Here is a 60948-nt window from a genome sequence, read left to right on the forward strand (position 1 = left end):
TTAGAAGTGTAATTTCAGTTTTTACCTTGTTTCTGGACTCAACTTGGACTGAAAAATTCTCCATGTTTTAGACCGAACCAGTTTGTGGACAAAACATCAAAGTTATAGATATATGAGTTAGCTATCTACCTGCAAAATTTCAGATCGATTGGAGTACTGTAGCTTGTGAAATGACCGAAATACCCTTGACTGCTCTTAGGCCCTGTTTCACGGACAGTTTTCCATTTTTCTCTGAGATGTCATTTTTGTCCATGAAAATGTATGATTTCACTTTGGAGGTCTTCATAAGAAATGTTGGTATATGTCTTGGCTTCGAAACGCCTTAAGATTTGTTTCAATCCGATAAGTGTAGCTTCAATTGTGATTAAAATGCCGAAAGGTGATAGGAACTTGATGATTTTAGAATTCCCTTTGCTTGACATGATATTTGTGATCTAGGGCTTGGACTTGAGCAAGGCAATAAGTTATGATGGATGAGATTCATGAGCTGTGGTTGGTGAGTGATTACACAACTATTTTCAAAGTTACTTTTTGAACTAATTCTTGCATTGGTTACTCGATTGCATATCATTTGTGTTTGTGTGTGTGCCATGACGTGATTTGGCTCCAATGAGTTCTTGGGAAATCTTGTGCTTGGAACCAACGTCTCCACCACTATTTATTTGGAGCAAATGGCTCCCTTGTACTGTTTGACTGTTACTGGATCTGTTTGAGCATTGGAGTTTTAAGTACGAGGATTTCACTGGCTCACAAGAGCAATAAATGTACATTTGATCATTGATTCATAATCTCATTTAAATGCATTATTGTGGAACTGGTTGATTACTGATTTTACTGGACACTCCTTGAGCTTCTAGCTTACCCCAAAATAATTTTCTCCCCACAGGGCTCGAGGCAAAGGAAGCACTTGTATTAAGTTCTTCGGGTAATTGGATGGATTATCTCATGTGCAGTTTGAATTTAGATTCATCTTATGTAACAGTTGGGCTTATATGAATGTTGGGAATTGAATCGGATATATGTGTACGTTCCACGCTTGGGAACTAGTATTCGCTTCGCTTGATATGTAAATTCATGGAGAATTTGATGCATTATTTGAGATGTGTATTGTAATTTATTTGAGGACTGTAGTGAGTCCCGGCGAGAGTTGGGCAGGCGGTCCGCCGAACCCTTTGGTTCGCCTTAGGGAGAGGTGGAACTGTCACAAGTGCACTTCGATGGTAGTGTATAAGCTGAAATTTTGACAAAATCATGTCTAAAATAAGAGGAAAAGTGATGGTTTCTTCTAGCATGCTTTCTAGTTGCATTTGTTCCACTTTAAACTCGAGGTTGGTTGTCTTTTTAGCTATTTTGTTGCTGAAAATTCCAGCCATGAATTAGAATGAGAAACTCCTTGGTTACTTATGTCCCTTAGGTCCAAATGTTCTCTTTTCACTGCAAGACTATATTTGCATCTTTGCACTAGTAGTTACTTGAGTTTTCTTTGGTTCACCTAAATTTTGGATAGTTGAACCATAATACTTTATCTTGGTTGTTCTTAGGGTTTGTTGGTGATCAAGGGCATAACCCGGGGGCGAACTTTTGATGTTATTTTGCTTGAACTGGTGAGTGTACCACTCGCATGACTAGTTGTTTAACCGATTTACTTGTGATTGAAATTTATGATTTGAATGACTGTGGCTTTAGTTTATCCTAGATGGGATGAGTTCATTCTTTATCACACTCATTTTCCCTTGATTGTTTGACTGGTTTACTGTGCAATTGAAATCTGTTACTTGTGCATGAATTGATGTCGTTTGGAGTCTAATATCCAATGACCTTACTGTAAAATTTGAGCTCAAATCTCATTGGTAGTTAATCGAATCGAGCCAACAAAGGTTTGGTCGAGATAGATTGACGAACCATAAGGAAACTATTATTGATTCACTGAATACTGAAACTTTCTGATATTTGGTATACTCGAGTATTACCACCACTATTTTTGTTTGGTGTTCGGGCCCGGTAAGGGATATGTTTGACGGACGGAAACTAATGTAAAGTGGAGATCTATGGGTATTATTTTTGCTTCTTTAAACGTTGACAGAGTGCCAACGAGTTTGGATCAAGTTAATGCAACGGGAAATTGGCTCTTGAGAGTCACTTGTATCCTTTTACTTGAACTGCTCTATATAAGTTGTGGTGTTTAGTTATTCCTCTATTTGATGCACATATTTGATAGAATAAGTTCTGACTATATGATTTGTGACTGCGTGACCTTTTGATACCTCATTGGACGAAAACTCATCTTGTGACATTTGTTTTCCTTACAGGGGGCGAAGATTTGGGAGCGTGATTTTTGGGAAAAAAGTTGAGTTAGTTATAGTTTTGTTTTGTTTTAAGCTCCTCTGTATTAGTAAACCTCACATGTATTTGTATAAGTTTGAATACTCTAGTTTGTACTTTAAGTTTGGAATGTTAGTGACTCCATTGTATATAGTTCTGAGTTGATGAGTGGAAGTTAAATTGCGCAATTTAGTACTTAATGTGAATTTTGGTTTAGCAGTCCTGACGAAAGTTGGGCAGGCAGTTCGCTAACCTTTGGGGTACGCCCTAAGGGAAGGTGGGACTGTCACAATAAAAGCATTCCATATGTATCTGTGAGGCTTTCATAATCTTGCTCTTTCTTTAGACTACTTCTTTTTTGTCAAATGCTACATTGACTAATTTATAGATAACAATTTCCCTATCTTTATAGCCTTTGTTCTTTAAGTAGTCAAAATTAGATGGCCACCTATAATTGCTGAAGTTCTCTACTAAATGTATCATGTCACATCCTAACTCTTGTTTTACAATTTTAGAGTCATATCCAGATTTTATTTATCCTATGTTCATTTCTAATGAGAGCATTTGATATGAACAATGTTCTTGTTAATTGGTTTTAGTTGGTTCTGTTCAAACTTCAAACTACTATTGATTTTTTAGCAAATAAGAAGTTCAAGTTACTTGAAGATGAGTTCTTTCGGATGGGTTTCAAGTTTGAAGTTATAATTAATTCAAATTCATAAGATTCGATGTGAAAGTTTATACCCAAAAATAATAGCCTTGACGATTATGAGAGCTATAGTTTACATTCATAATAAGCGCATGTTTATTCATAATAAGCGCATGTTTATCGATTCAAGAGCAATTCAAGATGTGCCAATCAAATTTAACATATATACAATCATTAACACAGATATACAATCCTCAGGGTTAAGTACAAAAGTTCAGAATCCAACCAACTACTAATACTATCACTATTACACAATAAAAGTTCTAGTCAAAAGTTTAATCTTCCTCTAATCATTCGTCCTTGCTCTCAAACCCTGCAAGGAAAACAAATGTAACGGAATAGAGAGGTGAGCTAAAACTCAGTGAGGTTCCTATACACATAACCAAGCAATTAAAACAAGGACAATGGTCATTTAATAACAATCAATTGAGAAAACATTCACAATATAAAAGCAATGAGAACATACTCATTAAAAGGATACATGCTCACGTGAAGCCATTCGTTCATTCATTCGCCAACCATTTTCCTTATTCCTCAAATATTAGAAAACATTTGCAAGCGAAACTCCTCCAATGTTCTTGACATTCATTTATTGATTGCATTTCTTGCCACTAGCCAATTCACTGGCCAGTTCTCTGCCAGCCTTCGTGATCATATTCGAGTATACCAAACATTATTCCAGGGTCACCAGTCGCCCGACCGAGTCCATTTCTGGATCGAGTCGACTGGCAACGAAGGGTAAGGGTCTAGTTTAGCCAAAAGGCTTACATCCATGAACAAGTAGCATTCAATCATTGAAAATTCACTTTTGCTTGGGTCGAGTGCGATAAAGTACATACTCGTCCATCAAAAATTCATTGAGCAATCATTGGAAAGCATTTAACATTCAAACAATCACTCACAGATATTCACACAGTCACTTATTGCACAAACATGCAAGGAACACTCACTCTAAATAAGTCACGTTTTGTCAAAATTCAGTTTAGGGCTGGCACCTTGGCCATTCTCGAAATCTATATTCAAATATTGTCCACAAAGAGCCAATCATATACGAGTGCAAGCTGCATAACTTATATTTTGATATCAAAGGAAAAAGGCATGAAAAGTATAGTAAGTCATATAGGCAAAGTGCACGCATAATTTGTAAAAGAAACTGATAAAAAATGGTTAAGTTCAAAGCAATATTTGCAACTAAAAATCATGTTTTGAATACTTGTTTAGAATGTTAGAAATCAGGTTTAGAACACTGGAGAAGTACATGGTAAGTCGGACCAAGGAAACGGAAAACAAGAGAAAGGCAACGTTGATCACAACTAAAGCTACACTTATTGGATTGAGGCAAATTTTAGGAGTTTCGAAGCTAAGACATAGATCTATCTTTTCTATGAAGACATCGACACCCAGTTCTGGCATTTTCACTGTCAAAATTTGACATCTCAGAGAAAATAGAAAGCTGTCGGTTAAACAGGGCATTTGGGCAGTTAGGGGTATTTTAGTCATTTCATAAGCTACAGTGATCAGATTGAACTGAAATTTTTTGGGTAGAAAGCTAACTCACATCCCTACAACTTTAATGTTTTGAGTAAGAACTGATTTAGCCTTTAGCATGGACGAATATGCAGTTTCAATTGGTTCCAAAAACAGGGCAGAATCACTACCAAATGCTGAAAATTCAACTTTTACTCTAAAAAGTCACAACCAAGGCATTAATCACTTCACCAAATCCATATCCTAGCTCAATACATCACTTACTAGATAAACAACAATAATCAAAGCTGAATAAATGCAAACCCTAGCTAAACATTCCACAACACCATCAAAAATAAACAATCAACCATAGCAAGCTAAGATTAAAAGCTTCTAAACCAAACTTAGCAAGATTAAACAAAAGAAAAGGAAGTTGAAGCCTTATACCTTCCAAAACTACTTGAAAAGTGAAGAACCAAGCAACCACAAGCTTTTTCTTCCAAAAACTCTTCACCAAAGTTTCTCCTCCTACTTAAAAATCAGCTTTTATGGATTGATTTGCAAGGTTGAGGTAAAAACTCAAAGATCAAGCAAGGTTGTTGTGGTAGAAATGGAGTTTTCTCTCCTCTCTTCCCCTCTCTTATTTTCAGCCAACAAGAAGAAAGAATGACCGGAAATTGAGCCAAAAGGAAAGATAAGAAGGTAGGAAATTTGCTTGGTCAAAGTTTACTAAATTTTCAACAAGTGTCACACTATGATTTAAGGTCAAATTTTTTCTTTTCTCTCTTTTCTTTAGTCCAAAATTTTGGCTGCTATAAGGAGATATTTAGGGCTGATTTTGCTCAATTAATAACAAGGAGATTAAGGTAATAAAGCAGTATTCAAGTGGTGTACTCAATCGGTAGCAAATGGTGCATGTCGGTTCAAGCATATTTTCCTTAACTCTTGCATACTTGCGTTTTAACTTGTGATTCACTACCTTATTATTCTCACCTCTAATCACCCACTTTCTCTTACCTATTACTCACTCTTAACCACCAAATTTAGTACACACACCTCCACAATTAATCACACTACTAAAATACACAAAAACCCTATTTTACCCTAACTATAAAACTAAGGGTAAAACTCTTAATTCTATTATTTATTACAACTATTGAGGGAGTAAATGAGTAACAAAGATATTATAAAGTAATTTATTCAAAATAAAAGAAAATTTTAAGAAAAATATAGGTGAATTTCTAAGTCCTCATAAGCCAAGGAAAGAAGGTGAGATGAAAAGCTTAACAGATTAGGTTTTGCTTTTTTGTCCTTTTTGGAGTTTATTTTGTAACTTTTGTTAGATGTATTATTGTTATTATGTTATATAATATAAATTTTATATTACATATATTGTTAAAAAATATTATATTATATATATTATAAAATGAATTTGAAATAGATTTCCAATTTCGATTTCCTATTTCAAATTCCAATTCAAAATCAGAATTCCCGATTTCTAAAACTATATTACTGAATTTGACCTGATTTTGACTAATTCGAAATCGGATATCCCGATTTTCATTTTGAATTACCGAATTCAAAATTTCGAATTTAATTCGAATTCGGTTGGTAAATCAAAATTTTTTGATTTTGCAGACTCCTAATTTGTCCAAATAAATGGCTGACCAATAAAATCCACTGCTGATAACGTACAATTGAACATGGTCGTGTTGAACTCCTCAATATTTCGCATATATGCCATGGAACCAGCAACTCATTCCTCCGCAGTAGAAACGACTTTTAAGTCTCCAGCCGCCAACCAAGGCTTTTCCATATCTCTACTCAAAAGCTCCATGGCCTCCCAAAGAAGTCTCCTACCTATCCTAATCTGAATATAGTCACTCCCACAAAAAAAAGCACTTCCGTCCATTTCTCTAACAGTCATTTTCCAAATGGTTAGCCTTTCCACAATACCCACAAACTGGGTGGGATATTGATGTCTGATTTCCTTTCGGAGCTTCTCCAGACTGTCTTTCTCCTGATTGTGCTCCTCCTTGAGGGCTTCTATTGACTGAGTTCCTCTTGATTGTCCTGGGTCTATGGCGGGAATCTCTCTCCACCCACTCCTCTCCCAAACTTATGTGGTGAGGCATCCCTTATTAGCTTTTTAGAACTATTTGCCATATCTCTTTTTTGTGCTTGAAAGGTTCTAAGCTAAGACTTTGCATTTTCAACCCGTTGGGCTATATCTAGTGTCTCAACGAAGGTGTTTATTTGGAGGGCAGTTAAGGTTTCTTGAATTTATAAGTTCAGTCCTTGAATGAATTGCCATTTTCTTTTTTGTTCAGTAGCAACCAATTCTGGGGCAAACTTTGATAATTTAGTAAATTGAGTCTCATACTCAGTGACACTCATTACCTCCTGACGAAATCATAGGAATTCATCCTCTTGCTTCTCCTAAATGAGAGGGGGAATGAACTTCTCATTAAACTCCCGAGTAAAGTTCGCCTAGGTCTAAGGGACTTGCTCCTTCTCCCACTTAATTCTTATAACATTCCACCAAGAGCGAACCGCTCCCTCAAATTGAAACACAACAAATGTCACTTGTCTTTCCTCCCAGTACCTTAAGGTGGCAAAAATATTTATCATATTTTTAAGCCAATTCTCAACCATTTTAGGGTCAGGACCTCCTAAAAACTTAGGTGGAGAAAATTTCTGATAATGGTCTAAGGGTTTATCCCCCCCACAATATCTCACAATCCCTAAGCTATTGTACAAGTCCAGTCTTCGGTTCTCAATCCTATTGGGTCGCTAATCTTTCTATAAGATCTATCATACGGTTTAAAATTATGACTATCTAATTTCCTTCATTAGCCCCTGTTTCACGGGCTGAAGCAGTCGAGGCTTCTTGCTCCTCTCTTTGTTATGGGTATTATCTAGGCCTATCTCATCATCGTCGCTCTCAAGACTCCATATCGATTCACAATAGTTCTATGCATGAATAAATAATGACTAGTTATGCACACAAATAATATTACTTACTATATTATTAAATGCACATTTATTTTTGTATTATATCACAATTAGTGCCAAATATATCACAACAATGCTAAATATAACCATTCAAATTGTTATAAACAAAACCAATCACAATACATAACAAATTTAGGTACAATTTCGAAAGGAACCAAACAAGTCAAACATAACAAACACACATGATATCATAACAAAATAAAATATATGAGAGTTCCTTCCCAACCATCCCGACTAGCAGTACAAAAATTTTAACCCAATATAAGGCTACTCAACCATAACCGAGCCAATGGATCCTATCTCTTCAGTTGGTTCCGCCCCATTTTCAGCTCTACGGATTTTTGCTCCTGTGACTTCTTGGTCTAAGTTCAGCTCTCCTCGCTAGTTTCCTCAACAACTTCCTCAATCATAACTTCACATTCAGTCAAAATCCCTTCAATTCTATCCCGAACCTAACTTAGGATCCTAGTGAGGCGGTCGTTGGTTTCCTGCAGCTATTCACGCAAAGCATTAGTTCATTCTTACTCTCTTGTCATTTCGGACTCCAATTCTCTGATTCTATCATTTTGCGTTCTCATATTTCCCTCATCTCCTAAATTCTTGCGTGAGTCACCTCATTTGCCCTTGCTAACCTCTACCTCTCATCCACTATAGCAAGCACCACTCGATTTGGATACAAATAGGTCCTCTAACCATCACATCGACTGGTCATCCTATGCCCTGGGACATATAACCGAAATGGTGCACTAGCACCTCTTGAAACGAGACGATCCGTCGAGGACTCGAAGGCACCCTATGTTCTACATTTCCTTCCATTCCCTACAATCACAAGCTAAATTAGGCTCATAATTAGATTTTCCCCTAGAATCTTATATTTTCCCTTGTCAAACTTTTAAGCTACGATACTCATATAATTCCTTAATGTCCTAGATCTTTTCAAACCTAGACTTTGATATGACCCCATCTCACCCTAAGATGTAACCTAGGGTTTAGCAAATCGCCTGCATAACTCTTACCAGGACTCACTTCACATTCCTCTAAACATATCATTACCACAAAAGAGTCATATAATCCTAGTTGCAACTCAAAAGGACTTGAAGTACTAGTTATAAACATAGATCATAACTACAAATATAATCTATTATAATTTCAAAATGTCGAGACTGAATTCCACTATTCGTCACCTCCTTTACCCACTGTCCCTGTAACAAAAACAACTAATGGATGAACTTATGCCCAGTGAGATCCCAAGCAAGTAATAGTACAATAAACAAGTACTTGCCAACCAAAGTATCAATTTATAATAGGGTTAATCACATTTTATCCCCTTAAAGAATACCCCATTTTTCAGTTTACCCTCTAACCTTTAATTTTGCTCACTTAACCGCCTTTAGGACAAAATTGCCCTTGCATTATTTTGACTTTTCATTTACTTTGTTTTCCTTTCTTTTATTTCTTTTTCTCTTTATTCTTTATTTAATTCTTCCCTTTTCTCACAAAAATCTTCACCTTAATGATTGAAATTAAAAAAGAGGAATTGAAAAGATCTATCTTCTCCTTAAATGATTAAAAAAATATTCAAATCACTTTTCTAAAATACAATTTTTTAGCCTTTCAAGTCTTTTAATTTTGGGTTTTCCTCTTTCCTTTCTAGTTTCTCATTTTATTCTCAAGAAAATATCATAAGATCAAATTGTTTTCCTTTCTTTTATTTCTTTTTCTCTTTCTTCTCTCTTTCGTCCTTCCCAATACAAATTTCATTTCAACGAAATTTTTTTTTTTTGAGTTTGTAATTGCATATTTCTGGGTGAAGGTTTAAAAGGCATCAAAAACAATTTTTAATTTTTGATATGATGCCACGTGTCACAAATTTCAATTGATGATTATTAATCAGGTAACAATTTCATCTTAAGATATTTTTTTAGGAATAAAATGAGAAACTAAAAAGGAAAGAGGAAAACCCAAAATTAAAAGAATTGAAAGGCTAAAAAAATTGTATTTTAGGAAAGTGATTTGAATATTTTTTTAATCATTTAAGGAGAAGATAGATCTCTGCAATTCCTCTTTTTAAATTTCAATCATTAAGGTGAAAATTTTTGTGGGAAAGAGGAAGAATTAATTAAAGAAGAAAGAGAAAAAAAATAAAAGAAAGGAAAACAAGGTAAATGAAAAGTCAAAATAATACAAGGGCAATTTTGTTCTAAAGGGGGTTAAGTGAGCAAAATTAAAGGTTAGGGGGTAAACTAAGAAATGAGGTATTCTTTAAGAGGATAAAATGTGATTAACCCTTTATAATAACATAAGCAAATTTCACAAGTCTCATTAACAACTTTGAAGTAAAATAGCACAATTCATTAAAAGGATACGAACTCACTATGGAAGCCAATTCACTATCACCGTACGATCCACTATCAATCGTCCAATGATTTATTTCATTCAATAAGCAATTCAATCACTACTAGCTACAAGGCAATACTCGAGTATATCATGATTTCTCACACCGGAAAGCTCAGAAATCTCCTATGGGTCAATCGGACTACGGCACCCACGGCTGCCAGCCTATTTGACCAAGCCCATTACAGGCTTGAATAGGCTGTCTGGTGATCGATTTTAGGGCCCAGTTCGGCTGATGCGGTAAAGTATGCACCTGGTCTACAATACATGCACAAGTAATATAACTTTTGGAACATTAACTTTTCAATTCCACTTGAAACAAGGGCGATAAAGTACACTCCTTCTAGCAGTATCACTTTTATGCATTCAACTGATTCAAAATAAGTCATTCAAACCATCTATTTTAATTCCAACAATCATAAACCAATCAAGTATACACCAAATGTCAATTAAAATCATTCAATCAAAGATAACAATAGGAACACTCACCGATTGAGGTTCAATTCATACGTTGTCGTCAACTCCTAAAATCCAACATAAGTATTTGTATTTATTAAATTATATCAAATTTTTTATTCTAAGATACTAAGTCGTGTATTTTCTATACTAATCTAATTAACATGTTTAATCTTCAAAAATTATGGTTTTGAGTTATAATTTAGTGCTTAGTATTTTGTTAAACATTATATATTCATGAAATAACCCCGACTTTGCTTAAAATTTATGTTTAGTGTTTATAATTTCCAAATAGCTTAGGTTTCTAGCTTTGATTATGTGTTACCTTATTTTCTTTAACTTTAAAATTCATCATCTTTAGTTTTCTTCTTAATTTTAGTACAATAAATTTTAAGGATCTAAATTCACCTAAGTTTAATAAAACTTCCGCTCGCTTTTATCATTTAAGTTTTCACAATTTATTTGCCCTAAATCGAATATATTTAATATGTATATCATAACAAAAGAAATATGTTATATGTGCAATAAAATTCCTTTTCCCCTTGTTTTCAAAACTTAACATGCAACCAAGAGACCATAAGCTTCAAATTCTCCCCAAAATCTCACAACGCCTTGCTTAATCCACTATACACTTCATGCATGTCAAGATAATTGAAATTAATAGCATAGGAAATGAATTCTTAGTAAGTTTCAACAAATTTTGGAATGAAATAGGAGGAATTAAAGTTCATCCTTCACGGTTCAACCAGAAATTTTTCCAGCTTTGACGTTTCTTCCAAAAATCATTCTTTTTTTGCTTTTAACTCAACAAATATCACATGCATGGTATCTGAAGTAAGTTTTTAACCAAAACCAACAAACTTTTTGGAGGTAAAGCTGAAAATTCTCAACTTCATTCCATCCGCCCACATGCAACATCAAAAATAGAAATTTCAGCAAGGTTTTCTTCATAATTCAAACGTATCCTACTTTGATTCAGGTCAAATACTGCATGCATGTTAGGATAAGGAAGTTAGGAAGCATGTAAAGTGCATTTAGACATAATCCTACAAAATTTTGAGGGAAAAGAACCAAAAGGTTGCAGCTTTACTCTATCGGGTTTCATGCAGCACCTTGAACAGAAATTTTCCAGCTTTGATGAGCTTTTCCTCAATCAAACTCCTCTTTTCTTGGTGCTAATTTAAGTTAAGACACCATTAACCTAAAGTAGAGGGAAAATGAAGGAAAAATTAGCAGTTTTTACCTCTTGTTCCTCACGGTTTCTAGGCTAAAAATATTTCTGTTTTCCTCCCCGATTCCGTAATGAGTTATGGTTTACTTGTTTCTTGGTTAAGGCTCAAGGTTGAAGAAAAAAAAAAGAAGAGAGGCTGCAAGTTCTCTGGTGCTTTTCTTTCTCTCTTTTCTCTCTGCCACTTTGAAGAATGAAACACTTGGTTCTTTTAGATTTGAAGAAATGAAGCACTTAGTTCTTTTAAGTTTGAAGGAATGAAGCATGTAAGGGACAAGTGTGACGACGCTTGTCATTCATGCTTTTTTTTATCATGCTATTACCACAATAACTTCTTTGTTCTAACTAGCACTAATGTCTTATAGTGTAGGTGATACAATTTCATAAGGTGTACCTTTTTAGTCGTTTGTTAAAGGGAACCATTGGACGTATAAGTCAATCATTAACAAAAGGGAAAATACAACGTCACTAAATTTTAAATAGGACACAAAATTTTCACATTAATATTTTCATTCTCTCACATTTTAATAATTTAGTTTTGCACTAATATTTTTTCCCTTATCATGTGTGATGAGCGAGATATTTTTCTTTATTTAAAAACTTGTAATTATGGGAATAAAATTTAACAACACTTATATCGACAACTATATACTAATTTTTACTATTATGTTAGGGATATAAATTTTTAAACATTATTTGTCTTGAATGGTACAAAATATTATAGTTGGCTAATGGTTTTAGGGACAAATAGACAAATTAAGAGAAAAATTATATTAGAACAGGAAATGTAAAATGGCCATTCCTTCAGGGGATTTAGTGTAATTAACCCTTAGGGGTCTTAGTGTCTTTTTGATGTTTTCGCTACGCCATGTTAGAATTGACTAATAATTTAGGGGATAAAGTGAGAAAAAAAATAGCATTAAGAGATAAAGTGCAAAATTGGTTAAACCTTAGGAGGAGTTTCTCTGATTAACCCAAAAGTATAAGTGATAATACAAATAGTACAATTGTCCCACCCTTAACCTGCATGTACCAAGCACAAGATATTTGCCGTACACTCAAGATTAACTTGAGAAATACAAGGCTACATATATATATATATATATATATATATTTGAACCCTACAAAATTACTAAATAACAATGAAATTACTTATAGTGTGGATATTGTTTGAGACTAGGAATAATATAAATATCCAATTGAGCCCGCACACTTAAAACAACCTATGAAAGTATTTAGTATTCAAGAATAGTCAACTACATAATTATTAAATCTAACACCAAAGATCTCTTTCCTTGAACTAAATATTCTCGTATAACTCATCTTCTAGTTCCTCAACATAAACTAGTCCTTGAGATCTACAAGCAAATATAAGAAAATGGATTGAGTGATGAACATTCAGCAAGTAGTACCTACACCCCTACTAGATCATGCAGTTATATTATAATATATTTTCATAGTATTTGTACACTCATCACATGCATAGTTATTCAAAATCATACCAAAAACTTGTTACATATAATATCCGTGTGTGGCAACGTAAACATATTGTTCATGGCATAATACAATCATATCTTGAAAGATAAAACATTTCATATCAACTCATAAACCGGTGCATACAATATCCAGTATCTCAGTGCTCATCTTAGATATTGAACCATTCTATGAGAGTGATTAAGAGGTTTCATGATTATCACTTGGTTTGCATAACATAACATGAGTTAATCAATTGTGCACAATAGTTACTATGACTATTCATGAATGCACTTAGAAGTTGATACACGAAGTAGATCCATGGGGCTGATCCAAGGATTCGATCCACAGATTCATTTTAGCAAAGAACAAAAGAAGAAAAGAAAAAAGAAGTAGATCAAGTGATCTAGTCCGGGGACCCTTATTAAAACCATGCAAGTTGCACAACAACTCAAACAAGATTTTTGACTCCTTTTTCTAATCAAATTTTGGCTAAAATACACAGAATATTGGAGATTTCAAGAAACGACTTTTGAATATTTCAATGAGCAAATTGCACCACTTGAAATAAAGTTGCTAGGAGCAATTTTACCTATAAATAAATAGGGTCTCTTGTAAACATATTTTGTAAATTTGGAGCCTAAAGAACACTATCCAAAATGTAGTTTTTCACTAGAACTCCTAGTTTATTAGAATAATATAAATCAGTGTATTTTTATCCAACTTTGTATATAGCTAAATATGAATAAAGATTGAGGAGCAAAGATGGAGAGATTTGGAACTCATGTGATAAGGGTTACTTTTCTCTTGTCACTTTATTTCCTATATTGAATTTTATATTTAGTTATAATACAAGTTTAGTTGTTCTTTTCATTTGCTTTATGTTTTGCTAGTCTAACACCTAGGGATGGATAAACTATCTATGACTGTTATGTAATATTTTCATGGTTACTTGTGTTAGGGTTTTCTTACTTCACTATAAATTTTAAAACTTTATTACCCTATTTTTACAAGTGCACGGTCCATTTATTGAGTAAAAGGGTAATAGGTGTGAACCCATAGGGACTTAGGATGTGGCAATCACTTGAGTTTAATCACTTGTTGTATTATCTAGACAATAAAAGTTTAAGAATGTTAGATAGGAGGTACAAGTTAAATAAGGTAAGAAACAAGTTAAATAAATCAGCCTTCACCTATTTTTATAAAGAAAAGGTAAGAAACAAGTTAAATAAGCTCAACGAAGTTATCGTATGATGTAAGGATCGAAGACAACCAAGTAGAAGAGATAAACAATGTAAAGATCACAAACGTAACAATAAGTAAATAAAAAGGAAAGAATTGCAAACCAATTAACTACCCAACTCATCTTGAACTTGTAGATTAATTCAAACAAACTTCTTCAAGTTGATGAATTACAATCACTCTTGTATACAAAGGAAGGTTCACCTCCTCCTTGCCCCGAACTCCACTTGGTCAAACTAGGAAGTTTTACTATCCCTCAGGACAACTCTCACAGAGCTACACTCATGAAGTATTCACTCACAAATGAAAAGCTTACAATGAATCTCACACCACTAAGACTACAAATCTTCCTTGGAGAGTGTTTTCTCACTAAAACTACTCTAGATCTTTTGTATCTTCAGTGTGCAAAAGTTGTTTCAAGTATCTGACCAAACACAATTTATATAGGACCAAGAAAGTGCCTTATTAATGCTTCAAACGGATAGAAAGTAGCTGAAGAGTCAACTAGCCGTTGGAGTATCGGACGTCCGGTATTCCTGTTTTTTGCATCCGACAGCAGGTAGTGAGTTTGAGAAATTTTCTTCAATTCTATCGGACGTCCATTGCAAGCTCTTTGTGCGTCCGACAGTAAACAAGGAGATTTGAGAAATCATCTTGTTTCTATCGGACGTTTGGTGGAGACCTATTCATCATCCGATAGTTTCATCGACTTGAAGGATCCTATCGGACATCCAATGCTTGCGTCCGAAAGAGGTCAGTGAGTTAGGTGGAATGTCTTCATTCTTTCGGACGTCCGGTGATGGAGTTCTTCATGCGTTCGAAGTTGCGTAATGAGTATCGGACGTCCGATTCTGACTTCTCAAGCGTCCGATAGCTTTCAGCAGCCTTTGTCCCTTTCAATTACACATGATATTTGAATCTGATTTGCTTCATAACTGAAAGTATTTCTTGAAGAGATATTAGTATTATCCATTATTTTATAAACATCAAAAGTTAGGGACCAAGATCAACATTCTTCCCCTTTTTGATGATGACAAAACAATGGATGGAAGAAAGAAAAAGATTGAGCAAATGAGCATAAGCTCCCCCTTACTCATTGCATCCAAACTTATAATTTCAGAATAACTCCCCCTTACACATAGCATCCATTTCTCCCCTTTTTTACCATCATAAGATGAGAGTAAAAAAAACTTGTACCGAAATCCATCAATAATAACAGAGAATCTAATATTTCAAACAAAAAATAGAGAATTGATACCAGAATTCAACAATCACCAACATACCAACATATCACAGAGAGTTTAACAAATCAAATTATCATTAGATCAGAATTGTTCTTTTCTCTCCTTTTTTGACATCATACAAAATCAGTAATATTCAAAAATATCAAGAAAAACTCAGTTCAAAGCATCAGGAACATCAAAAGAGAATTACAAAAAAAATATTATGAACAAAAATCTCATTAATCTTACCAATATCTCTTACTTGTTAGAGTTAGTATCATGTCTAAGTATCCACATGTATTTCATGCCATTTCTCATGTTTTTCTTAACATAACAGTTGCTATTCATGTGACCGAATTGACAACAAAAGCTGCACATAGTTGATGGATCATTCAAATGAACAAATTTAACAAAACTGACTTGACATCTCCTATGGAGGGTAAAATCATTTGCATGATAATTTAACTTGTTCTGATGAGTGTTAAAGTGAGACTTTTTATCATTCCTTTGAAAGTAATTCTGTTTCTGATGTTGAAGCCACTGGCCAAGATCATTCATTCTTCTTTTCAAACAATTTTGTTTATTTTTGAGTATGTCACAGAAATTTGTTTTTCTTTCGAGTTTAGCATGCAAATCTAATTCAATCCTTTTCAGATTATCATTTTCATTTTTCAAGTGTTTGTTTTGTCGATAAAGATTTGCATTGTCTTGAATTAGAAAGCTGATCTTCTGTTTTAGTTCATTGTTTCTGACATAGGATTCTTTCAAACTGTTGCACATTTTTTCTAAAAACGAATTAACATCATCATCAGATTCACTGTCACTATCAGTTAGAGAGTTACAAGTAGTTACCTCTTCATCACCAATGGCCATGAAGGCCACTTGGACAGATTCCTCTTCTTTTTCGACTTCACTTTCTGAATTGCAATCATTGCAGGTGATTTGAAAATTGTTGAATCTTGGTTTTCGTTCAACTCTGCTCTCCTTCTTCCTTTTTGTTGGACACTCATTTGCATAATGTTCAGGTTGGCCGCATTCAAAACACTTATCAGTTTGCTTTTTGTTAAATTCTAGTTTTCCTTTACTTCTCAAGTTATTGGACTGATTCTGGAAGGAATTGCTTGAGCCACCTTTTTTGAATCTCCTCTTGTTGAGTATTCTTTTGAAGCCTCTTGTGATGAGTGCAATGTCACTGTCATCACCTTCCATGTCTTCTCCATCCATAGAGGCTGTATTCTCTTCATCTTGTGAAGCTTTCAAAGCAATACTCCTCCTCATCTTTGTGTCTTCTTCTTCCTGCACCTTGGATTTTAGTTTCAGCTCATAAGAGATTAGAGAGTTGATAAGAGATTCAATAGATAGGGTATTCAGATCTTTAGCTTCCTCTATGGCAGTTACCTTGCTCTCCCAATCCTTTGATAAGGCATTCAGAATTTTTTTATTTTTCTCAACTAAAGAGTAGTTTTTCTCAGGCACTTCTAGATCCTTGATAAGATCATTGAATCTGCAGTACATCTTGTCAATGTTTTCATGAGGTTCCATCATAAAGGATTCATACTTTGTGACCAGGATGGACTTCTTTTGCTCTCTCACATTCTCGCTTCCTTCATGAATTTCTCTAAGTTTATCCGATATTTCTTTCGCAGATCTACAGTCTTTGACTCTAATGGACTCATTTGAATCTAGAGCACTATATAATACATTCATAGCCTTGGCATTTAGAGTAGGATGAGTTCTATCTTCAACAGTCAACTCACTTCTTGTTTTCGGTCTCGGCCTATGGGTATCATCATCAATAATAGAGACATCATATGGACCCTCATTAACAATAATAGAGGTACCACAATTTATATAGGACCAAGAAAGTGCCTCATTAATGCTTCCAACGGATAGAAAGTAGTTGCAGAGTCAACTAGCCGTTGGAATATCGGACGTCTGATACTCCTGTTTTTTGTGTCCGACAGCAGGCAGTGAGTTTGAGAAATTTTCTTCAATTCTATCGGACGTCCGGTGCAAGCTCTTTGTGCGTCCGACAACAAACAAGGAGATTTGAGAAATCATCTTGTTTCTATCGGACGTTCGGTGGAGACCTATTCAGCGTCCGATGGTTTCGTCGACTTGAAGGATCCTATTGGACGTCCAATGCTTGCGTCCGAAAGAGGTCAATGAGTTAGGTGGAATGTCTTCATTCTTTCGGACGTCTAGTGATGGAGTTCTTCATGCGTTCGAAGTTGCGCAAGGAGTATCGGATGTTCGATCCTGACTTCTCAAGCGTCCGACAGCTTTCAGCAGCCTTTGTCCCTTTCAATTACACTTGATTTTTGAATCTGATTTGCTTCATAATTGAAAGTATTTCTTGAAAAGATATTAGTATTATCCATTGTTTTGTAAACATCAAAAGTTAGGGACCAAGATCAACATATGAATTCAACCAACCATTAGTCACTATTTTCGTGAAAATAAGACTAGTGTTCAATAACTTATACCTATTTGAAGATAATTTTCAATGCTCAACAATTATCAAATCATTCATAGTTAATGACCAAACAACTATGAAGCATAAGTACAAGTTCTCAAACTAACACATCATGAAAAACTATAATCATTCCCTAACTACTTCATATCAAAACTACAACAAATTCACCTTCATCCTAGGAGGTAAAAAAGTTTAGGTAGACATTATATTAAGAACATCTAAATATAAAACAAACTTGTAACCAAGCATGACAAATAAGAACAAGAGACAAAACTTAGGAAGAAGAATTCTTATTTAATGTCTTGAAGGTTGATCCTTGAATTCCTTCACAAGTTGATCACTCCAATGTGCTTGGCACAAGAGTGCTCTCAATTTCCTCTCAAAACTCTTAAACTAACAAAGAAACTCACAATATGAAACTAAAACTAAAACTACTTTGTAGCTCTACTTCTGTGCTATTTCATCTACTTCATCATTCTACAATATGCTCAAATCAATGAGATACAAGGGGGTATTTATGGATATTTTGAAGGGAAAATGTGCTTATAATGTTGATATAAAATTGTTCTTCACTTCTCCAAGTCTATTTTGTACAGCTATAGCCAAAATTTGCTCTGGAAATGGCTGGAAATGAGATGGAAATAACACGCAAGTTGCAAACAGTTGAAATCTGTCATTTTAAAGGAAAGCTGGGGTAGAAATGTGGGGTAGGTCCGCATTTCCTGCTCCCCGTTTCTTCTTTGTGCAGGTCTGGCACATTTTGACAGCTTTTGAAGCTTCCTCTGTTTTTACACTAATTTTAACCACAAATTTTTCTATCATGAAGGCTGAGTTTGCTCTTGCTAAAAACATTAAAGTTGAAACTCTTTAAGTTAGATTTCCAATAGATCAAGAATCATGTCACTCGGATATCTGTAGACTAACAAATAATCAAAAAACCCTTGACTGGTTGGATCCCCTTTTTCAACTTTTGCATTTCCAATATTGAGCTTTTTAACCATGAAAACACATGAATTGGATCTTGATGCCTTATAAAAATGTAGAGCTGTGTCTGTGACGACCCCACCTCCCCCTAGGGCGTACTCCAGGGTTTAGCGGACCGCCTGCCCACCTCTCACCATGACTCACTCACTTATTTCAAATAAAATAGGTTACAACCTCAAGAGTAAAAGAAATAACAGTTCCCAAACTTGGAACGTACATGTACATTCTTTTCTATTCCAAACATTCGTACAATCCCAATTCTAACAAAAGATACGAATCCCAGATACATTCAACCCTAACCGAGCACTAGCGCGAGTACAATCGCAAAAATTTAAAAAAAAAGTAGACTATGCTAGCCTGTACTAGTCTCACGCCCTCGCTCGTACCCCTTGTAAGGAAAACAAATTTAATGGAATAGGGTGAGTTAAAGCTTAGTGAGGTTCCAAATAGCAAGTTGACCATTATTTAAAAGTGCACGTATCAAAGTAGAAAAGTAGCGAGCATAACAAGTTCATAAAAGTGAGCAATAACACTTCAAGTAGAAAATCTCAAAATGAGCGAGTGTAAAATTCTTTTTCTAAAAGAAATGATAACACTATGAATAACAATCAAAGTATAAGGATATAGATGGCTCTCAGGAGTCAAATTCCTATTGCTTCACTAGAGTTTGATCAAGTATTAGTTGACGCTCTGTCAACTTTCAAGTAAAGTAACCAATTCAGTAGTGTTTCGCTTAATACCAATCCGTCCACCATTCAACCCCCATATCGGGCCCAAACACCAACTAAACACTGGTGGTAATACTCGAGCATACCGATTAGTCGAGGAGGTATCACTCCACTCGACAAAACAAGAGACCCATGGTTTGTTATCTAATCGACCAAACCCTTGCCGGCTCGACTCGATTAACTAGCCAGTGGGGTTTGGGTTCCCAAGTAGTCAACATAGTCGATGACCAATCGACTTAGTCAAGAGAAAAAGTACAGAGACGGGAATGAGAGGTACCTCCCACTCGTATCGAGTGTGGTATATATTGCCGCTCAGTACTTACAAGTCAAGCACAAGTACAAATACAAGTACAGGTCAATGCAGATCAAGTCACTTGTACAAGCATGAATGAAATATCAAGTGTTTAGTTGAGTTAGGTCAAGTGCGATAAAGTACACACTTGCCCGACCAACTAAGTAAATCTTATCCGATCACGTTGGTAAAGATTTTAAATCAAGTATCAAGTTCAATCATGTATTTTGAAGCACTCACCAAAGGTCTAGTGCTTTTCAAAATCACGTTCAGGTCCAACTCCTTGGTTGGATTCCAAATCTGTGATAAAATATCATTTAAGAATGTAAAACTCTCTAGAGTTCGAAACATAGGAGTTTCGCTTCAAGAAAATCAAATAAATAAAACTCAATTAAGTAGTATTCATTTTGCTTATCATACCGTAGAAAACTCATGCTCGCTCTTTTAGTTTTGGTATGGAAGAGGTTAAAACGTTTAAGTTCGTGAAGTGGCTAAAGGACGAGGAAAACATATTGCGAATGGTCGCTACTTTCATTTTTCCAAGGGTACGAGTTTCGGCCAAATTTTAGCTTATATACCTCTACGAAAGAAGACTCGAATACCATAGACAATCCAAGTTCCATTCAATCTCAAATCTTCGCTCAAGTCATGAGTACACACGCTTAACCCTCGAGTGAAAATTTGGGCGGCATGCCCTTTGTAGTTAGTTATTTTTCAGCAATTTATGGCTTCATTATTTTCCTCAACTCAGCCCAAATTCACACATAAACAATTTTAACACAATAGCCCTTCAACTAGGCTCAATGTCATCCAAACACAAGGCAATTCTAGCAATGTAACCATCAAAATCAAAGTTGGAAACCAGTTGTAAAGACGAATGGCTAAGTAACAGGTTCGACATCTTCTGGTGTTTTGGTCACAACGGATGGTACGCTTATCGGATTGGGGTAAATTTTATGGAGTTTTGAAGATAATACAGTGACCTACATTTCCTATTAAGATATCAACACCCAGTTTGTGCATTTTCAAGGTCAAAATGTGAAATCTCAGAGAGAACAGAAAGCTGCCTGTGAAATAGGGCATTTGGGCAGTCAGGGGTATTTTAGTCATTTCATAAGTTACAGTGCTCTGATTGAGCTGAAATTTTTCAGGTAGATAGCTAACTCCATTCCCTACAACTTTCATGTTTTGAGTAAGACCTGATTCAGCCTTTATCAAGGACGAACATGCAGGTCAGTTTGGTTCTAAAACAGGGCAGAAACACTACTCCAAGTCCCTATCCAAGCTCATCAACATCATATACTAGATAAACAACATTAATCAAAACTGAAAATTATGAACCCTAGCTGAAAATTATAAGCTAATAAGCAAGACCATGAAATCTTCCATAAAATCCATCACAATCAAGCCATGTGTTGCTTAAAGTGCAAAATAAGAAAGAAAAAAGAGAGGTTTCTAGTATAATACCTCAAAACCCCCAAAACAAGTTGTGATACAAGAACTTTCTTCCTCCCAAAAGTTTCACCAAGCTCACCTCCAAGCTTTCCCAAAGATTGATTGGAGTGGATTATATTTCAACGATTTGAGTATAATTTAACTCTTCACTTGTGCACTCGCAGTAGTGGAAATTTAAGTATAATTTAAAAATTTGCAAGAATCAAAAGTTTACAAAATGGAAACTTTTCGTTTTTAAAAAGTTTCCTAATTTAGAAAGTTTTCCTTTTTCGTTGTTATATGATGACTAAAATATGAGGCCGAAACATAAATGTTACAACTCTAATTCTTCGGACCTACTACACAATTTTTTTTCATCTACTTAGAAGACTTAACAGGCCAAATAAGTATTTTGTTCCAAAGTATAATTTTCTGTTTATAATTGGCTCCAAATTGACCAATGGTGGCCTAATAGATATTTAGCCTAAATTATCCCTTATTTAATTTTAGTCTTGAAAGAAAAACCAACCCATAAATATTCGGCCCAAATCTTTTAAGTTGGCAATCCATTTGGAAAAACCCAATAACTAATTTAACCAGTTTAGCTTAAAACAATTTGATTTGTTTGACTTGGAAATAACCCATCCCATTTGCAAAATGGGTCTTTTTTCCCCCAAATAAAAAAGCCAACTTTCAAAACTCTAGACTACAAACCCTAATCGCCAACCTCCTCCATTTTCTTCACCATTGTCATCATCTTCATACCCGACAGCACTTTTGGCTTCTCAACCTGAGGCAGCAATAGCAATGATATGAACTTTCCTATAATTTCAATGGTCAAAACTTATACAAACATAAACTACAAAAATTAAACAAAATAACAAACTTGGAATTCACTAAACCTAAGAAAAAGAACATAATTTCGCCTGACTTGAACGTCTAATTGATCACCAAAAATTACTTCTTCCCTTTAACACTCTCTGACACTCTATTTTTTGATAGAAGATGGAAAAGGGAAAAAAATGTAAAGTGTCATTCATAAATTTGGTTATTTGGTAAATAACCATCTTGAGTAGCTACTTTCTTGGTAACTACGCTCTTCTATTTCAGTCACTACTTTCCATTTCCTAATTCACTCTCGATAAAAACTCGTTATCTGGGGATAATGGGGTTAATACATTATCCACTTCTAAGCCTAAGGTTTTCCTTTTAACTATAATTTAATCTCTCCGTGTTTACTACCTTGTTTTTATTTCTACTAATTATGAATAGTGAAAAAAATAAAAAATAAAAAATTATAGGTATTACAACAATACTGTGAGCACTTAGTCCTTTATCTAAATATTTGCCTTATTTATGGAAAGAAATTGTTAAGGATTCTGTCAATTAACATAAAGGACTAATTGCTAGGTATGCATCCAAGAAAGATTGACTTGACTTTAAACTAACTATTTATGTTCGAACATGATATGGGGCTCAAGTCCTAGTTTGATGCAATCTATAATTTAATGTTGCATTTGATTCAATTTTGTTATATTTATTTCCCTAAAATTTGGCTCCAAAGCTCGACTTGTCTCTTTAATTTTCAAATTATGATAGGATATTTTTTTTATTTATGTCTCTTAAATTAATTTTATATGATACTACAATTAACAAATGAGAAGGATTTATATTTCGTATTTAGAAACAATATATTATAAACACACTCACAGATAAAATTAATTAACATATGTGTATATCTTTAAATTCCTAGCCTAATTTGTGAGTTGTTGAATTAAATAACTTGGTTGTCAAAGTTAAAGCTAGGGAAAGAAGGCAAGCCTGTGCACCGGACGGATGATTTAAAATAAAAGGCAAGACTTATTTGGACTAGAATTTTTGTTGAAATTTTTTTTTTAAGTTTTGAGGAAATATTACCTTTGTACATTTTTAAATGAGAACCTAGATGGAGAAACAATGGTGTTTGTAGCAGTGTAAGTTACCCAATTGAAAAAAATTTTAAAAAGGACAAACTAGGAGAGTGGTTGGTTGCACATGATAGTTGGATATAGATACAAAAAGAGGCAGAATTTCAAACAGAATATAGAAAGAAAAAAATGATAAAGTAAAAAAATAATGAATTAATAGAAAATAAAATGATAAAATATACCAAATTGTGAGAAGGACATAAAGGTGCAAATGAAAAAAGAAGGTTTGGAATGACATACATGAAGAAAAATAGCAAAAATCGTTATGGTAACAAATAATAATGTTGAAAAAGAGTAAACAGATGTTTTGAAGAAGATAATGAGTAAAGTGTGATAATAATGGCTATTATTTGGAAAAATAATTTTATTAATGGAAATTATTAGCATGCTTGAGAATCAAATTATCAAAAGATCATCTACTTGTAGAAAAAAATTGATTGTTTCGATATGGTTTCAATGACAAAAAAATTATTAGCCAAAAATATTAGTGGAAATCATAATTACCACTAATGTAAACCACAAGCACATTTAAACACACAAAGGGACAAAAAAAATATTTCGTCAATACCTTTAAGAGCTACACAATAAGGTAGGAAAAAAATGATAACAAGAAGTTAAAGAACTTGAAATAAACAATAGTAATGTGTATAACGGGTGGAAGAAAATTTATTTCACTAATAAGCATTGAAGTTGACTTCACCAATTGTAATATTTAGTTACAATGAAATTGTCAAAATACCAAAATTTTAAGGCATCAAACAGCTACCAAATAACAAAATTGAAGGGTTAATGCAGTACATTTGCCAGCCTACTTTCAATTAATTACTTTTTATCACACATGGATGGGGAGAGGGATGGGTTGGGTGGTTTGGAGGAGGGAGTGTATGCACTTAGTCTTTTACCTAAGTATTTGCCTTATTTATATGAAGAAAATCAAATAAAGGCTAGGGGTTCCTTTGGTTAATGGATGGAATCAAATGCCAATGCTCATCCAAAATAAGTATGACTAGACTCTGATACCAACTATTTCTGTTCAGACTTGAAATCAGTCTCAAGTTCTAGTTTGATGGAATTCAAACTTTTCTTATGTGGAATGTGCGTGGAGTGTTGCACCGCGACTCTCGGCATTACCTAGCTAGTTTGTGTCAAGTACCATGTTCGTTTGTCCATTCTAATTGAGCTCATTACTGATGCATCGCAAATCAAGGAGGTGTGTCGATTGCTTAAGTTCGCACAAGCTCGTTCATTTGTGAGGCCCCGAAATTTTACTTGTGTTTATAGCTCTTATTTGAACTTACTTGTCTTAAATTCTTGATTGCTTTTATGGTTGAATCATGATTTTTCTCTTATTGTGTTATTTAACTTGGTGCATGTTTAATTTGGTGCATGTTAAGTTTCATAGTGCATTACACTAGTGTGATCGACTAGTGAGGTGCTTATCATAAATTGGGAGGATTAGAGGGAGTTTTGCGTAAAAGAAATTATATGACAAGAGGTGTTAAGAGTTAATTAAAGGGGCATTAGATACGTTAGTGATTAGAGACAAAAAGATAGACAATACATCTTTTCTTGACATTTGTCAATTAACCAACCAAGCTTGACCAACCAATTTTGACCAAGACCAAGCCTTTTTCTTACTTATCTTGACCAAGCCTTCTTGTCTTCATCATTTTCATCTTGTTGCACACATGATAGACAAAATTTTGAGAGAGGAAAGGGAGAGAAAACACAAAAAATCCAGCTTTGATCTCTTGCTTGAATCATGAAGAATCCAAAGAAAAACCCTAATCCACTCCATAAAACCTTGAATAAATCTTGGAATGAAGCTATTGGAGAAGTTTTGGAGGAAGAAAGCCTTGCAACCTTCTTGATTTGTTTGCTATCCTTGGGTTTGGAGGTAAAGAAGTGAACTTTGCTGGAAATCTTCCCTTATTATTGAGTTTAATTGATATATGATGTTATAGAAGTTAAAGGAAGGACTTGTATGGTGGATTTCATGATTTTCAGGTTATGTTGAGAAATTTTCTGTTTTTGTTTTGTGCGGAAAAGGGAGGTAAAAATTGCTATAAAACCTTTCATTTCGCCAATACTTTTGGGTATTCTAGTTTTATGTTAAATTTAAGCCAAAAGGTAGGAGTTTTGTGGAAGAAAATTCACTTTTCTAAGTTATAGGTTGCTGAAATTTTGATTTAGGGGCATGTGATGGATAGTTTTCATTGGCAGCCTTGTAATTGGAACTTTAATGGATTTCTTTGGTAAGAATACATGCTATATAACTCATGACATGTTGGATATGATATATTGTGTAATTGCCATTGAAATACGGTTGAAAGTTGGAAGTTTTGTTGGAAAGACTCGGGGAAATGTATTGAAATTTCTGCTAGAGTTGGCCAATTAGGAGAGAGGAAATTGTCCAGATTTTCACCATGATTTGTGGCTGATAAGTCTTACTTTGTTACTCAATATACTTTATAATACATTAATCTAAAGATGTATGTTGGAATTGAGTGAAAAATAAAGGGTTTGTAAGGGGGAAAACTTTTGTTTCCTCAAACTCTACTTTTGCTGGAAATTTTCGCAGGAAGCCCTGCGCATCTTTGAGAAATTAGCTATAACTTCGTATAGGAAAGTTAGAATTGAGTTCCATTTGTTGCGTTTGAAACTAGACTCATAGAGCTTTCAACAGTATAAAATTCAAGGTTTGGTTCAACTCCTATAAATACCAGAAAATCTGCAAAGTTTCTTAAAAACCATGACTGTTATGTTTTTACACATGAGACAGCAGTGTGTCTGAACTGAAATTTGGCTAACCTATGAACTGAATTTCATGAAGATGTCTTTTAAAGCCTGTTAATGCTTTGAATTTATTTTCTAATGGTGTAAGTTTTACAATTTTATAACCTACGAAACTCAAGTTATAATTTTTCAAAGAATGTCACCAAAGCTGGGAATTTTGTCAAATGAATTGAGTGGGACTTGGAAAACTCTGGGGAAACTTTTCTAGGTTTTAAACCTAACTTTCTTTGGTTAAATCTTGTACATTTTGATTTGAAATACTTGGTGATATGTTAATTAACCTTAGCATGCATGAAATATTTCACTTGATTTGAACTTGATTTAAACAAGAAATCGTGGCCCTTTTAGTCTTCTAATATTAGGGTTAAACTTGTAGTTTCTATGGTTGCTAAGTGAAGCATCGAATCTCATATTTTCTCATTATCTTGGCTTTAAGTTAGTAGACTCTTGACGGATTACATGATCACATGACTTGAGAATGTTCTAGAGGAAGAACCAGGGCGACCAATTGATGAGTGTTCCTTGTGTGTTTGTACAATAAGTGACTATTTGTGAGAGATTGTTTAAATGGTAAATGCTTTCCAATCATTGTTAAATGGATTTTCAATAGATGAGTGTGTACTTTATCGCACTCGACCTAAGTGAATGTGAGATTTTCAATGATCAAATTGATTGAATGTTACTTGTACATGAATGTAAGCCTTTGGCTGAACTGGGCCCTTGCCCTTTGTTGCCAGTCAACTCGAGCCAGAAGCAGACTCGGTCGGGTGGCTGGTGACCCTAGGACAATGTTTTGATATATTCGAGTATGACCACGAAATCTGGTGGAGAGTTAGCTAGTGAATGAAATGCAATGAATGAAATGACTGACTGAATGAAATGATCACTGTCGGAGTTTTATTTCAAATGTTTTCACATGTTGGAGGTATAAGGGAGAAATGGTCGGAGACTGAACGACTGAATGAATGAATGGCTCTAAGTGAGCACATATCTTTCCAATGATTGAATGTTTATTTTTTGAATGACTGTATATTACTGTGAAAGTGTGCAAATTGTTAAATGTAATACTTCCATGGTTTCTCTACCTAATTGTTTGTTTGGGAACCTCACTAGATTTTTAGCTCATTCCTTTAGTTTTGTTTTCCTTACAGGAGTGGAGACCGGAGCAAGTAAGCATGAACTAGTGTGTATATCTTCATGTACTTGTATTTTTATAGATGGAATGTATTTGGGGATCTTTGGCAATGTACCCTCATGTTACACTTTTAGGTTGTAAATTAAGTTGGAATTCTTGAATGGGTATATTTTGGATCTTTGGCAACTATTGTTTTGACCTGTATACGTGCAGTCAAATGAGTATATTTTGGATTTAAACTTGCACTTATATTGAAAACCCGTCATATCTAACTAGTATAACGTCACAATTCAATATTATTAAAAATATATAAATAAATGTACCAGTATCGCTATTTGGCTACTTTCAGGAATCATTCATGTAACAATTCCTTCCTATCGGCTTCTGGGTCAACAAATCAAAAGTACTACTAGTATTTTTTAAATGAATAAAAAACAAATTAGCAAAATAATGAGTGAAAAAAAAAAGAAATAAAAAAAGGAAAGATAAAAAATAAAGAAAAGATAAAATAAATGGATTTCTAAAAAAAAGTAACAGATTTCTAAAATAGTTTCACGTTGAAGTTCAACATGAATATTCTTTTCCTCGTTTCTTTGTTATGTATTACTGTAAAATTAGTCATCTGATCTCCGTGAAAACATCAAGACCATCTCTTAAACTATCAAAAATTGGCAGACATACAAAGGGAGCAATAAATATCGAGACCCTCTCTTTAAACCCTCAAATCTGATAGACAAATAGGGAGAAGTCTCTTTTCTTGTCCCTTTTTTTTTTGGGTCAGCATGGATAATTTTTTTTCTTTTACCAATGCTATCTGCAATCAAAAGGTAAAATTTTCCTTAACTGCTATCTACAGTATCATCAATATGCAATTAAATTGTCGAGTTGTGCCTAAGCAATCTGATATTGGTGAACACGATTAAACTTTGGGCTCAATTATCTTAATCACAAGGTTTTGTTACAGCATAAAGGTTTGCTTTGCAAAACCCCTTCAAATTAACTGTGACTTAGTTTAGTTTACTTATGGCTTGGGCTATAGCGATTAATTTGCTATGATAACTTCGTGAAATAAGTGATAATTTACCAAATTATAAGCCTTTTGTTCCAGTGTCCATAAGCTAATTTTAGATGATTTGATGTTTCGCTATTATAGACAGATTTCTACTTTTGTAAATTCAAATCAATGTAGCAGATATTGATCGTTATTGTTCTTGGTTCGTGTTTTACTATTGGCTTTTCTTGCTAATTGCTTGATCTACTATAGCATGATCAATTTACGAACGGGGAGGAGCATCAACCTTCTAGTTATGCAGTAGAAGAAATCAACAAGATTTAATACATAGTAACAAGTGACATGCATATGATAAAACATAAAACTTATTGATTCATCTTGGGCCTTCTTGTTCTGTGAGTACTCTGTGGTTCACACTTTTGAACTTACCGTTGGCGATCAGCAGCATGAGTCATGGGGAAAATAAGTATAGTCAATAAGAGAAGTTTAGTTTTGAACCAATATACATCAAGGGAGGAATTTTGTTGTTATGCTTTGAGAAACGAGTAAATTATATGCATTTGAATATGTTATTTTTGTGTGTATTTGAGGCAAAGACGAACAAGTATTTCTTTTTTTTCTTATTTTTTAGATTGGAAGTTTATGTAAGCAAGGTAGTTTACAAGATACTGATGATATATATTCCCTTGCATTGGAACCTAGCAAGCGTGTTGGAATATACTCTGATTGTTTTATAAATGGAATAAATTTTCTCAACAAAAAAAGGCATGACGCTCATCGAGTGACTCAAAACAGTGTCGTGTGTGTAGAAGGATCTCATAAAGATAAGGATATTATTTTCCGCAACGGATCCTCTGTACCACAACCCTGTCTCACACCCTATCCCACCCCTCATAAACTTGCCAAGTGTCCTTTTATTAACCCAATCCTGAAACAACCCAACTCGAACCATGTTTAATTATTTAACCGATTAATCGGGTTGAGAAACTTAATCACACAAAACCAAAATCCATTAAACTAAAAACCCAAAAAACAAAATTAAAGATTAAACAAGGCACAAAAAAAAACCCCCCACAAGGCCACGATTCTGGTTTCCCATCAGATTTCACTCCTCCTCAAAAGCTTCCGTCAGATATCACTCATCAGCTCATCAGAGATCACTCACAATTCAAATGCCTGGTGGCATGATTTCGGCTGATGATCATATGCTATGTCCTTCGTCACGAAGTCGAAGGAAATCTGATGGTGGAATCGTGCGCCGTGTGAAAGCACAAAAATCACCGTTCTTAACCGAGACTCAGGTTGTGCTCCATCTCGGAACCTTGTGGGGTTAGGAGTAAAGCATCCCAAGGTTAGCGCATCTCTAATAGCGTGGAGAAACATTGGGAACCCCAATTTCGTGGTCATTCTCCGGAGCCCTTTCTTCAGGTTATGAGTGATCAATGGGCAATTGGACGAAGCTCCCCACCTGTTCGATCAAATGCCTAGGCGTCATGAATCATTTTTTTCGTAGGTTTTTCTTGCCTTTGTTTTCCCGCAGTTTTCTTTGCCCATTATTCTGTCATTCGGATTTATTGTGACTCCTTTCTGAAATCTGTTCTCAAATTATAGCTGTCATAGCCTTTAACTCTGATGGTTGGTTGATATTCACTTATATAACGATGTGCAGCAGATTAGTGAATTGAGTTGAATGATGAAGTTGATGATGTGGTCTACTTAGCTGATCTCTGTGTTGTTTCTATAATTCTTACATGTAGTTAAGTGCGATCTGCTATGCCAAAGAGGTTTTAGAGGAAAACGGGACATGATTGTTTTGGTGAGGACATGCTTTAGCCAAGGGAAACTGATATACCAGCTTTGTTTCTAGTCTTTGTTGTACTTCCCCTGGTTACATATATCGTGAGGGGAAAATGGAGCGAGTCAACAAAAAAAAAAAGAGAGGGTTAGTTTGCTTACTCAACAGGCAGCTGAAGAAAGTTAAGGTCTGAATTATAGGAGCAATTCTATTATCATTTAAACAGATAGAGCAAAAATATTAAATAGGAGTAATGCATCTGTTTGAAACATTTCAGCAAAGATTTTGTTTGCCAGTTCTTAAGCTGCTTGATTGATGAATCTAAATGGTGTATTCTGGGCCTAGTCATTCATGAAAGTTTATGGATAAATTTTTTTCTTTTATTTTACAGATGCTATTTCGGTATGAAGATTTTGTGAAGTCCTTTCACTATGAAGTTTTCAACATGTCTCCAAGAGGTCTTATAAATTGTGGAAACAGGTATTTCTTCAAAATTTTTCCTGCTTTTCTTGTGCTTTTACATATCAATAGCTCTAGAAAAATTTTATATATATAGGAAATGTACAGACTCTTAATGCAATAATGTACTGAAACAAATTTCATAGGATTTTTTATTATTTGTCAAGTATATTCAAGATTTCTTTCATTTTACTGTGCAGTTGTTATGCCAATGCTGTATTGCAGTGTCTGACCTGCACAAAGCCTCTCATTCTGTTTCTGCTTCAGAGATTGCATTCTAGAGCTTGTTACGATTGGTTTGATTTACAATGTCTTGCTTTTGCATTCTAGAGACTTCCGAAGTAAATTCTGCTTCAGAGATTGCATTCTAGGGGTTCATGTTATTTCGATCCACTACTATTACTGAATAAGGGGTTGGCATGCTTCCCTTCAATGTTCGCGTGTTTAAAGCATATATTGTTGCAGTATCTTTGAGAGAGACTAGAGCTATGCAGACTCAAGTTAATTGTGTGTGAGATCGTTAGCCTTTTGCTTTGATTGTAAGATGATAAGTGAAATCCCAAATATCTGGGAAGGTGTTGTGGATATTCCCCTTGTCTGATTAAGTGCAGCTAAGATGTTATTTCATGTCAAAGTTGAAAATTATTGGCTTTGGTCTCCATGGATTGCTTTTGTGGCTTTAAAACATAACGTTGTGCTCAAACCTCAGAAAGAGGAAAACAAAAAATGGAATGTGTATAAAAATCTATGATCCCTCTTCTACAAGGGAACAGAAAGAAAAGAGTGGATAGATTCCGAGGTGTATAAATGTATAACTTCACACCATCCAAGATTTTTGCCCTGATCATTCATGTTTAGCAACTTGTTGATCACTATCATCATTATTTCCCAGTTCTTGTGCCTACAAAAAACAAATGCTAAGTTAGCAAATGTATTGAATTATAAGTGTAACTTATCAAACTAATATATGCAGAAAACTCTTCACAGTGCATACAGTGCATTATTCCTGATCCCATATACATATACCAACCCTAAATACATCAAATTTGGATGATCTGATTATGAAAAGCAGGAAAAGGTTATTGTCAGCTGTGATTAAAATATCACTATCATTGAGTTCACTATCACAAAAATATTCATCCTTCATTGAGCTTCAACGTGCAAAAAGTGCATTATTCCTGATCCCATATAGATATACCGTATGCACAGAAAAAGGTTATTGTCAACAGTTTTTTCGTTCGGTAGATCAACTTGCACCAGATTATCAAAGTCATCTTTTACAGAATTGTTCACTCCACTTGACTTTTCTACATGTAAAATATAAAAACACCCCTACATTTCATTTTAATCATAGTTTGATAGCAAGGGAGTGATAGTGAACTCAATGAAGGATGAATATTTTTGTCTAGCTCAAATAATAAAAAATGTCAATGGAAATGCCAATAATAACTCCTAATTTCATATCCAGAATAATAACTCCTGATTATGAATGATGAATATAAGATTAAGTAATTAATCAAGATTTTTTCTTACTTGGACAAAACTCATTGACGCTGCTGGTGTGCTATTGAACTTGAAGACATCAAATCATAGCCTTGGTAGAAGTTAGGGTCCAACGTCTGCCCAAAAAATAAGAAATAGAAGACATCCTTCATTATAAAAATAGCTATATACTTGTAAAAGTATAATACTATAAAAATTAATATAAATAAGAAACAACACAAATTAAAAGCATAATATTTGCTTACTTGCAATAATTGTGTCATGTTTTTAGGATTTCGCCTATTGTAAATGTCTTCTATTGGAATTCCAAATTCCTGATATAATTAAAGAGAGACGACCACAAATTAAAAATTTCATTGAAAAAATATATCGTTAATGTAATTTAGTCATCTAAAGAATAAATTATTCAAATAAAAATTTAAAATAAATGACATATCTACTATGCTATACAAGACAAAAATGACGAATAACTATACCTGCTGGGGTGGTAATTCTCGAACAAAACCTTGAATTGTAGCAGAATCCATACTTGAATGAACAACATTATTTCCAAATTCCTACAATCATTTTTATCCAAATTATAAATAAAGATCCTAATACTATTTCTATACTCATCATTCATCAGACAACTAAGGGACCCAAAAAAAAAAGTAATAGTCAAACAATCAAAAACCATTGTTCACATAAACTAAATAAATTGTCTAACCTGTAATTTTTTCGATGAAGACTTCTCTTTCACCTTGTACTTGCGTTTCTTAGTAGCCATTTCCAGTGCACTTCTTGGCCTCTTGCTCGACTTGTAGGTGACTTTTTCTTTCACTTTGATGCCTTTTATTTTATTATAGGCAACTTCAGATGGATTAGTGTCAACATCTTGATACGCACTACAATTTTCTTCAATACGCACTTCTTTCATTTTCTTTTTCCCTTGACAACATGCATCCATTTGTTCTGACATTTTCCAAAATCCATCTTTAGCAATTTGATAAGCTTCATCACATTCAGAAGCTTTTGTCATCAGCTGCATATATAGATAGGATAACTCTTTGTAACGAAAACTTAATTTTGCCTTTAACTCCATTTCCGGGCTACTTTCACTGGAAACATGCACATTTCCTGTTTTGGCTGCTTTTGTCCATCTCTTCAATATATATGCATCCGGAATTGTTACAATATTCAGAGTCATCAATATTTTTAGTGCATGTGAACACAAAAATCCAGCAAATTCAAATTTCTTACAACTACAACAAATTGAATTCGTGGATGAATCATAAGTTACAAGATGGTGGGAAGTCTTACCATGTGGTGTAACTCTGTAAATCATTTGATTTCCTAATTCACCATCAACTTCCCACTTACAATCAATCCCTTTGCATAGCTCCTCCTTAAATTTTTCATACACTTCATGTGTATATACAAACATTTTTCATACACTTCATGTGCATAGCTCCTCCTTAAATTATTCGTTGGGTTGTGGTCATATCAGCACAGAAGGTTTCTCTCCCATACACTAAAGCCCATTTCTCTTTTATATCAAACATTTTCTTCAACCACTTCTTGTCTTCCAGACCATACGTTTTTAGCATTTCACTCCATCCCTCAAAAAAATCATCCTCATTTTCATAGTCATATATGCAGTGACTAAAATCTGCCGCAAAATTTTGAAAATCTTTAAAGACATCAGCTAGATCCGTTGCTGCATTTTGATAGATATGCCATATACATAAGCGGTGATACGTTGTTGGCCATTGAGAAGCCAAAGCCGTTGCCATTCTTCCGTCCTGGTCTGTAAGAATAGTTCTTGGTATTTTTTCCATCATAGCCTTAGCAAATGTGTCAAACAGCCATTCAAATGTCAGAATTGTCTCATCATATAATAAAGCAGCCCCAAAAACAGTAGTTTGTTTATGATGATTTACACCAACGAATAAAGCAATTGGCCTCCCATCTTTGTGCTTTCTATAAGTTGTATCAAAACAAACCACATCACCAAAATGAGCAAAATCCGTTCTCATCTTTGCATCAGCCCAAAATATGTTAGTTATCAAGTCATCTTCATCTACTTGAATGGCGTAAAAAAAATTTGGATCCTCTAATTGCATGCCTTGTAAGTACTCTAAGACTCCTCCTGTGTCACCTTGCATCATTGGTATGGATCTTTTGGATCGTAAGTAATTTTTTAAATCATCTCGAATGAACCCAAGATTTTCTCGTCCACCAACTTGTTTCGACATCAGTTCAATCGATTGTTTTGGTGTAATTCCGCAACTTCGGGCCATATCTATTTCAGCTTCGTGTGCCATTGTCAAATGTCTATGAGATCTGAATAAATGAGTTTTGCTTGGAGTTGATAGCTCATGATTATGTTCAGCAACAAATTGCACAACACGGTATTTTCCACCTTTTCTACAGCTAATTTTCATCCTTGCACTGCATTCACATCTTGTTTCTGGACGAGGACACTTAACAATCATATTGCGTTTGTCTTTTGGCTTTTTTCCTTCACGGGAGCAGCAAAAAACCCTGTCCAACATCAAATCACTATTTTTGTCTTTATGTCCCTTACTCAATCGAGTTCCAAAACCAGATGCTTTAGCATATTTTTGGTAAAAATTTTTGGCTGCTACTTCAGTATCGAATTCCATGTCAAGTTTCGGGACCAAGTCATCAGGTATAGCCAAAGGAAGAAAAATTTGATTTCCGTGATTGCCATCAGTAATACAAAGAGGTAAGGCATTATCATTTATCTCCTGCAAGTCAACATCTTCAAAGTCCAATTTACGACATGATTGGATTTCATGAGTTGGCAAATCATTCTCCATATTCCCCCAAAACCCAACAAATGACCTGTATCAAATTACCGAATACAAATACATAATTTATTACCCTTTTTGGTGAAAAGCAACATGGTAGGGAAAATCGTGCACCTATTAAACCACAGAAAAGAATGACTCAGCAAATAGCACAGAGGAAAATATGTGAAAAATGAGTATGCATTCAAGCTATTCATACACAAGAGAAGAGGCCCAAAACTAATGCATCAAAGTATTCACAAAGAAATGGCACAATTTGCAAAGTCACCAGGAGAAATATCACACAACAACAGAATTTCACTAGAATAAAATAACCCATGCAAAAGTACTCGACCCATGAATGAAAAGTAGATATCCTCATAGGGAATGATCAAACAAAGAGCAGATAACTTACTGTATAAACACCCAAACTAGAATATTAAAAAATAAATAATAAATAGAAAAAATGAAACCGTCTTTGAGTATAATGTGTAAACAAAGAAGAAGCCAAAAGTCTCACAAACAACCATAAGAAACGAGAAGTTCAGATTAGAACTCTGAGGTCTAGGGAGTCAATATCAAACCCAGCGTGTTGCTTTTCCCTACCATGTTGCTTTTCATACCACTTTGGTGATTCTATATTTACTATTCATCTAATAATTATTAAAGTAATGTTACTATTCGTATAAATTCATACAACTTTGTGTAAAACTTGAGCTTGTGATTTATACAACTAGATTTGCGTAAAAATCATAATCTCACTGAAATTATACGAGTTTACACCAAATGTTGTTGGATCTGCACAACTGGTTTAAATCGGCAGGCTCCAAATCCATGGTAAATGGGTGTCTTATGTTTCACAATTTACATCATTCAAATAAAAAAAATCATTGAATATCCGCTATCTGCTTCCCAATGCCGTTCATCCCCTGTATTGCAAAAACAATTATCACCCTCGTTAATCTTGTATTATCAAAACCTACATGGAATTCCACCTGACTCTTGCCTATGGGGAAAAAGTCAAGGATCAGCATCATGAATGATATTTATAAGGATATGCACAAGGCCCGTATGGTAACCAATGTCCCAAAAAAAAAAAAAGGCTCAATGTCCAACAAATGGTTGTAAGGTAGTAGGATTGGGCAGGACTTAAAAGTGTTAAATTAATAACTACTGGTGTAAATATCTGCAAATTGGTTTTAATGCCTTTAACACTTGGGTGTAAAAACAGCATCAGCTAATTTGAGTGTCCAAGAATTGCTTGTAAACCAACCAAAGTAATAGTGGTTTACAACTTGTAATAATAGTAATCAACAGTGTAAATCTCCTCCAATTGGTTGTAAGCCAAAGACATCAATATTGAATTAAGAGCTGATTCTATATTTACTATTCTTCTTATTAACCAAACTCTTCATTGTTTTTGTAATAGTTAAAAGCCTGGATAGAGATTTTCTCCTTTCAAAGACACATCAACAGGTACAATACAAACACAAAAAGCGTAAAAATTTGTGAACAAAAACATCTTAAGCAAATAGATCTTCAATCAACAGAGACCCAAAAAAATAAATCCTGAAACTTAACGAAAATCATCAAAGAGTAAGTATTTGAAGGAACCCAGCAATCCCTTTGCATAAATTCTTTAAGTTCAGAGGCTTCAGGTTGACTTCAGAGGCTTGTGCTGATGTTTACATGAATAACGCAATTCGTTGCATATGAAGCGGCACATAAATAACGCAATTCGTTGCATATGAAGAGTACTTATTTGAAGGAAAATTCACCTACGTACCTTGCTCCGTTGAAGACTAGCTTTAGTTTAGGAGAAAAGGCTTTAGTTTAGGAAAATTCACCTACGTCCCTTGCTCCGTGAATATTTCGTCAAAGCTGAATGGTGAAGATGATGAACTCGGACAGCCCTGCTGCGTTGCGATGAAGGTTTTGAGAAGGATACCAATCTGATGGGAAACCAGAATCGTGGCCTGCTGCGTTGAATTGCACTTTGTTGTCCTGCCCGAATTTTGTGATGAAGCTTTTGAGGAGGAGTGAAATCTGATGGGAAACCAGAATCGTGGCCTTGTGGGGGGTTTTTTTTTGTGCCTTGTTTAATCTTTAATTTTGTTTTTTGGGTTTTTAGTTTAATGGATTTTGGTTTTGTGTGATTAAGTTTCTCAACCCGATTAATCGGTTAAATAATTAAACATGGTTCGAGTTGGGTTGTTTCAGGATTGGGTTAATAAAAGGACACTTGGCAAGTTTATGAGGGGTGGGATAGGGTGTGAGACAGGGTTGTGGTACAGAGGATCCGTTGCGTTTATTTTCTATGGCATTTTAAGTGAAGTTATTGAATTGACCTATGCGAACAACAATTGTCAAGTTGTTTTGTTCAAGTGCGAATGGTTTGAGTTAGATAAATTTAAACATGTGCCAATTGATGGTTTTCTTACTAACATCAATGTCAGTAGAAAGTGGTATGAAAATGATCCCTATATTCTTGCCACTCAAGCTACTCAAGTTTTCTATGTGCGGGATACAAAATTGAGAAGAGATTGGCATGTTGCACAAAAGGTCCGTCATCAACATTTGTTTGATCCGTCTTTGTTCCATCTGAAGACAATCTATTAGATGACAGTCAGCCAGTTCATGTGGATGCTTCTCAAGAAGATGAATTATTTAATATATAAATTAATGATTAAATTGGTGAGCCAGGTTCTTTAATTAGGGAAGATGTTGGTCATGAATTTATTAATGTGAATGATGATGAAGTAAGGCAAAAACCTGACCATCTTGTTTCTGGAAAAAATCACTGAATTTGAGATAGATGATAACGAGGATGATGACACAATTGACGATTATTATGATGAAAATGAAGTTGATTTGGACAAAACTTCAGATATTGACATGGAATAAATTGTTCAAACTATATATATATATATATTTTTTTTAGTGTAAGCGGGAGGACTCGAACCCGAGACCTCTCGCTTACACTCCTTGCCCCCGTACCCCCAACCTATCCTTCCCCCCAAACTATACTTTTGTTAGGAAATATTATAGTGTATTAGTTCTAAAATGCGTTCATGAACTCCAAAAAATATCTTAAATCTAGGTTGTGTATGTTGTTTTCTATGCAACTACTGTTTTTATAAAAAGTTTTTTTTTCGGAGATTTTTCGTGCTCATGAAAATTGTTAACATTTCATTGAATTTTTAATAAAGTAATCTACTATATTACTAAAAAAAGGTCATTGGCACTTAACTAACATTTTTTTAAATTGTTTATATTTAACCAAATTCATGCCATTAGAATTTTAAAAAAATTAACTTCAATTTTTAAAAAACTATGTAATTTCCAACAATTTATCTTTTGGTCACCAATCTATTGAATTGGAAATTAGCTGTCATACAAGAAAGATTAGATATGTAATAGCTGTCAAACGCAAATTTGGCTGCTGAAACACTTTCAAATACAACATCTTCTTTGTGCAAATTTTCTTTTTGATGGACTTAGGTTTTGTCTCAAATTTGCTTTTACAAATTTTTAAAAAATAAAAAATAATTTCAGGTTTTCTATTGAACACTATCTTTGATCGCCAAAAAATCAAATATTTTATGACTAAAATTCGGTCACTGTATCCATTAGATGGTTGCCAAATAAAATACCATGAAAATAAATTTGACACCAAAGTTTTAAATTTTAAAGTTTTTGACACCAAAATTTTGGTTGCCAATACTTTTATAATTTTTTTTCTACGACCAAAGATATTTTTGGTTGCTTTTTATATGTTTTAGCAACCATTTTCTTTTTCTCACTAAATTTTTTATCGCTGAAACCCATTTTAATTTGTTGTAGTGGGTACAAGGTCGGTAATTTGTATCCTTTCCCCCCAGTGGAACTCATCTATCAAAGCAGCTACCAACCACTATGGCTGATATAACTTGCAGTTGCCTTGCACCTTGGTGACTCATTCTCATCAGGGATGTTTCAACTGTAACTTGCAGCTGCCTTGCACCCGGGTGACTCCCCTACTACAAATGTGAGAGTGTGTGTGTGTGTAAAAGTGAGGATTCGTCAATTCATTGCTGAAGAGGTTGATCGAGTTAAACAAAAATTTAAAGTTGTCATTCTCAGTAGGGGTGTTTCAATTGTAAGAACTGAAACTGTGTTATGCAGCCGATATAACTTGCAGCTGCCTTGTAGCCAGGTGACTCATTCTCATAAGGGGTATTTCAACTGTAAGAACTGAAATTGTGTTATGAAAAAAATGGCACAACAATGGTTGATCGTCCAGAGGGGAGAATATGCACAATCAAGCTCGTGCTTATCCAATGGCGGCCAGATATATTTTGTTAGTTTATTTTTTAAAAATTGAAGCATAACTTTTAAGATTAATCTTTCCTACACTATCAGTGTATACACTGACGGAGTTGGATGAATGTCACATCATCTGAATTTGAATTTAAACATCAAATTTTGTATATGTGTCATGCATTTAGACTCGCTAGTGCATACACTATCAGTGTATAAAAGATTTATTCATGATAGAATTCCTATTATGTACGTTCATATGTACAGTGTTGAATGGTTTATTGAGCCAATTAAATGCCTCCTTTAATTTTTTCTTCTCTTTTTTGGTTTTTTAACATCTGGGAAATGATCAGTCTTGGGATGGATTCTATTGTTCACTCCTGTAATATTCTTATTGGGGACAAAATTGACAATTTTTTAAATTTTATTAATTAAGACATCATAAGTAAACAAATGAAACTTATTTTGTAGTTTTACGATTGTTGTAATGCTAAACAAAAGTCATGAAAAAGTAGTAATTGTATTATTCAATTGACTAGACGACAGTATACTAATCAAACAGATTAAGCATGAGTGAAAAAAAACAAAATTTTTACTCTTTTTTTTAACATTTTACATTATTTTGATATTTGTGATTTTTGCATTTTTGCGTTTCTTAGTTTTTTTGGAATTTACAAAAGTTTACTGATTTTTATATAGAAATTGCTAGTAAGTTTTAAAGCCAAGTTGACTACAGACATAAATATAAAAAAAAGTTGTTCACTAAGGATTTAGCTGAAAATTTTTCAAATATTTGGGATCTTTATAATATTATTAAAATGTAAGGGTCAAAACAAAAGTTATAGAAAAGTTGGAACTGTAATTGCAATTGATGATTTTGCTGCCCACAAAGACTAGCGCACAGAAGAAATTGTTGGTAGTGACCTCATAATTTGAGTCAACCTAGTTCGAATGAGCTCATATAATTTTTATTACATTTGGTATAAATTTGTATAATTTTGTTGTAATCATCAACTTAGTTATATGAATTAAAAAATTCAAAATTTACATCCAAAGCGTATAAATTTATATAAATAATTATAAAAATTACACGAACGAATCTGAGATGGACGCTGCTCAACTTGGGAGGCCTTGATCCGGAAATTGCCACAGTGGCTGTAGGCACACATAACAAACATCCTAAAAGGACATAACGAAGTTGCCAGGTCAACGACCAAAACTTCTCGTTAGCTACTACACAGGCAATGTGCGGGTGCTCATCTTCGACTAATCATTAGTGCTCTTCTCATATCTCCGCCACCTGGGTTTTTTGCCGTTTTCAGGTGTCCATCGATTGTAATTTGTTCCCTTTGTGGATGTGGGTTGAACTGTAACTGTGTGGTGATTTCTCTCTTGTTGGCTTTTTAATGGGTTTTGTCTCGTTTGCTTATTGCATGATTAAGCTTTGCATCCGACTGCAAGAATTCAAATGGCAAAGTTGTCTTTTTACCTCCTCATATTTCAAAAGGTGGGTCTAGATTGTTTGCTGGATTAATTAGACAACTAAGCAATTCAATTTTCCTATCCCTGAATTTTCTAGTCTTATGTACCCGGGCAAACCTTTTTCATGACTGAGTTTAAAATCTACAAGTAAGATTCTTGTATTTCCAACTAATTTTTCTTGTTATTTCACATACATCTATAGTAATTATTTTAAATAATACACTATCTAAATATTCCCAATATTTGATACCACCAATGTAGTACAGAACAGATTTTTTTTTTTTTCAAAAGGACGATTATTGAAGTTATCAAGAGCACATTGACAATGATAACATTTATTGGAACATGGCAGCATGTACACTGTATAATCTAAATTCGTTCTTAGTTCAACTAAACACCAAGCCAAATGAACTTCCAGTAGGTACTTTATTTTAATGCACAAAGAAGATGAATACAAATTATGAAACAAAAACAGTTGTATTCTTTTTCCCGGTCATGCAACAAGTAATTGACCAGATCACGTATCGTAATAAACTTCTATTTATGATGTCGGATTTTTGCCAAAGATTTCACTTATAACGCTTCCATGCCCCCCCTCCCCCTCTCAACACCCCTCCTTCTTGAGAATATTGTTTATTTATGTATGCTATCATTATAAGTTTTTCTTCTCATTTTCTTTGTTGTGAAAAATATCTGATTCTCACTTGACAATGTAGACTTGTGTTAGTATCATCATTACTAGAAAGTTGCATTACATTCTATGAAAAATTTAGTATTTCTTTTATTAAGGGTGGCAAATTTGAAAAAAAAAAAGAAAAAGAAAAGAAAGGAAAGGGTGAGCAATTTTAAGCTGTTGTTTAAATCAATTATTCGAAGGGTTATTAGCTAGTTAACTTTTTTACTTCAAGGTGACAAAATTGAAGCTGATTAATAGGTGACAGAAAAGCAACATAAAAGCTTAACCGTTGTACTTCAAAAGTGTTTAGTCGTCCAAATATAAGAGAGGAGTTTATTAGCTCTTGTTATATTGCAGCCATGGTTTGCGCTTTTTAACAACATTAAGTACTATCCTTGTTTATTATCTTCCAGCTACATCTAATAATCTATAGGTTTAAACTAATAATTCTAATCATGTAAATCTCATTCTAGCAGTTGCATTAGTGTTTCGTATATGCTAATTTTCAAGTTTACAATTCCTTTTATCTTTTATTTAGTACTAGTTTATAGCTTTTCGAAGTTAGCAAGAAATTTAGCTTCAAAGTTTCTCCAGTTTGTCACATGATCTTTGAATATGTACACGTTCAGCCCCATTTGAATCTAACAAAATCTGTATCTAAATCTATATCTGAATCAACATAATTCTCCAAAAAAATTATTCAATGCCAGAAAGTTGATGTAGAGATAAAAATTTCAAAATATCAACTGATGGAGAAAGCAGTACAATAGCTTTTGCCTGAATGGACAACATCAAAAGCATCAGCAGTACCTCACTTAGATGGCAGAAGCCTCAATCTTGGATTTGAAGCTGAAGCAAAACGTGCCAAACTATTAGCAGTGCAGAAGCTGGACCCTACAGCGAGAAGTTGGTCAATTTTAGCATAAATTAATCATGCTCTTAGATTTATATCAATTTATTTAAAATGTCAAATCCTTTTTCTCTATTAAAGTGTTGTCAATAGTTAATTTGGAATAGGTACAAATATTTTATTAGAGGTAATTAATAAAAAAATGTTATTTATTAATGAGTCAATGTAGAATGGGGAGAGAATATAAAAAATTTAAGAGGATGATTTATATAGAGAAAGAAATTTTTTAAAATCTATGAGGAGCAATCCAACTAAATGAGAGAATGTTATAAAATTCAGAGGGTGCATATATGGTGATAAATCTTGAAAAGCTTCAAGGCCATCATATAATTTTTATCAAATTTGAGGGAGGCAATTGGCCACCCTCACTCCTATATAGCTCCACCACCGGTAACATAAGAGCCATCCTCCCACGACCACTACAACTAGGGCAAGCTTTCTGAGGTTGGAAGATGGCTTAACAGAAATTTGGATGTGTGGTGTGTAAAAAATAAAGTTAAATATGATGTAACAAAAGTTAAAATGACCATTTTAACCCGAAATGGATTATAATGAAACTTGTGAGGCCTTGATCTTGCATGACTGATGGTGATTGTCCATGTCTTCATAACTATAAGTTTTTCTCTTTTTTTTCCCTTTTAGTTCTTTTCAAATATAAAAATATAATCAATTGATTTTGTTGTAGTTTATGTAATGCACCTTGATATGAGCACAGGGTCTCAAAGTATGGAACTATTTCTTCAATAAAGGGACTGCTTAAAGTCATTTGGAAGAAAGAGATTAAGCACTGAATTCTCTAACTTATTGCATCATTAAGCTAATCATTAGTGTAGTTGTCATTTGGGTTGAATTGTTAGTTAGTAAATAGAGCAGATTAGCATCTTGGATCAGTCCCTTAAGTAGGGTTTATGGGCCAGTTAAAGGTCTAGCTGGTTGTTTTGTTAGGAGTTTTGTCAAGATGCATTAAAAAACATCATTGCTTTCTTTACATGAATAAAATACGACATATTTTTCAGAAAAAATATTCTTGAGAGAAACGCTCTCTTAGCTCTATAGCATCCCTTGAATACTTCAAATTTCTTGGTGTTCATTGGCTTATCAATCAAAACATACCATTGATTGTGGCGCCTACTACCATTTCTCAAGTTCACTAGTTCATTTTATTGTGGGTCAAGATTGCATCAACATTCGTAACCACAGGGTTAGAGGGGTCCATATAGGAATTCCACTATCAAACTTGTGTTAGTCACCAAAGATTCGAGGCTTGTTAATGCAAATTTTGTTTCATCAATTGGGTTTGTATCAACTCGTCAACTGGGTTCGTATCAACTGACATCAGAGCTAGTTGGCAAGTTTTCAGGTTATAACCCTTGTTTTTATTCAATTCGTTAGTCTTTTTTGGTTGTTAGAGTCAATCTGTTGTTGTTTAGGGAGCATCGTTAGGGCTTTTGTGTTCATTGCGTCTTAGTTGTTCATCCTGTCTAATTCAATCGATTCTTATTGCAATCTGTCCATATCTTATTGTCATTTGTTTCTTCTTGTTTTGGCCCAGATTTTTGTGTTAATTCGTGTTGTTTCCTTGTGATATTTTTCCAGCAAATCAACTGTAATGGTACCAGACTGAGCTAAATGGAAATGAAAACTTGACAATAGAAATTGATAATCGCAACTTGACAATAATCAACTAAACAACAAGGTAAGCTGAGGAAGATAACTAAGAAGTTTCTTTTATTAATGAATGACGAATTACAGAAAAGGGCGGGACAGTTGAGAAGATGAATAGAAATGAAGGAATTTGGGGAAAAGGGAAACAGAATGAGGTTCAACTCAATTCTGTTGAATTACACCAAAATTATTCCTCCCTATTACATTCATCTGACACCTTATATAACTATTAGCTAATAACTAATTTCCAAAACTTCCAATTACACTCGGCCACGTGGCCTAGTGGCTGAAGGTCTGTTACAACTATTTGAAGTTTGTTGCTGAGTTTCGGTGGTCTTCTTGCGTGTTTGTTGTAGAACTAATTCCCAGCGAAACGTGGTTTTTGGAATCACGCTTTTGCTTATTTATTCTTCCTGTTCTCACGCCTTCCTTTCTTCTGTCTTCACGCCTTCAATTAACTTCATGACAATAGCTTCCCCTACAATTAAATTTTGTCCTCAAGATTGGAATTCAGGGAACTTTTGTTCTATCTCTTCTGCATCCTCCCACGCAGCTTCTGCAAGAGAGACTCCCCACCATTACACCAACAACTGGACTGCTGCTGCATTCCTTTTCTTCACAATCCTTTGATCTAGCACTGCCATTGGTTCTAGCCTTAGGTGACCTTTCTCATTTGTGTCTGGTAGTTGGAGTACTGGAACCACCTTCTGTCCTATCTTCTTCTTCAGCAGGGAAACATGAAAAACTGGGTGTATTTTTGACTGAGTTGGGAGTTGGAGTTTGTAGGCCACCCTTCCTATCTTCTGAATTACCTGGTAAGGCCCAAAGTACTTTGCTGATAGCTTAGTGTTACCCCTCATTTCCATGGAATGTTGCCTGTAGGGTTGTAGCCTAAGATACATCCAATCACCAACCTCAAATTCCTTCTCAGTCCTTCTTCTGTCTGCATACACCTTCATTCTGTTTTTTGCTTCCTCCAGATTTTTCTTGAGTAGTTCCCCTATCCTCTGCCTTTCCTGCAAATGATCTGCAACTGTGGCTGTGACAGCCCCACCTTCCCCTAAGGCGAACCAAAGGGTTTGGCGGACCGCCTGTCCAGCTCTCGCCAGGACTCGATCGCTCTCATCAAGTGAAATAAGATATAACCTCGAGACTAAGCGAAAAATAATTCCCAAACTTGAAACATATACTTACATTCATATCCATCTCAACAGAAATACAATCCCAATTAGAACAAAAGCTTTAAGTTCTTACTACATCCAACCTTATCCAAGCACTAGCGCGAGAACAATGAAAAAATAAAATTTCAAAAAACTAGACCAAGCTAGTCTGCACAAGACTCACGCCCTCGCTCGCATCCCCTGTAAGGAAAACAAAGATAACGAAATGAGTTGAAAACCCAGTGAGGTTCCATACACATAGCCAAATAATTAAACAAGGACATTAATCATGTAATAACAAGTAATCCAGAAAACATTTACAATATAAAGTAATACTAATACATTCATTAAAAGGATACATGCTCACATGGAGCCCTTCGTTCATTCATTCCACCAACCATTACCTTATTCCTCCAGCATTAAAAATAATTTCATTTATAAGTGAAAACCCCTCCATTGTTCTTGCCATTCATTCATTCATTTCATTTTCCCCCTACTGGACACTGGCCAGTCTCCACCAGACTTTGTGGTCATACTCAAGTATACCAAACATTAACCCAGGGTCGCCAAACGCCCGACCGAGTCCGCTTCTAGCTCGAGTCGACCGGCAACGAAGGGCAAGGGCCCAATTCAGCCAAAAGGCTTACATTCATGTACAAGTAGTATTTAAACATTTAATCATTTAATCATTGTAAATTTCACATTCATTTAGGTCGAGTGCGATAAAGTACACACTCGCCTAGCAAAATTCATTTTTAGAAATCATTGAAAACATTTAACATTTAATCCAACATTCACAAATAGTCACATAGTCACAACAATCCACATAGTCATTGGAAACATAACGTACAAAGAACACTCACCTATTTAAGCAAAATAATGTCCAAAGTTTCCTTCCAGATAATACCCTCAATCACCAAGGAACCCTAATAATAACCAAGAAAAAATATTACAGTTAAACCATCCAAAGTTTAGGTGAACCAAAGAAAATTCGAATAACTACTAGTACAAAGTATAAGTATAGTTTTAGAAGTGAAAAGAGTACATTTAAATCAAAAAACATGAGTAAAATATTTGTAAAACTTATGCTCGCTTGTAAAACTTTAAAATCTCCATTTGAGTCGAAGAAACGAAGAAAATGTATTTCTATTAGTCGTAAATTTCATTTTTCCAAGGGTACAAGTTTCGGCTAGATTCTAACTTATATACCTCTAATAAAGAAGACTTGAATATCTTAGATGATTCAAGTTAGTTTCATCCTCAACCCTTACTCAAGTCGCGAGTACATCTACCTAGCCCTCGAGTGCAAATTTGGGCAGCACGCCCTTTGTATTTACCTATTTTCCAGCCATTTATGGCCTCATTATTTTCCTCAATCAGCCCCCAAAGTCATACATAAATAATCTCATTACAATAGCCGTTCAATAGGCTAAAAGTCATTCCATTACAAAACCAAGCTAGAAAAGTGACCGGAAATAAGGTTTAAGGTAAAGAACAAAATGACAGGTTTGACGTCTCTTAGCGTATCGATCACAACCGAAGCTACGCTTATAGGATTGGGGTAAAATTTATACTGTTTCGAAACTAATACAAAGGACTACAACTTTTATGAAGACAACTTAGCTCGGTTCACAGTTTATCCAGGTTGAATTTACAGATTACAGAACCAGAATTTCACTGTCAGGCTGGATAACAGCACTGGGTTCAAATGACAATAACTCAGGCTACACAAGTCCAATTGAGGCGTTTTTGGATGCGTTGGAAAGGTAAAACATAAGAATACAACTTTTGTGTTTTGACCAACTACCGATTTGATACGGATCAAGGTGAAAAATGATGCCAGAATGATGAAATGTCAAAACTGTTCGCAAAACTCTACCTATGGCAGTCGAGGGTATTTTTGTCATTTCACATGTTAAAGTACTCGGATTGAGCTGACATTTTACAGGAAGTTATAAAACATCATTTCCTACAACTTTCATGTTTTAAGCTAAGCCCAATTCGGCCTCCATCATGGCCGAATGAAACTGGTCAGAACAGGGTAGTACAAAAACTTAAAGCTGGAATTAATGCATTCAAGTGATAATCTTCTTATTCATGTATAAAACCACTACTACCACTCCCTATCTAAGCTTATTCACATCATATTCTATCTAAACAATAAGAAATACAACTAACCAATTCAAAACCCTAACTCACAAATCCACCATAATCATCAAAATTACTTAAATAGCTATCGTAAGCCAAGAATACAAGTTGCTACATAAACTTAAGCAAGATTAAGGGGAAGGAATAAGATAGACAGCCATGATACCTCACTAAAATGCTTGCAAAATAAATCCACCACCTCTCCTTGTAAAACTTTTAGCACCCCAAGCTTTCCAAGTGCTCAACTAAGAGATTAATCGGTTTGGATTCTTGATTCTCACTCAAACTGAACTAAAACTTAAGATGGAATTGAAGCTCTCATCTCTCTTTTTTGCTCTCAAGGTTCGGCCACCATAGCTGCAAAATGAAGAAGAATGAAGTTCAAGAAAAGTTAAGAAGCTTGGTCTTAGTTTAGGCCAAAGATGGTTGGATTGCTTCCACTTGTCACCACAAAGTTTGATCTTGAATTTTCTTCTTTTCCTTGGTTTTAATGGTCAACATTTTCGGCCATAATGATCTGATGAGGGGGTGATATTATGCACTAATAACAATGAGATCAAGTTAAGAAAGTGGTGGTCAAGTGGTGTGTTCAATCGGTAGTCAACGGTACATGTCGGTTCACACCGTTTTTCCCTAAATCGCATGTACTAGGTTTTCACTTATAATTCACTAACTTATTATTATTACTACTAATCACACATGTAATATCATCTAAAACTCACTCTTAATCACTAAATTTAATACACACTCCATACCGATTCTCATTTTACGAAAAGACGTAAAAAGCCTAGTTTATTGTAACGATGAAAGTAAAAAGGAAATCCTTATTTCTATGATTATTTGTAGCAATTGGGAAAGTGAATGTGTAAGTAAAGCTACTGTAAAGTAATAAATTCCAAATTAAAGGAAATTTTTAAGAAAAATATAAGGAATTTTTCAAGTCCTCACAGTGGCTACCTTAGAGTGTGAGTATGCCCCTAAGGCTAGCTGGGGTGGTTTTATTCCATACAGTGCTTCAAAGGGGCTCATCTGTATAGCAGCATGAAAAATGGTGATATACCACCATTCTGCCAGTGATAGCCATGTATTCCACTTCTTAGGCTCCTGATGTGTCATGCACCGTAGATACTGTCACGCCCCATTTTTCGCGATAGAAAAAATGAAATATAATGAGCTTTATAAAAGATGTGTTTACAAGAGATGTGATTTTATTTTAAAACAAGCGAAAAATGACCTAGAATGGGATTTTAAAAAAAAATGCGACAATTTGGGTCCAAAATTTAGTCTAAAAGGGTTTTTAAAAAAAAATAGAAGTCGCCACTTGGTATCAAGTTTGGGTGTATCAAGTCACCCAAAAAAATGTTTTTAAATAAAATAAAAATAAAACCCTTTTCGACAACTCCAGGTCTTTGAAAACAGAGAAAACGAATTCGGGAGTCACGGTTGGAGAAAGGGAAGGCAAAGGTTCAATTATCTTAAACCTAAGGCACCCTTTCAACCTAGTCTAAACTAGTTGCGAGGTTTAGTCAAAATTTTCCTAATCTAACCCTTAATTTTATCATTTTGGATGTTTCCTACATGGATGCAAATCTAAATTTATAAAAATATCGAAGGGACAAAATATTCATTCAAGGGTTTAATTGAACCAATCGCATTAATTGCGAAGGCCAAAAATACTTCCTTGAAAGGGTCACGAGTGTGCAAATGATGAAAAAGAAACGTAAAGTAAAGAAAAGAAATTAAATTATATACATAGATATAAGTGATCAAAGAAAAAGGGAATGCAACATAAAGGGTACGGGAGGCAAAAACTCGTGACATAATTTTCTTATATAGGGATTAATGGGGTATTTAAACTAAAAAGTTATAATCACCCATTTTTCATGTTTAAAAAATAATTCCCCTAACATGAACAAGCAAATGGACCTACTTATCATACAATTTCTTAAATGAAATGCGATTGTAAGTGATATGATTAACACATATAGAGGATAGGGGATAATATAACAAGAAATATCATACAAATGAGAAAAGATCCTAAAAATGAAAATATGTATGAAAATGTAGTGAATAACACACAAAGATGAATCTAGCGCAAGACGACCTAAAAGGGTCTAGCGTTAGACTAGCCCATCTCTAAAAATCCTTACTAGCGTTGGACTAGCAAGTAAGTGGAGGGAGAAGCCACAACTAGCGTTGGACTAGTGTGGTGACGTCATGCATTAACAATTCATAGTGAAACAAATAAAGCATAAATTAAAACAAATAAATACGTAAGAGCACATAGCACGTAACACATAAGCATAATATCTAGATGCAAAAATCCTAAGGGAAGCGGGTAAGGCACGTAACACATAAAGTCACATAAGCACACAACCTATCTATTACATCGGGGAGCGCCTAACTACAATCTAAAAGGGGAAATAAAATAAAACAAATCTAATTATCCTATCTATTACATTTTTTTGATGTATTTAAATGCCTCTCAAATAATTATAAAATTAACTAAACAAACATAAGAAAATTTAAACGAACATTCAAATCAAATAAACAAAGCATATAAAAATATATAAACACATAGGAACACGTAGGAGCACATAAGAGCACGTAATTGACATTGAAATAATAATAATGGAGTACCTCCCTTTTGAAGTGGTGACTAAACGGAGTCAAATTGCCCTATTTATACTCAAAATAAACAAAAGAATCATGGCACCAATTTAATTGAAAAAGTAATAATAATAATGAAAATTCACCTTAATATGTCAAACGTAAATAAATTTAAGAATATCTAAGAATTACAAGTTAAACATACTCAAAAGTAACATAATTAGCTATTAAAGAAAAGAAACAATCACAATAAAGAGAGTCAAAATTCACTAGGGACTGAATTGCAAAAATTGAAAAACTTTTAGGGATAAAAATTATATTTTTCCAAAGTTTAGGGGTCAAAATTAAATGAAAGATAAAATTCAAGAATCAAAATGCAATTAATTTAAGGACCAAAGTGAAAGAAATTTAAAATGTTTTGGGCCGAAGTGAAACTACTCCAAAGATCAGGGGTTAAAGTGCAAATTTCACTAGCAGATCTTCTTAAGAAAACAGGCCACCGGGCCATTCTCTATTTTTCTTTAGGCCACGGCCATCCGGCCCAATCGAAGTCCAGGCTAAAATACACAGGTCAACCCGTCATTTTATCACTTAAGCCCAATAAAAAAAAGTATGGGCTCTGACCTCCTAGTCCAACCAAAACCCAAAAAAAATAAACCAAAACCCAACTAAAAAGAACCACAAGCCCACCCGAAAATAGAAACAATAGCCCAAACCATTTTTTTTCTTTTCTTTCCTTCTTTTCTTTCTTTTCTTCACCGTCCGTTTCTTCTTCTTCTTGCCTGGCCAGCTGAAGCTTCTTCAGCTATCGGCCATGGCAGCTGCCGCCGGCGGTCGTCGGCAACCTCTCCCGTTACCAAATTTCACCAAAATACATCCCCTCACTCGATTTTTCGCGTAGATTCCATTTCCGGATTTAGTTTTTACAAAAGCTGATCCGAAAGTGGCCAAAATGTCAAAATACAGTCCAGTTTTTATTATTATTATTTTTTAAACACCCAAATCTTCACAAAAAAAATATATAAAACCTATACTACAACACTCCTTGTAATTTTTACAACCTAAATATCAACTAAAATCAATAAAAGTAACAACAGATATGATAAAATTAAACCAAAACAGTCCAAAAATAACAAAAATCCTTCAAAACTTTTAACACTCAAAACTTAAAATTTTTTTTGAATAACCACACCTTTTCAGACTTACACTAGCAAACGGTCACCTATTTGACAAGAAAACATGTACAATGTTAAGCTTTTTAATTCGTTTGTCATTTTGGCATTTTTTCAAACGGTTAATATGCATGCATGAGAAACATTTCCTTTTCCTTCATCTAGTTCATGCCATTTCCCAAATTTCAGCAATGCAACAACAACAATAAAACCCAGCAAACAAGAGAAATTAATATACAACCACAACAATAATAAAAAAAACAGCAAAAGCAAGAGAAATTAGACACTGAAACATGGATTGTAATATGGTAGAAGGAAAACTAGAAAATACCTCAATGTAGGTGGTAGTTTCTTGACCAAAATGTTTGATGCAATTTCCACACCTTGAGCGAATCTCCCTGGCTCCCAAAGTTTCTTTCGTCTAGCCTTTTCTCTCCGTTGAGAACTTAAGGAAGGCCAAAATGGGGAGCTTTGTTCTTGTGTGTTTTCTGGTGTGAGTCAAAGAAAGGGCCGAGGGATGTATATTGAGAGGGAGAAAGAGTGGAGTGTTTTGTGTGTGGTCTATTGAGAGAGAGCCGAGTGCCGAGAGTTGTCTCCGAGCTAGAGTGCCTTTTTTTTTATCGTCTCCGAGACCAGAGAGTCAATATTGTGAGAGAAAAAGAGGAGCTTGTGTGTGTGTTTGGTCAAAATGATTATTTTTTACCAAATGACAAGAAAGTTGAGTGTAGGAATGGGTTAAGTGTATTTTGTGGGAAAAATGATGAAAATGTGTAAGTTTAGTAATAATTTGATTTTGACTGGATTTTTTTTTTTTGATTTTTTTTTTGTTGTTGTTTTGTCTTTTTTTTTTTAACAAACCTGCAAAAATGAGAAAAATGCACATTAAAATGCTAGAAAATAAATAATTCATTAAATAGAAAATCTTGAGAAAATATTAAAAATTGACAGAAATTTGGTGTCTACAGCTTACCACTCTTTGTCTAGAGTTTCAAAGAAACTCAAGACAAAGACGTAGACACCAAATTGCTTACCTGTCTCTTGTAGCTGCACCTGAACTAAAATAAACAAGCCAACACTTGGCTGAAATTATTGGACAAAATGATGCAATAACATTGCAGAAAATGTGACCGAACTCATGTAGAATTGCCTACGTATCCCACCATGGGAATCAGGTCAAACGTAGTTCGAATGCAAGTGAACCACAATGAAACAAGTGCATTGACCAACTGTGGTCTTTGCAAAGTCGAAAAAGTCTGAACTCTCAGAACTTCTAAACATGAAACACAAAATGAATGAGAAAGCACAATTATTAGTCAAAACAGTCAAGAAAAGTAATTTTCATAACTAGAAAAAGATGCACGGAGGGACGCGGTTACGCTACAAGAAAGGGGATAGAAGGGTGCGCGGCGAACGCTGAAACTCACCTACAGAAATTTAAATTGTCGAGAATGGGGACAGAAGGGTGCTCGGTGGACGCTGAGACTCACCAACAGAAAATTAAATTGATGCGCAGAGGGACGCGATTACACTCCAACAGGAATTTAAATTTGTTAAGAATGGGTGGTAGAAGGGTGTGCGGTGGACGCTGAGACTCACGAACAGGAAATTAAATTGATGCGCGGAGGGACGCGATTACGCTCCAACAGAAAATTAAATTTGATGATTTTGATTTGATTGAATTTTTTTTTAATAACAAATTGGTGGGATAGACCCGAGCCCAATTAAATGAAAATGCAAGTCCAATACCATCAAACTGAAAGATTAAATGCATGTTGCTCAAGTAGTAATAAATCAAGACAAACTTACTTGGTGGACTTCCAACTTTCTTGATTTATTTTTGATTTATTTATTTATTATTATTATTATTTTTTTTGAACTTTAAAAGACAGGGAATAATGATTTTTGTTTCTTTCTTTGGAAATGTATAGCGAGACTTGCCATTTGCCCCAGTGTGAATCCTCCTCAACTAAACCAGTATTGTATCACATAATCTTTCCTGCAAAAAGGAAAAAAAAACAACTATGATGAAAAGATTGCCACCACCATGTAAACATGAGTTTCAATATCGATCAATCGCTCCCTTTGGTTCACCCGACAACCCTTCAGAATCTTTGCAACTGTCAAATGTCAATTGTCCATACTTTAGTATCATAGGACCTTAAATTTCATGATTCTTTAGAGATAAATTATAGGGGATTGTCTTTTGAATGAAACCCAAAAAATGAAAAATATAAACAATTAAAAAATGTAGTATTCATCATGCAATAATGCTAATATGAAATAAACAATGATACACAATAAATAAATGAAATAGCAAATAGAATAGTAAAACAAAATTGTTGAATTTTTGAATATAGGTCCAAAGATCAAAATTTGGATTCGTATCTAGAGGATGGCCTTTGATGAGGAAAAATGCTCCATCTGACCCTTTCGTAGTCGTCCATTTTGGAATTCATTGTCTGCAAAAGAACAACAGTATAAAAGAGACCCAAATCAACATAGTCACCAGCTCTCAGACCTCAACATCTTATTCTTTGTTGTTGATCCTCTTGTATTCAAAACCCTACCTCAGCGCCCTTTCGGGTTTTCACTAAGGTTACCCCCACCCCTTTTCTTCTTTTTTTTTTTGTTGTTTTTGTTGTTTTTGTTTTTGTTTTTTTTTTTTATTCTTCTCTTTTTTCTGTTCTTTCTTTTTCTCCCCTTTTTTTTTTAGAAGGTGCCCTTTCGGGTTTTCACCTAGAGACATAGACAAGACAATTTTAACCCCAATTGGATCAATCCAGTCATATTCTGGTATTAAGTAGCATCAGTGAGACAATTTTCTCTGACATATTTCAGAAAGATTGTATTTATATCATTTGCCAGTTGATTAAGAAAATTTTTTTTTCCAAAATATTGCAAAAGATAAAAGTCGGCAATTTTGGTTCTTGTGATTAGGATCGGATAGAGTAGCAAAGGAAGGGTTAAGGCTTGAAAGGTTTGGCAGCGGATCATATGATGGGTTTGCAATCATTTGAGATAGCATTCTTTCAAAACTTTCCCCGATCTAGAGTGAGAAAGAGATAAAATTTGCCCCAGTTTAATTCTGACCGAAGCTCTATTTTCTTTTTTTCTCTATTTTCTTCTTTCTTTTTTTTTCTTTTCTTCTCTCTCTCTCTCTCTCTCTCTCTCTCTCTCTCTCTTTTTAATCAAAATTGCCCCAGTATGGGGTTAGTGATCTTAAGGAGCTGCCAAGCGAAAAAGAAAAATGGTTATGAAAAGTCAAAAGGAAAGAAGAAAAATTAGGGATAGAATATCGAAATGAAAAAATGAGAGGAAGTATGCCTGAAATCCATCTCTTACAGTATTTTTAATTTTTTTTTTTTATAATCAAATGAAAAACTTTTTGCACATGTCTGCATTGATTGGTTGGGGAAAAACTTGACCGTCCATTTCCATAAGAATAAGCGCTCCTCCAAATAGCACTTTCTTAACAATGAATGGTCCTTGCCAATTGGGAGCAAACTTCCCTTTAGCCTCATCTTGCATTGGAAGAATCCGTTTCAAAACCTTATCTCCAACGTCAAATAAACGAGGCTTGACTTTTTTGTTGTAAGCCCGAGCCATTCGTTGCTGATAACATTGTCCATGGCAGACGGCATTCAACCTCTTTTCATCAATCAAAGACAACTGTTCCTGACGTTCTCTGACACATTCAGCTTCTTCTATCTGAGCTTCCATCAGAATGCGTAAGGAAGGAATTTCAACTTCTGCAGGCAGGATTGCTTCCATTCCATCCATAAGAAAGTAAGGAGTTGCACCAGTAGAAGTTCTGAGGATAGTTCTGTAAGCCATTAGTGCATAAGGCAGCTTCTCATGCCAATCCCGGTGTGCTTCAGTCATCTTACGAATAATCTTTTTCAAATTTTTATTTGCAGCTTCAGCGTCTCCATTCATCTGAGGCCTGTAAATGGCCGAATTTTGATGTCTAATCTTGAACTGTTCACATAATCCATCCACCATATCGTTGTTGAGATTTTTGGCATTATCAGTGATCAACGTCTCTAGTACCCCAAAACGACAGATGATATTATTTCTCAAGAAATCCGACACCACTTTTTTAGTCACATGCTTATAGGACGCGGCCTCAACCCACTTGGTGAAATATTCAATTGCCACTAAGATGAATCGATGCCCATTTGATGCAGGAGGATCAATAGTTCCGATCACATCCATTCCCCAGATCGAACATGGCCATGGAGCAGTCATACTATGCAATTCTGTAGGAGGAGCACATATAACATCACCATGCATTTGACACTTAGCACACTTTTTAACAAAATCTACACAGTCATGCTGCATGGTAAGCCAAAAATACCCTGTTCTCATGATCTTCTTAACCAGTAGGTGTCCATTCATGTGTGGCCCACAAATCTCACTATGCACTTCCTTCATCATATAATCGGCTTCCTCTTCGTTGATGCATCTCAGAAGGCCCAAATCAGATGTTTTCTTGTATAACACTTCTCCATTCAAGAAAAATCTTGCTGACATTCTGCGTAAAAAACTTTTTGCAATAGAATCAGAGTCAGGAGGGTAGGATCCCGTTTTCATGAATACCTTAATATCATTGTACCAGGAGCGACCATCAGTGACCCTTTTCATAACCAGACAGTGCGCTGGCCTATTCTGAAGTTGAATCTGTATAGGTTCAATCACCAACTCATCTGGATGTTGGATCATCGAAGACAGAGTAGTTAAAGCATCAGCAAAGGCATTACGAGTGCGGGGAATATGTCTGAGTTCTAAATTCCTGAATTTGTTGGCCAAGCTAAGCAAACTACAATGATACAGCATAATTTTTGAATCACGAGTTACCCACTGCTTAAGCGTCTGGTGCACAAGTAAATCGGAATCACTGAATGCTATCAGCTCCTTGATTTCCATGTCCAATGCCATTTTCAATCCAAAAATACAAGTTTCATACTCAGCCATATTGTTGGTGCAGGGAAACCGTAATTTGGCAGTAGCAGGATAGTGTTTCCCTTCAGGCGACACTAAAACTGCTCCGATTCCAGCTCCAAAAGAATTCGACGCACCATCGAAAAATAACCTCCATCCAGGATACTGTTCACTCATGTCCTCAACTGCTCCAACGAACAGAATTTCTTCATCAGGAAAGTAGGTATGTAATGGCTGGTAATCATCATCTCTTGGATTTTCTGCTAAATGATCTACAATAGCTTGACCCTTGACTGCCTTTTGTGTTGTGAAGACAATGTCGAATTCGGAGAGGATCATTTGCCACTTAGCCATGCGTCCCGTAGGCATTGACTTTTCCAACAGGTATTTTAAAGGATCAGAACGAGAAATCAAGTAAGTGGTAAAACCAAGCAAATAATATCTCAACTTCTGAGCTGCCCATGCTAAAGCACAACAACTCCTTTCAAGAAAAGAATAATTGGCCTCATATGCTGTAAATTTCTTACTCAGATAGTAGATGGCTTGCTCCTTTCTGCCAGACTCGTCATGCTGTCCCAAAACGCATCCGACAGCCTCATCAAAAATAGACAAAAACATAATCAGAGGTCTCCCTGGCTGAGGAGGCACTAAGACCGGCGGATTTAACAAGTAAGTCTTAATCTTATAAAAAGCCTGCTGACAGTCTTCACTCCAATCCATCGGCGTATTTTTCTTCAACAATTTGAACAAAGGTTCACAGGTAGAGGTTAACTGTGCAACGAACCGGCCAATAAAATTGATCTTTTCAAGAAAACTCTTCACATCTTTTTGAGTTTTTGGAATGGGCATATCTCGAATTGCCTTTATTTTCGCAGGATCTATTTCTATACCCTTTTTACTGACAATAAAGCCCAATAATTTACCAACTGGAGCTCCAAAAGCACATTTCGCAGGGTTCAACTTCAAATTATATCTTCTCAACCTTTCAAACAGTTTCTTCAAATCAACCAATTGGTCCTCGACCCTCTTTGATTTAATTATGATATCATCTACATAAACCTCCATCTCTTTGTGGATCATATCATGGAACAAGGTAGTCATGGTCCTTTGATAAGTAGATCCAGCATTCTTCAACCCGAAAGGCATCACTCGATAACAAAATGTTCCCCATGGGGTGATAAAAGAAGTTTTCTCTCTGTCTTCTTCTGCCATTAAGATTTGATGATACCCAGCAAAACAGTCACCAAAAAATTCAATCTCGTGTCCAGCAGTGTTGTCCAAAAGAATATGAATATTTGGCAAAGGAAAATCATCTTTCGGACTGGCTTTATTCAGATCTCTGTAATCAACACATACTCGCACCTCCCCAGATTTCTTAGGTACTCGCACAGGATTCGATAGCCAGACGGGATAATGAGACACCATGATTATCTTGGCATTGAGCTGCTTCACAATTTGTTTCTTTATCTTGAGGCTCATTTCTGGTTTGAATTTACGAGACTTCTGCTTTACAGGTAAAAAATTTGGATCAGTTGGCAACCTGTGAACCACTATGTCCGTAGAGATCCCTGGCATATCATCGTATGACCATGCAAATACATCTTGAAATAGCATTAAGAATTCAATCATTTCCTCCTTCTGTTTCTTATTCAAATGAATGTTGACTTTAACCTCTTTAACCTCTGTCTTAGTGCCAATATTGATGATTTCTGTTTCTTCTAAGTTGGGTTTGGGTTTCTCTTCATACTATTTTAAATCCCTTGAAATAGACTCAAATTCTTCCTCAGTATCGCTCTCGTTTTGAATTTCAGATTGCATGATTTCAAATTCATGAGAGATATCGAGATTGCAGCCATCGAATTCCAAAATGGTGACATCCAAAGGGTCAGAAGGTTTTATTTGTGGCCATCTGAAAATAGAATAGAACATAAGTAATAAATAAATAGCAAATACTGGAGAAGTCTTTCATTTCATTAAATTCAAAAATGCATCGAGACTTCACAAAAAGATAAATATACATACATGATTGCCATTTAAAGACATATTTAACCCTAAACCTTTATTTTCATTTCAGCAATTTTCTTGAACAAAGCAAGTTATATTAACTGAAACAAGAATAAAGGTTTAAAAGATGAAAGCAATCTCTTTTAACAAAAGATCCAGACTACTGTCCTATCTGGATATGATCTAGACAAAAAACAATCCCCTTAAATTTACCGAAATTCCCTTGAAGAGGGAAGATAATCAACAGTCCAATTCTGAATAGCTCCTTAGGTAATTGGCAAAAATTCTGCATTTTCTGATGGCTCCTCCTCACAAGTGGCCCCGACAAATAACTGAGATAGGTCCACTTCAATCTCCTCCACAGGATTTTTCGTTTCTAGCATAATCACCTCTGATGGACAAGGAAAAGTGTGATATAACGGTGGGACGTTTAAGGAAGTTTGCTTACCCTTCTTTTCAGCTTGTTTTCGAGCTTGCATTTCCCTTCTATCCTTAACAGTTGGATGAAATCCAAGTCCAAATGTATCCTTCTGCGTCGGGATCTCTATTGGCTCCAAAATTCCTTGTAATTCTCTCCCAAGACCCTTTCCTATCTCGTATCCGCCTCGGATCATCTCCCTAGCCATCATAATACTGGTCTCTGGCAAATTTGATTGAGTCAGCGACTTATCTCTGGATGCCCATCCCACAGAGACAATATCAGCAACGTGATGAGATGAAATTGGAGTTTTTTTTCTATTTTCACCATTGAATTTTGCATTAACAATCATGGTACAGTCATCCTCAGCAAACACAGTAATAAGCTGATCATTCACAATAAACCTCAATATTTGATGCAGAGAAGATGACATTGAATTGAAAGTATGTATCCAAGGTCTTCCAAGCAAAATATTGTAAACGCTGGAAAAGTCCATCACTTGGCAAGTAACTTGGAATTGAGCAGGACCTATCTCCAATACCAGATCTGCTTCACCCATAGATTCCCTTCTTGAACCATCAAATCCTCGAACCACAGTTGCAGATGGATGAAGTTTAATATCAAGAAATCCAAGCTTGGTAAGAGTGTTCCATGGACAGATATTCAACGCAGACCCATTATCCACTAAAACCCTCGGCAACAGCTTTCCATTGCAGCGGACTGATATATACAAGGCTCTGTTATGTCCGATCTCTTCTGCAGTCAATTCATCATCGGAGAAAGCAATATGATTAGCAACAAGTACATTCCCCACAATGTTAGAAAATTTATCCACCGGAATATCTTTAGGGACTTGAGCTTCGTTCAGAATTTTGAGCAATGCTTCTCTGTGTAATTCGGAGGTCAAGAGAAGATTCAAAAAAGAGATCTGAGCAGGCATCCCATCCAACTGCTCCACTGTTTTGTACTCGCTTCTCTTCAGCATCTTTAGAAAATCCACGGCTTCCTCTTCAGACACAAGAGACTTGGGCGTCAGGGATTTAATCTTGGCCCTGGATTGAACATCGATTTCGGGGTTTCCCACAAATTTTTCAGACCTAGTAATATTAGATACGTCCTCCTTCAAGCAATATTTGTCTCCAATTAACAGACTAGACTCCTCGTAGTTCCATGGTACCTCTTGCAAGTTATTGACAGGCATTTGTTCCGAAAATTTACGAATGGCAGGCTCTGATACATCCCATTCAAAAGATGGTAAATCCAGAATAAAAGGAGCTTTAGAATTGTCAATCTCGGAAGGCCCTCCTTCTACTATGAATGGCTCATTTTTTTCAAACACAAAAGATTTCAAATTTTCCTCGACATTATCTTTAGTCATGGACTTTTCAACAGGCGACAGTTTTCTAATTCTCACATGGTCAGCCTCCATCACGCCAAACACTTCAGTTTCATCTAAAATGTACTGAGTGGGATCGACAAAATCTTCATCAGCGGTGATAAGTCCCACAGTGTTCCCATGCTCAGGTAAAGGATTCTTACTAACATTTGGTCCCTGCTCTCCCTTTCTTCTGAGAAGGATGTCTCCAGCGTCAATCATGTCTTGAATCTTATGTTTTAAAGCCCAACAATTGCCAGTGGTATGACCTGGACTTCCAGAATGATAAGCACAGATTGCATGCGAATCATAACCGGCAGGAGGACCTCTGGGATAGATTTTGGGAGGAACAGTGCCAATTTTCTCAGCTGCTTTTAATTGCTCATACAACTGATCAATAGGTCGGCCCAAATTGGTGAAGGTTCGAAATTGCTTCTGAGTTTGGATTCCACTGGTTTGCAAAGGATTTTGAGAAGGGTTATTGTTTTGCAGGGTTGGTCTGGAATGGTAAATGGGACGAGAGTGATTTTGAAAGACAGGTTGTGGAGTTGGAGGTAAGGGCGAGGTATTCAAATGATTTGGTCGGGAATGATGGAATTGGATAGTAGTGTGGTAGACTGGTTGCGGATTGGTGTAATACGGGTAAGGAAAAGAATAGGTGGGATGGTTTCGGGGTCTGTAAGACGGGCCTTGATCCCATATAAAAGCAGTATCACCTTCTTTCTTCTTGAATGGGGGCTTTTTCCCATTGTTGTTTTGATTTTGTAGAGCATCCAATTGCAACTTTAATGCAGACACATTAACAATCTTTCCTGCTTTGACAAATTCATCATACTCCTCCAACTTGTTAATGATAGCAGCAAATGAACTTCCAGTCATGCGGAAGATCTCTTCAAAATAGGGTGGATCGTGAGCCTTGATGAAAGTACGAACAATCTCCTCCTCAGTCATAGGAGGCTCCACTTTGGCAGCTAACTTTCTCCACCATTTTGCGTAGGTCTTGTGATCTTCCGACGGCTTTCTTTTCGTACCCTCCAGTGTGGTTCGTGTTGGTGCCAACTCACAGTTGAATTCATACTACTTCACAAAAGCTGTTGATAGATCCAACCAGGTTTTGACTTCTCCAGACTTCAAATTTGAATATCAATCCAGAGCATCTCCCTCCAAACTTTCCGGAAATAGACGC

General features: G+C 35.1%; 2 protein-coding genes and 1 long non-coding RNA gene across 3 annotated transcripts; all 3 read right to left on the reverse strand.

Annotated features, from left to right (window-relative positions):
- Positions 1–33564: 33564 nt before the first annotated feature.
- On the reverse strand, positions 33565–34932 carry LOC113687219 (protein FAR1-RELATED SEQUENCE 5-like). Its single transcript, XM_027204886.2, has one exon. It carries the CDS (start codon positions 34930–34932, stop codon positions 33565–33567), a length of 1368 nt encoding a protein of 455 aa, XP_027060687.2.
- A 10156-nt stretch (positions 34933–45088) lies between these two features.
- On the reverse strand, positions 45089–45993 carry LOC140006339 (uncharacterized). The gene is made up of 2 exons (XR_011813966.1): positions 45958–45993; positions 45089–45295 (listed from the first exon to the last, which is right to left on the reverse strand). It is a non-coding gene; the product is annotated as an uncharacterized lncRNA (long non-coding RNA).
- Positions 45994–58235: 12242 nt separating this feature from the next.
- Positions 58236–60713, reverse strand: LOC113687220 (uncharacterized). Its single transcript, XM_027204887.2, has one exon. It carries the CDS (start codon positions 60711–60713, stop codon positions 58236–58238), a length of 2478 nt encoding a protein of 825 aa, XP_027060688.1.
- Between the last annotated feature and the right edge of the window lie 235 nt (positions 60714–60948).

The sequence above is a fragment of the Coffea arabica genome, chromosome 5e (assembly GCF_036785885.1).
Source record: "Coffea arabica cultivar ET-39 chromosome 5e, Coffea Arabica ET-39 HiFi, whole genome shotgun sequence".
In the NCBI taxonomy this organism is placed as follows: domain Eukaryota; kingdom Viridiplantae; phylum Streptophyta; class Magnoliopsida; order Gentianales; family Rubiaceae; genus Coffea; species Coffea arabica.

Bases quoted from the DNA above. Each gene is read 5' to 3' on its own strand.
- LOC113687219 (XM_027204886.2), bottom strand. From the start codon at position 34,932: ATGGAGAATGATTTGCCAACTCATGAAATCCAATCATGTCGTAAATTG.
- LOC113687220 (XM_027204887.2), bottom strand. From the start codon at position 60,713: ATGACTGAGGAGGAGATTGTTCGTACTTTCATCAAGGCTCACGATCCA.